This window comes from Oryza glaberrima, chromosome 5, assembly GCF_000147395.1.
Source record: "Oryza glaberrima chromosome 5, OglaRS2, whole genome shotgun sequence".
NCBI lineage: Eukaryota > Viridiplantae > Streptophyta > Magnoliopsida > Poales > Poaceae > Oryza > Oryza glaberrima.
In genome coordinates, this window is record NC_068330.1 from 15,877,717 (window position 1) to 15,947,512 (window position 69,796).

The following is a 69,796-nucleotide window of genomic DNA, read 5'->3' on the forward strand; positions in this document are numbered from 1 at the left end:
TTTATAATTAGTAAATGTTTATTGTAGCACCACATTGTCAAATCATGGCGCAAATAGGCTCAAAAGATTCGTCTCGCAATTTACATGCAAACTGTGCAATTGGTTTTTTTTTTCACATTTAATGCTCCATATATATGTCCAAACATTTGATGTGATATTTTTGGCCAAAATTTTTTGGGATCGAAACACACCCCTAATCGAACAACCAGCTTTCTTAATACAACAGCTACGGTTCAACTAAGGGCCTGTTTGGTTGAAGGGACTAATCCATTAGTCCCTAAAATCCCAAACAGGGTGACTAAAATGGACTAAAGTGCATTAGTCCATTAGGGCCTGTTTGGATCTAGGGACTAAATTTTAGCCCTGTCACGTCGGATGTTTGGACATTAATTAGAAGTATTAAATGTAGACTAATGATAAAACCCATTCCATAACCTTAGACTAATTCTCGAGACGAATCTAATTAGTCTAATTAATCTATGATTAGCCTATGTGATGCTACAGTAAACATGTGCGAATTATGGATTAATTAGGCTTAAAAAATTTGTGTCGGGAATTAGCTCTCATTTATGCAATTAGTTTTATTATTAGTCTACGTTTAATACTTCTAATTAGTGTCCAAACATCCGATATGACAGGAACTAAAATTTAGTCCCTGATCCAAACACCACCTTAGTCCCTGTGGGAGGAGCTTATAGAAATTAAAATCGTTTCTTTCCCCCGTTGCCCCCGCGCACAACCCTATCCTCCCATTCCTCATCTCTGTCTTTGCTCCACTCGACCCCACGCCGCCGCCGCCGCCGCCGCCACCTCCCTGCGCAAGCTCCCGCCGCTGCTTCGCGCAAGCCCAGCCTCTGCCCCACGCAAGCCCTGCCGGTGTCGTGGAAGCCGCTGCTGCTCGTGTAAGCCACCGTGAGTCGTGCGGCAGCCATGGCAGGCAATGAGGAAGACACAGTGGATTTCTTCTCCCAGTCGTACACACATCACCTGGCGGCCGCCATCGACGCCTTCAAGTATGGCTTCTCGCAGGGGTCGTCAGGCCAAGCTGGATTTGGCGCCGGTTTCCATTTTCGGGGGAGGGGATCTGGGGGCCTGGATCTGTACTCTCAGACCGACGCCTTCCCCGAGTTCGCCTCCTACCAGCAGATCTTGCAATCGACTGGCCATGGGTTACCTCCGATTCACCTGGCAGTAGATCCACCGTCGCCCCGTCGCGCTCTCCTTGCCCGGGGGTGAGACGCGACAGAAGTACTTATGTTCATATTTCGGGAACTTGTGATTTGTATTTCTGTTTTCTCCACCTGTTCATGCGTGACTGACCTGGTAGAGTGATGATCCAAACCTGTTTTGCGATGAGGACAGCAGTGATGTTTTGCAACTTGTTTTGCAACCTGATAGAATGATGCTTTGTAAAGAAGAAGGCGGCAGCCATGGGCAGGAGATGGTCTTGCGGTGGTATGGTTTTAGAGGTAACATGGTCTTTGTATAGTGTATTTAATGACCTTTAGTCACTTTTAGTCCCTATATCCAAACAGATATAGACTAAAGTTTTTAGTTCTAGGACTAATTTTAGTCTAGGGACTAAAAGATCCAAACACCCTCAAAATACATGGCTCATTCTAATTGCATTTCAGGATTCACTTTTCCCTAGGTAAGATATGTAGGCCGGTAAAATAACTCATAATCCAGATTTATTATAGTAGGATCAATGTGTCTCATCCAATCAAATTTTCTTATATTTTAGGACGAATACATACATATGGTGATGGAGAGTGGGTTAAGTAGATGTTTGCGACACTTCACGCTTTAGGGCCCCATATATCATGTCCCACCATATTTCACTTTCTTTTTTAAGTAACCAATCCTCTAGACACGGATTAGTCTTAACCACACTGCATAGAGAAGCCACTACATCTATTTTAAAGCAGCTATTTTTAACAAATGAAGTTCTATTTCTTCACATATCATTCCTTACAACCAATCACAACCATTCTCCATTTATTTTTTTCACATACTTTCTATTTTCAACCAATCACAATTATTTTCTAATAAGTTTTATTTACTTTTATTAATACCCATACCAACCTAGAAATTATTTATATTTTAGAACAGGGATAGTAGTCATGGGCACATCTGGCCCTTTTCTTTCCCGTGAGTAGATAAAAGAGGCGCAGTGCCAGTACAACTTTGACATTAGGTAAGGCATATGTGCTACGACGAGCAGTGATGTTCAAGAAGCACCTAGCATCTTTTGTCTGCAGCTCGAACATTGCCAATTACAAGATCAATTAATCCAACAATGTATACCAACACGATCAAACTCGATACAGATCAAAACTATTCTTTAGCTTATAGTTTCTCATACACTATAAGGTTTATAGCAATAAAATTATATATATGAAATTAAATTCAAATATCAATCCAATGATATTATTTTCATCAAATAAAATTCATATTATATCAATTGTTGGTCAAATATTTTAAAACTTGAATTTATTAGATAGGATGGAGGGAGTAAGAGTAAGCGCATCCGTAAATATGTGCACGGAGCAATGCTACTGCTACTACTCCTCATGCACCCATGATGATCCATGATCATTAAAGCATTGGCAAGCGTTGACAAGAAAGGAATAAAGGTTAACTTGCCAATGCTTGCTGTCAGCTGCCACATATATTCTCAGAGAGGACATCATAATCTGCCTATATAATAACTACTACTCCAAGGAGTAATACATAGGCGCAGATCCACGTATCAATTAATTCCAAAGTATGCGGATCACTTGAAGAGAGCTGACACTTCAAGGTGAATTACGCAGGTATGCCTCCATCGAGTTCCATGGATACTTCCACTTCCACGAGCTCTCCCAATTTTAATTTCATATATATATATATATATATATATATATATATATATATATATATATATATATATATATATATATATATATATATATATATATCTATATATATATATATATATATATGTGTGTGTGTGTGTGTGTGTGTGTTGTAGTATTATTTAACACACACTTGTGTGTACATCTTGCACATGTGTGCACCCTGCCATCCCCTCTACCTTAACCCACGCTCAAAGTGACGTAAATTAGTGATGAATACTAAACTTCACTAGATTTCTACTCCCTCCACTCATAAATATAAGCACCCTTATCGCCTTTTAGCAAAGATTAAAGTGGAAGGAAAGCCAAACAATTTAGGTTTTATTTTGCAACAATGTCGATCATTAAATGCGGTCCTAGTAAGATGAATAATATAAGGAAAGGGTCGATGCAAAGTATGAACAGTAAAAATGTGCCATGAAGTTTTATATTTATGCCATGAATTTCACATACTTGTCTTTACTAGACACCTCTCAAACCTTTTTACACGTGGATCGTCTTTTAGTCTGTTTGTAAAAAAAAGCAAGATGTAAAAAAAATTTCATTTTGGAGTAGCGTGGACAAATTCTAGTAGGAATGCCTATACTTGTTGATGGGGAGCATATTGTAGCAGCGACCAGAATATTTTATTGATATTTTACATAATAATATTTTAGAATACTACCTCTGTCCTAAAATATAGGAAGTTTTAAGCTTAAACGTGGGTATTAAGAAAGTATATGGAATTAAATGTCAGGAGTTTGTGATTGGTTGAGAATATAATGTTGATAGAGAAGTTGTTATAATTTGGAGCAAATTTTGAATGTTAGAAGTTATATTTTGAAATAGAGGGAGTAATTTGTATTTCAAATCTTTAAAAAAGATTTTCAATACAGAAGTACATGATGGTGGCTCCTTCAAAAAAAGTTCTACTTGTTTCACATAGAGATATTTCGGACGTGTTGTGGGTTTTATTCTACATCACTGTGTAACCCATGAATAACCAACATACATGTTCATTGGTGATTTTTGGAAGATTGCGTGTCAACACTAAATAAAACATTCAATAAGTGCAGCAAAGTAATAGGCTAATAATTATTTGATGTTGAACTAACTTATAGGTGTAGAATTATGGATTTTGGTATATACTTAATAGTTGCGAATTACAGTAACTTATGTTATTGATTGTTTGTGGTTTTACACTAGCTAGTAATTGTGATGTTCTATACCTATGAATAGATGTATTACATGATGTTGTTGAAAAACCCATAGGTATCAGTAAATATGTAAAAAGAAAACCCACCAGTACCCAATGGATAACCGGTATTCAACGAGTGTAGGCATGCATGGTTAAAATTTTAGGCATGGATGTGCTATAGGTGTTTTGAGTCTCAGATTGGGTATGCTCTCACTCCACCCGAACTTAATCTGACCCTATATATTGCTAGTCCCAATATATAGTAATTTCTAAAAAAGCATCATTTTTCAAGTATTTCTTGGAATGAAATCTTCTACTATATTTTCATAATTAATCTTCTCCAGCATTAGCCTCAATATCTACCGCATCATCACCATGACCATCATCAACACTAGCATCTGGTTTGATATTGGTTGCTGCTTCTAGTCTATCTCTTCTAACGCTTTTCAGCGCTAGGATCATACTTCTTATTTCTAGCAGGCATGATATATATAATAAGAATTGAGGAAATAAGCATCTTCCTGTTTTATAAATAAAAGAAAAATAATTTAATTTGAATCAAACATTCACACTACTTTTGATTCAATCGACCATTCAAGTTATGGCAATCGTAATTTGATTCAAATTATGAATTTACGATCTACTCACAGTCTCAGCTCTCAACTTACAGTCAAACGAGTCGAGCCGTCGAGGAGGCAGGCGCTCGACCTAGCTTGGCGGTCGCTGCTCGCCGGCCGGTTGGGCGGTCGGGGTCAGGGCGCGCGTCGTCATTGACTGCGTCTCATCATCATCTAGTCGAACGGAAAGTCGAGACACAAACTGCAGCTAGACAGTTTGATGAATGTGTTGTAACCCCTTCAGCGATTTTACATATTTTAATTTTAAAAGTCAAACTTTGTAACATATTTTAATCAAAAGTTAGTCAAATCCCAAAAAAATTATCGTATCCACATTATACCAAGGGATTCATCATATATATTTATTGTGCGATACTAGAACAACTAATATTATACTCCCTCCGTCCCTAAATATTTGATGCCGTTGACTTTTTTAAATATGTTTGACCGTTCGTCTTATTAAAAAAAATTTAAGTAATTATTAATTCATTTCCTATCATTTGATTCATTGTTAAATATATTTTTATGTATACATATAGTTTTGCATATTTCACAAAAGTTTTTGAATAAGACGAACGATCAAACATATTTAAAAAAGTTAACGGCGTCAAATATTTAGGGACGGAGGGAGTATATTTTATAGAAATCTGCAATGTCAAATTAAGTTTTAATTCTGAAGACCTTTGAAATCAAAATAAAGATGGTCCTATTAATAAAATAGTAATATGTCATGAACGTATACTTTAATGTACATACGATAGAAAAGTTTGATACGCCATGCTAGAGGAATTGTCCCATTTTCTCAAACTATTTAGCTTGAGCACTTAAACCATTTAACTATTAATGGGCTCATGTTATCCCCAAATTACTGAAAAGGCCCACTTATAGAAGCATATTTTAAGTTGAATTTTTGTACAACTATAGTGACAATTAACATCCTGTGTACAAAATGGTTTTTTAAAAAAGATTGTAGTTTGCACACATTTTTAAATCTTGATTTTTAAACTAGAACCTATGCAAATAGTGATTAAAAACTCCAAAAATAAGTTGAGATTTAAGATATGATACTATAATATTGCAATTTATGCTACTTGTAATTTTGATCTTAGAATTAATATAACTTGTATAGAGAGAAAGAAAAAAGATAATTTTTTTAGGGAATAAAGTGAGCAATTTATTATTGTATTATTGAGAGAGGGCTAAAATATGGCACACAATTTTCACTTTGAGGGTGAAATTACTACATTAATTAATCGGGAAAAAAAGAGAGTAAGATACATGGATGCCATGTTGATCATTTGGGTCCATATTACAGTAATTTTTTTTTGCGGGGACATATTACAGTAATTCATATTAGTACATATTGTAGCGTTGCAACAGCAGCATAAGAGATACCACTGTGTAGAAGTGTATAAGAAAGACATAAAAGTTGTTGAACAGCTACAACTCTAGCTTGAAACTATTACCTAAATCTATGCATGTATGCTGGAAACGAGCTAGTTTTATTAATTCTGGAGAGTAAACTGATCCGGAAATATACGTACATTATGGGGTCATGTACAGGTCTAAGGGGGTGAAGTGGATTTTTTTCCTAATCTGAATCATTGCTAGGAGAGGTTTTTAATTTGAACAAAGTACATCGACATGAATTAAGATTTAATTGACATGCGTGCTTTATAGGTGTATATACCATCATATTTACACACTTAGCTAGGTAACATGTTTAGCTAGCTCAAACACATTCATATATATATGGTGCACTAATTGAAATTAAACCTGATTAATTTACAGATTCAAGTATACAGAGTGTTGAGGAGGCATGGAACAAGTTGATACTAAGACCATTGTGCAACAGTTCAAAGATTGGGAAATCCAGATATTGGTGCTCCTGAGCTTTGCCTTGCAATTGCTCCTCTTCTTTTTTGGTGGCCTTCGCCGCCGTACCAGCCGAGCGTGGCTTAGGATTTTCCTATGGTTGACTTACCTGTCAGCGGACTTCATAGCTGTATATGCACTAGGCTACCTCTCACGGCATCTACCCACCACAGCAAATGACCATATATGTTGCCAAACATGCCCTGGAAAAACCTTGTTGCCAAGCCAAATCCATCATGATTTCACACTCTTGTGGGCACCATTCTTTCTTGTACACCTGGGTGGGCAGGACACTGTGACTGCATTTGCCATCGAGGACAACGAGTTGTGGTCAAGGCACTTGCTAAATATGATAGTTCAGGTATGCTTAGTTGTGTATGTGCTGTGGTATTCTATGGCACATAACCTACTTATTGTCCCGGCTGCATTTTGAGCTCCTACCTGGCTGATGGCAAGTCGAGGATAACCGAGATGATGGCCATTGTTGGAGGTAAGGAGGTGTGGAGTAAATTTCGGCACACTAGGCATGATCCAGTAACCGACGAAATGGAGCTTATCCACCAAGAAATTGATAATAATAAGTTGAAGAAACCTCTAAACTTGTCTCCTCCTTTGAGATAACCTTGTTCAAGATGCACCTCTACACTGACATGTACTTGTACAAGGTAAGCAGACAATTAGATACAATTAGGAGCAGCGGGAGGGATGATGATATTCAAGAGAAAGAGGTACATTCCCTGATGCATACATGCGAGGTGATATCTGACTACATGTTCTTCCTGCTGGTCACGCAGCCTGCCATGCTGCCTGTTCAACGCAATGTGTATGATTTGTTAGCATTGGTTTTGAACGATGCCAGCTATGCACGTACCTCCAGCAAGGAGCAGTTCCTTGAGGCATTGGCTAGCGGTGAGAACCCGTGGGTCCCACCATTCATGGACAATCTCTTCGGCGCAACTCCTGATGACATGTTGGAGCAGCTGCAGCAGGGTTGGCAGGGTTTGCATGCAGCGCTGCAAGTAATCGTGCAGGTCTGGGTGCGGCTGCTGATCTACGCGGCGGGCAAGTCCCAGCCGGAGGAGCACGCACGGCGGCTGAGCATGGGAGGGGAGCTGCTCACCTTCGTTTGGCTCCTCATGGCGCATCGGGAGCTTGGAGACATCTATAATATCCAGTTCCAGCTTGTGGAAAAAGAGAAAGACGGGTCAGTCCGTACTGGTCCTAATTCAACAATAACCACCGACATATATACTCTTTTCCGTTTAGGTCATCCGATCGACATTGATCGAATAGTACTGGTGGCCGGTGATCGATGGTCTCTTTGGACTCTGATTATCTTAAGGGCATGTATGCCCGCACCATCTCGATCGTTTCCTTCATGTGGATCATAATATAATCGATCACCCTCGGTTATTTTTTTTTCTTTCTTTTCTTTTTGGTTGTGTGCTATCTGCTATTATCTAATAATGTCATTTGTATTAGTTGCTGGTTAATTTTGCTGTAATTAAATGTATTGTTTTTAATTATTCAATATGCATGTAACGGACTATATATGTATGTATAATTAATCCATGCACATATTTTTGTAAGCTATATATATACATTTGTAATATTTGCTTCTATACTCCTCGAAAAAATAAATGCACGGATGTACTAGACATGATGGGTGGCCCAATATACTCAACGGTGTATTACTATTTCAGAGGGGTAATTTTATCTTAGGAAGGAGTTAGTCCATACTCCCCTCCGTCCCAAATTATTTTTGTCTTTAAAATTCAAATTTTGTTTTAAAATAGTTGTCACGATAAACTACTACTTGTGCCGGCCCATCAATCACTTCTAATTCAAATTTCTCTTTTCTCTGCCCCTAACCACCCTCCTATATCCAACCATATAATATTTAATAGAGGGTACAATAGTTTTTTTTCTCAAATCTTAACCTATGCTAAATTATCTAGAACGACCTAATATGAGATAGAGGAAATATCTATCTATTTTCTCTCACCGCCCTAGCTAATCTCTCGACAAGAGTACCGTCTCTTAATCGCGTCACCCGCCTCCCTTTCTTGCTCTGGAAATACGTTCCTCCCGGCTGGCAACCATGCATCAAGAGGAGCAATTAATCACCTTAGTTTCACTAATTAATTAGCCTCCAGCGAGTTGTTTGCCTTTGCCATGGGCGAGTCAGATATGATCGCAGTCGAAGCCCAGAAGGCCAGAACGAAGTGGCCGAAAGCCCGAAATCCGTCCGGTTTATTAGCCTCATCACCGATTTCAGCTGCAAGCAACATAACATATATACATGACCCTTCCCCCACCCCCACCATGACTAGGACACGTGGCGTGCGTAGAGCGGACGGCGCGCCTTTTCCTTTTTTTTTTTTCTTTTCTGTTTCTTTTCATATTTTATTTCTTGTTTCTTTTTTAGTTTTTTTAATACGTATATATACAAACTTCGTACATGTGTATATATTTTTTTATACATTATAACTGTATACATATAAAAAAATTATATATATATATATATGTATGTTTGTTTATATACATACGTATAAACTTTGTATAAATTTCATTGCAATCTACCAGTACGAGAAATCTTATTATAGGTGACGTTTCATTTACGTCACAACAACTGAAATTTACGTCGTGATTTGATATTAGTGGCGTTCACGTGACGAAAATTCATTCGTCACATATCATGCATCTCTAATCAAGTTTTATGAGAAAAACTTATTTTTGATCTAGTGATGTATGTCATCGGTTTTCGCAAAGTTCTCATTGAGCCGTTTTTGACCTATGGCATTACAATAAACTAGAACAAGAAACTCATGAGACAACCTCAACAACAAATTGAGAGAACCTCGTTTCTCTATGTTCAACCCCCCCCCCCCCCCCAAATTCTCTATGTAACAAAACCATAAATTGCATGGGGTTTTAGAATCGTTTTTGGATCCTGTGGTGTCACAATCAGAATAGAGTTAACCGAATAAGAATATCTTAAATCAGGGAGTCTAACCCCCTTGATGCTTTATCTCTGTTTTCCCCTTCTAGTTGTTTATTTCTTATGATTTCGTCCTGCTACTTTTTTTTCTGTAACTCTGTTTACTCCTTAATATCTCAGGTAGAACTCATGGCGTCGGTTCCTCAAAAGTAGCATCTCAAATCAGTTTTTTATGTCAGAAGTTATAGCCCTAAAAGTTACTACAACGTAAAAATGTGATTAATCTAAGCAGAAAACTGAAACATAGATTACTTTAAAATCATCGGGAATCAACTAGTGAAACATTTTGAAACTCTTATTCTAATGTCCTAGTAAAGTTTTTGGATATACAAAGCTTCGCATTGGGACACAAAAATCATAGATGGAGCCAAAACTGAGAGAAACGAATAACAATATATATGACAAGATACGGAGATTAATTAGAACATTTTCCTTAGCTGCATCAAAGTATTTGCAGAGTACAACCATGTCACTCTTCTCTAATTCCACGAACTAAATCCTGGACAAAAGAGAAAAAAAATAATTCTGAAACCTTGATTTTGTTCCTAAAGCATGTCTCACATTTTACCTTCTCCTTTGGTCTATATGTACCCATCATGTATCTATCCAAATCGAATTTCACATCAACTTTGTCTTGATCAGTAGTGCTTCATCCCGCTGACGCCATGTAAGAGTTCCCTTGAGGCCTTGACCTTGTCACAACGACTGTATTCTACAATATGTTTACAAATTTTGTGCTGGATTTCACGATTTAGATGAAATTTTTTTACGGTTTGAATGTAAAGAAAATATGCCTTTTTTAATGGTAAACTCTATTTTTTAGCCCTTATATGTTATTTTTAATACATTTTCCACCCTAACCTACAAACATTAGTAGTTTTTTAGACAATACAGCGCACCCACCACCCCCCCCACCCCCCGTGTGCGAAAAAAAAAAACACCCACCCACCAAAAAAAAAGAGACAAAAACCTTTAAACCGAATAAATAACACCCTATTGTAATAAAGGTTTAATTTAGATTCTTATTATGCATAGTTTGTTATTTATTGGGTCCACAACCATAAAACTAATATAATCAAAACCATCATGAAATTTGGTTTAGGGAGTTATTTATCCAGTTTTAAAAGTTGAGGGTGCAAAACAAAAGGCACTGATATTATAATGTAGGGTGAAAAATGAAATCGGGCAAAGTGTAGGGAGACTTTACAAGTCATAAATTACTCATAGCAAATCTGTTGGATTTTACACCCATGTCATCAAATTGGTTGCCCCAAATTTGTCACTTGATCCAATGCATGGCTGAAAAATTCACAGGTGCCTCCGCACACGCCATGGCCCAGCAAGGCAGACGATGTGAATCACATCATCCTCCCAAAAGCTTCACTGCCTATTCTTGGCCAGTTGCTTCGCCCTCAACCGAAACAAAGAAAAAAAAAGGGAGAAAGAAGAGGGAAAAAGAAAAAGGAAAAAAAGGGAAGAAGGCACGCAGGGAAGCAATAGCAACGAATTCAACCAACCAACCAACCAACCCTTCTGCTGCTTCAATCGATCGGCAACAAATCTTTCTGGGTGGTCTGGTGCTCAACTCCCCCATCGCCATTTTATGCCCGAACCTGTTTCTCCAGCCAATTTGATGAGGATTAATTTCCAAACGGGCTCCGATCGATCTCCATGATTAACCATCCGGCGTGGTGATGAGCCGCCGCCGCCGCATCGTCGTCGTCTCCCGATGCATCGCCAGGACGTGAGGACGAAGGAGGCCGAGGAGGAGAGGATGGAGGAGAACAATCTCCTGCATTTTCTAGATAGCCCAAACGCGCATTACAGAAGGTGCCGCATTTTTATCAGTATATCTGTCGGGTTTCCTTGCGAATTTCTCTCCGTTTTTTGTTCATGCAAGATTCAGTAAGAACTTTTTTTTTCTCTCTTCCTCTTTTTTTTTTATAAAGGAAATGTGAAGAATACGTATCCGCGCATGATGATGAAGCCCATTGCGATGCATCAGGTTTGTCCCCTTGCTCCTTCCTTTCCTCTTCACGTTCATCGTGGTTAAACTCATTGGGGATCTTTGAAACGTATAGATTATAGATCTACGAAAAGCTTCACATGTATACTGAATATCGCACAATGTCGAATTTTGTTGGAGGAGATTTCCATGATTTTTAACTCTTGTTATTAGCATTGTGCGAAACTAGCTCAAACGGGTTAAATGGCTCTCAAATTGGCATTGCATGGATGGTTCTTCCTTGGAGCTGCAATGGCTCACATTTGCATGGTTGCCAAATGCCAAGTGCCAATCCACTGAAAAATGGGGCTTGCAGAGCCCAAATTGTGATCTGCAAATTCAATTCCCCATGCCATCTTATTCTTTATTTGTGTTCATGACCATCGTTTCTCCAAGAAATTTGTCTAATGGTGTTCAATGTCGATCATCGTTGAAAATTAGGCGGATCTATATATGAGCATAATCTTCTGTGTTTGTTTGTCTTTAATGATTCGCGTGTTTCCGACAATAGCTGAAACCTGCAAACAATAACATGCAACTCTTAACAGATGTAGATCTGGCCAATGCAAGGGAAAGATTGGAGCATCTGTTGAAACAACCTGCCAACAAGTTCTGTGCAGACTGTGGTACCCCTGATCCAAAATGGGCGTAAGTATCAGCCGTTTCCCAGACATACAACATTATCCCTATATTTTTGTTTTTTTTTTGTAAAATTAATGCTCCTTTTGTTATCCTAATAGCTGATGTGGTTCTTGCAGGGCCTTGCCTTTTGGTGCGTTGATTTGCATAAAGTGCTCTGGAACTCATAGAAGTCTTGGAGTACACATATCAAAGGTGCACACGATTGACTCTTTGTAGTTCACTTTGTTCTCCCATCTGCTCATCTCAAATTTGGTTTCAACTCGACTTATTCTGATTCAATGGTTGAGATGTTCTAAGAGACCAAAGGTTGTCACGATATGAATCTATTTGTCTCTACAGTACCAATAAATTTACACTGCAGGCAAACATTTCGTTACTCAAAAGCATGGACATATATGATCTAGTTTGTAAGGCATAAGCATATGGTAACTGCAAACTAATAGACCTCATACTGAAGTAATAATTATTCAACAATTCACTGTTCAATTGAGCACAGGTAATTTCCGTGAATCTAGACGAATGGACAGATGAAGAGGTCAATTGTTTAGCTGGTTCAGGTGGAAATGCTACGGTGAACACAAGATATGAGGCCTTTTTGCCAGAGAACTTTAAAAAGCCCAGACATGATTGCACAACAGAGGAGCGTTGCAATTTCATTAGGTATAAATTACGAGTAAGCTAGTATTTTTGTCGTTACTACTTCTGTAGATTCTGCTACGGAAAGTAGGATTCTGATCGTTACTCCTTCTGTAAATTCTGTTTGACAAAACTATGCTTTCTCTCCATCTACATATATGCAGGAAAAAGTACGAGTTTCAACAGTTTGTGACTGATCCACAGTTTTCATGCCCTTTACGATTGAATACCAAACACGCACCAGACAAGAATCAGCAGCAGCAAAACTGCAGTGCGCGACATGGTTTTGGCCATGCTTTTAGGAATAGCTGGAAGAGAAAGGACACAGATAACAAAGGACTAAAGAAAATGGTGGGGAAAACTTACATATTCTACGTATTTTAAGCGGGTATTGCACTCTATGAACTGTTTTTACTGCAACATGGTCTAATTTTTTTTTTTTCAGACGGATGTGGGTATGGTGGAATTTGTTGGATTAATTAAGGTTGATATTAGACGGGGCACAAATCTTGCTGTTCGTGATGTGATGTCAAGTGATCCATATGTTATGCTTAACCTAGGACACCAAGTAAGCTCATCTTGTTAACAGATGCCAGTTATCTCTGAAAAAAATATGCAATATATATTTTTCTTACTGCCAAATAACATTTTTCAGACCATGAAAACGAAGGTGATAAAGAACACCCTGAATCCTGTATGGAATGAAAGACTAATGCTATCGATCCCTCACCCGGTGCCGCCTCTTAAATTGGTAAATGCTCTTTAGTCATAACAAATCATCTAATTTTAATTTTTGCCTTGCCCATCAATGGAGAGTATTGATCAGTATCTCTATCCAGTGTTGTAGAATAGCTATGTTGTGCAACTTTGTGTGGCAAGCAAATTCTTGATCTTTAGTATTCAAGAGTTCAAGACTCTAGGTTGCTTTTGAAGTATAGAAATTTGCTGGCTAAATTCAATCTGATTTATTGAGTAACCTACTTATGGATATAATGATCTGAACTCATTTTGCGTAAAAAAAAAATGATCTGAACTTACGAGAGCAGAGTGCCTTATTTCCCCTTAAGAACAGCAAAGAGAGAGTAGCAAAAGCCAAATTCAAGCTTGTGCTTACATATATATAGCCTATGACAAACCACATTGTTGTTTGGTTGGTTCTGAAGTGAGAATTCTTCGATCAGATCCAAACACATTTGTTACAGATAGGATGGAAACATGGATTACCCACTGATATTCAAATTTATGTACAAAAAAGAAATGTTCTACAAACTCACACATTGCATCTCTATCTGCTCTTCTACCTCCTAATTTAACAGCAAGTGTTCGACAAGGACACGTTCAGCTCCGACGACCGGATGGGCGATGTGGAGGTGGACATCCAGCCGCTGATCGCCGCGGCGCGAGAGCACGAGAGCTCGGCCGCCATCGCCGCCTCGGTGGAGGTCACGAAGCTGCTGGCGAGCGACGACGGCACGCTGGCCAGGGACAGCGTCATCTCCGTCGTCGATGGCAAGGTGAAGCAGGACATCGCGCTGAGGCTCCAGAACGTGGAGCACGGGGAGCTGGAGATCGAGCTCGAGTGCGTGCCGCTCAGCCAGTAGTATAGCTATAGCTGCTGTACACATTTTATTGCTACTATAGCTGGCCGGGATGAAAAATGCTCGATCTGCATTCGCTGTGGGTTGTGTGATCATATGCATGGAGCTTAATTTGCTTCTGTGTTTTACTCCATGCCTGTATACTTTGTCAAGTTGTGTCATGTTGAGGGCTTAATGTTCATGTCATCGTGTATTAATTAGATATGGTTTGTATAGGTAGGAAATTAAGGGGGAATTGGATCGTCTAAAACAACTCTAATTTTAGGCTTCAATGTTGGTTTTGGCTGATTCTTTGTTATCCTTATACTATTACTGCTAGTGTGTGTAGCTAATTTTGGTAGCTCTCAAGCATTTCCAGGGTGTTAAGGGGTAAACTGCCAGACATACAGTGTTCACAAACTATTACTCCCTCCGTTTCACAATGTAAGTCATTCTAGCATTTCTCACATTCATATTAATGTTAATGAATCTAGATATATATATCCAACTAGATTCATTACCATCCATATGAATATGGGTAATGCTAGAATGACTTACATTGTGAAACGGAGGAAGTACCTTATAAGACTACCACACAAGAAAAAAGTTCAATAGAAATTTAGTGAGGCTAGAGAGTTACTCCTAGCCTATGCCTCTTTAAGCATGTGAAAAGGGAGGACTTGGGGGTGTGTGATGTGAGTGTTGTGTGTGTCTTGCTTGTAATAAAAAAAATCAAAAGGATAAAAACTGGCATTCAATTGAGAAAAAGAAATTGAAAGAGTAATCAAATTTGTAAACAGATGAAAATCAAATGGAACAGACATCTACTCCCCAAATCAAAAAGGTTATTAAGTAAGCCAAGAAGCAAAGCATCAGAATGACCAAATTAACTAGGAATAAGTCTACTTTGACTCCCTTAGCTAGTGACCGAATCTGATTCCTATTCTTGAACAGCAATACCGGATATATTGACCCTCAACTATTAAAACTGGTCCAAATTAACTCCCTCGGCAGTTTTGGAGGGTGGTTTCACTGACGTGGTGCATCCGTGACGGTGTTGACTTAGTCTATGTCTCACGTGTTGTTTACGTGGTATTAGAACTAAAAAATATATATGGAACCCATTTGACATCCACACAAAAAAATATTGTGGGGCCCACATGTAATCTTCTCTCTCTCCTTTCCTTCTTCATCCTCCCTTTCTCTCCCTTCTCTCTCTTTCTCTTTCTCCCCCCCTTCCACTTCCCCTTCGGTCGTTTATAGGGGGCGAGAGCTGGAGCGGCAGCAATAGTGGGCAGGCGAGGTCCTGGGTGGCGGCGGGCACTCGAGGGCCAAAGCGGTAGTGGGCCCTCGAGGGCTGGAGCAGCGGCGGCAGTCGGAAGGACGGGAGCTGGAGCAACAACGGCGGGTGGGCAGGCGGCTAGGATTGCCGAAGCACCGCCGCCTCCTCCTTCGCCTGCATCGCGCCAGCACCACCCCTAATCCGGTACCACCGCCAAGCTCCATCCGCCGCAAGCTAGCTTCTTGCCACCCACCTCGCCATCTGAGGCCGTCACTGGGGGAGGAGAAGGGAGAGGGGAGAGGCGACGCCACCTAGCTTGTGGGCGCACTGGCGTGGGGTAGAGAGAGGGAGGGAGAGAGAGGATGACATGTGGGCTCCATGTTAGGGTCCCATATATATGTTTTTAATTCTAATCCTACATAAGCGCCATATCAACTCCATGTGGGACGAGGACCAGGTCAACACTGCCACGTAGACACTACGTTAACGAAATCGTCCTCCAAAACCACCGAGTGAGTCAAATTGTAGTGGTTTTAATAGTTAGGGGTCAAGATAACCGGTACTGCGGTTCAAGGATACGAATTAGATTTGGCCACTAGTGAAAAAGTGAGTTAAAGTGGAGTTATTCCGATTAACTATCACTCGCAAGCAAAGTGCCAGCCATCGAGAATCGATGCGGCCCAAGCAAACGCATCCTCGGGCCATCACACGTTTAGGCTTCATTTCAAGGAGGAAGCAATTGCGCGCACGTGGGAGGGGGGGGGGTATAAGTTCGCTTTAGGTCTCTCAATTTGTCATCGAGTCCAAAATTCGTCCCTGGAGCGCAAACCCGTTACAACACATCCCCCAACTTACAAAACCATTACAAACGAGGTCCTTCACCTACTCGCGCGGTTGGCCTCCACCATGCACTGCACGGCCATCCATCGTCGCGGGGGTCGTCTCCGCAGCCGTGCGGACCAGCGCCAACAACTGCTCCCGTGACAAGGGCTTAGGGGGCTTTGGCGATGTCCCCCTCATCGTGCCGAAGCTCCGAGGAGGACATCTCCTGGTGGTGGTTGATGGTGGTGGCAGCGGCGGCAGCCTCCGACGCGTTGACCGGAGATCGAGCGAGCGGCGCGGAGGGGAAATGGATGGAGCGAAAAGGAGCGGCGGTGGGCGGAGCAGAGGGGCGGCGGCGGGCGAGCTCCTCGCTCTCTCCACCTCCTACTCCTCCCTCTTCTGTCTATCCTTCTCTCTCCCCCTACACTGCAAGAAGAAGAGCGGAGCAGCGGCGGGCTTCCGTTGCCTTCCTCGGCAAACCCCAACTCTGTCAGCGACGCCAAGGTGGCCGACCACCGCAGCACCATCGTCATGACGGCCACGGTCTTCCCGTCTCGCCGAGGTTGCTACCTACCGCCGACCTCGCTCGCCTTCTTTGCCGTTCTCCTCGACGCCTAGCCACCCGTCCATCCCCCGCCCTTCCAGTCCGTGCAAATCCAGGCTGGCGCCCTCTCCGCTGTCGTCCCTCTTCTCGCTGCAGCCCCCCTGCTCCACCAACATCGGCCACACACCTCGCAAAGCTCAAAGAGGACCATGCCGCACACCTCTTCGTCCATACCGGGGATGCACTTGAGGCCAAGGCGGCGGAGACGGTTCAGCGTGCTGCTGAGTGAGGATGAGGAAGAAGAAAGAGAGGAGAGAGAGGGGATCAAAGTTTTTATTTCGTATATGCAACTGATATGTGTGTCCCATTGTTTTTTTTTTAATTTTTGGGGATCGCGTTGCTACGTCAATGCCATGTGGGACGTAGACCTAGTCAAAGGAGCCACGTAGGCGCCACGTCAGCTAAAACCAGGCATAATACTGCCAAGGGACCTCGTTTGCACGGTTTTGTAAGTTGGGGGACAAATTTCGGACTCAGCGACACATAAGGGATCTAAAGTGAACTTATTCAATTGCGGAGCGTACATTCTTGGGCCAAATCATTTTGCTGGCTTCTTTTTGAACCGATCCGGTGACAAGGTATTACTGACCTGTTTCAGCCCAACTACTATGGGCCGCACGATCCTGTTTCCGGCCTAAACATAACCGTCATGACCCAATTACGGCCACGAAGGGCAGCATGCAGGGGACGTGCGATCCGTGCGTAGCGGGCTGGTTTGCAAAACCGCCGGTAACCGCTTACCGAGGAATATGGTTAAAGGGAAATTTTTGATAAATTTAAATAAATTTAAAAAATAATTTAAAATTTTGATAAATTTTACACGGTTTCATACGGTTTTCCACGGTTACCGCAGCAACCGTGCTTACCGCCTAGGCGCGGTAACCCCGGTTCCAGCGGTTTGGGAAACCCTTCATGGCGTGGGCTTTTGTTTGCGTGATTTTACAGCACATTCCCACGTTCTAAACTACTATTATTTATCTTTCATTAATTCCAAATATCAATTGTCCCCTAGTTCTCTGGTTACCACAACCCCACGGTTTGGCCGTTATCGTGAGGTATACTGTTGATTTAAAATTTGAGAAGGTTATCGCACGTGATAACCGCGATAACCATGTGGTTTTGTAAACCTACAATTAAATCCAAAAGTAAAATTTTAACTTAAAGTGACTTGAACAAATCTTAAATATCCATTTTTAGATGTTACCGTCCATCTACTTTTGATAGTCATATTTCATCTTGACACACAGATCAAGGATAAGTAATTCTACTTATCATCTATTTAAACATGCTACTAGTCATTCCTCGTAAACAAGCGGTCCATTAATATTTACATTTCTTGATGCCTATGCAACCAATCTTGCGTGGAAGAATGGAGAGTTACGCATTAAATCCGAGAAAGTCATTAAGAGGATAGGTTGTTGGATTGAAATATGCCTATGAAAAATAAATTTTTCAGATTTAAAAATATAACTATCAAAAATAGATGAAGGGATAGTGCAGTGGTAATGGGGTGTGTAGTTTCAATTCTAAGATCATGTGCTCAATCCCTACTATACGCTTACAATTTTTTATTAAAAAAATTGGAGAGACGACTCTAAATACAACATGTTAATAGAGTAGCCTGAGAGTCGTAATTCTACGGTAGATTGGGCAGATTAATTTACATGAACAACACAATACAGTTGTACAAACAACATTTATCACAAGGATTGATACATGAGTACCTGAACAGTGGAGTACTATTAATCAGCAGGGATTGCCAGCCGGAACACACAATAGTGTAATGCGCACACAAGCAAATTCACCTTAGCTAGCTAAGCCGGACAAGCGTCGCCACCTTTGAGCTCCACGTCGTCGCTCTCCGGCGTGGTCGCCGTCGGCGTGCGCCGGTAGAGCGCCGTCATGAACGGCGTCGCGAGCACCGTCGTCGTCAGCGCCATGATCACGAAGATGGCAAACGTCGTGTCGTCCAGCACCTGCACACACGTATATACACGCGTACATACGTATATTTGTACGTATCGACGTACATGGACACATGTGAGACGTATGAAGTAGACATACCTTCCTCTCCTTGCCGATGTTGAGCACGATGAGCTCGACGAGCCCCTTGGCGCTCATGGCCACGCCGAGGGCGGCGGCCTCGCGCCTGGGCATGCCGGTGCCGGCGGCCACCGCGAACGTCCCGGCGAACTTCCCGCCGATGGCCACGGCCACGACGAGCGCGACCATGCCCCACGCGGCCACGCCACGGACGTTGTCGATGTCCGTGTGCAGGCCGCTCGTGGCGAAGTAGAGCGGCAGCATCAGCCCGGACACCAGCGGTGCCACCTTCTCGCCCGCGCGCTCCGCGAGGCCGCCCTCCCGCGGCATGGCCAGCCCGAACACGAACGCGCCGAACACCGGGTGCACGCCGATGGCGTCGGTGGCGGCGCCGGCGAGGAGCGCGCACGCCACGGCGCCGGTGCACGCCAGGTCGCCCGCGCGGTCGGGGCCAAGGCGGCGCGCCAGGCGCGCCATGAGCGGGCGGAGCGCGCCGAGCATGAACGCCACGAAGGCGGCACCCGACGCGAGGATGTACACCGGCGCGAGAGGGGGCCCCTTCGGCTCGCCGCCTCCGCCGCCGGAGACGGCGAGCGCGAGGGCGAGGAGGACCCAAGCGAAGACGTCATTTACGGCGGCGGCCGCCATGGCGGTGTCGCCGAAGGGCACGCCGAGGAGGCTGAGCTCCTTGAGGATGCAGGCGAGCACGGGGAGCGCGGTCACCGAGAGCGCGGCGCCGACGAACACGCAGAGCGGGAGGAAGGACGCGCGGCGCGGCGCCGGGACGGCGACGTCGAGGAGCGGCACGAGGCCCGCGGCGGCGAGGAACGGGGGCGCGATGCCCGCCGCGGCGATGGCCACGCTGCGCGGCCCGACGCGGCGCACGGAGCGGAAGTCGAGCTCGAGGCCGACCAGGAAGAGGAAGAGCAGCAGGCCGAGGCCGGAGACGGTGTCCAGCGCGGCGGCGCTCCACGCCGGGAAGAGGGTGCGGCGGAAGGCGCCCCACCGGCCGAGAGCCGACGGCCCCAGCAAGATGCCACCCTGGCGAGCACGCATATATGTATAAGTAAACAATCAGATCATGTACTCCCTCCATCCCATTATGTGTCCAACTTTTTGATCGTCGGTCTTTTAAAAATATCTTATTTAAAAAAACTATGGTTATTATTTTTGTTGTTATTAGATGATAAAACATGAAAAATACTTTATGCGTGACTTATATTTTTAATTATTTTTTAAAAAATTAAATAAAATGAACGATTAAATTTGGTCATGGAAACTCATGCCTTTGTTTAAAATGGAGTGGAGAGAGTACTGATCATAAGTATACTAGAACACTTTATATATAGGTTATTTGTTATGAGGCATGCATGATTCAGGAAAACAAGAGCAAATGCATAAAGCATGGATTATCTATTTATCTTGGACATGCCGTACGAATGAATGTTCATTGTTACAGTATGTCATTAGTTTTCTGGAAATTAATGTGTTCTAGATAGCTAAACAGGCATATTTCCCTCCGGTTTTGCTTAAAAATATGTGGCCACAGTTTTTCTTAGTTTAGGTTATTTTTAAAAAAATGTGATTGCTACCTCTTTTTTAATATTTAAGTATGTTTTTACCTCTCCCATCTCCCTTTTCATATAGATAATTAATTTTTTTATTATAATTTTCTGATATATGGTAGGAAAAATTATACAGTAAGTATTGAAATTTATAATATAGCTATCAACATTTGCATGATAATTTAAGTGCAAATATATGTAATTTATCGTGTAACAAATGTGACTGTTTCTAATAAAAAAAGTATGATGTCATAAATATAGCTACATCGGTCACCTCCCTTTCCATGTAGGAGAGTTAAGTGTTTTGACCACTGAACATATACACATGTGATATATACTACTCTCTCCGTCCCCAAAAAATTTAACGGGAAGGATGCGACATCACCTAAGACAACGAATCCGGATAACCTCATGTTCAGATTTATTGTTTTAGGTGATGTCACATTTTCACTTATGCTGGTTTTTTTTTTTTGGACAAATGGAGTACCTCCTAAAATTTTCTAGGTAAAATAAGTACTCGTACTAAATACAGCTATGCGGGACTTAGTTTGTGAATATTCATGTCAATTCTAGGGCTTGATCATTAGAAAATATGAATTGTCGATCAGTTATGCCAACTACATGATTTGAATCTGTGGTAAATCTAAAACTCAAATTCTGGTGGGAATAACTGAACTGTTGAAGTTTTGTCCTCGTGGCTTATGCATAACCCCAATCAAAAAGTCGACTTAACTTTTTTTGCTGTGTACAAGTACACCGTCCAACACGTCAACATCTGGCTGAATATATAGTCAATTATATTCAATGACAATTGGGGGTACTTTCATGATCTCAACAATGTTGTGCCTCTTCTAGAAAATGCGGCTGCCTAGCTATACTCTAGTTTGGTAGTCCCTTGTGTTGTGTATACATTAGGAGAATCCTAGATTCTCGGGAGATATATAGAGAAACACGTTCAAGAGAAATAATGCCAAACATGTGACGCGCATTATTAAAGAATTATAGGGCCACTTTTGTTTTTTTTATTTATGCAAGACAAATCTAGCTAAGCATGTATGCACTGACTTAATTAGTCACTACTACTTGGGCTGTTTGGATGGAATGTAAGTTCCCGGTGGAGGAACTAAAATTTTTGTATGAGGGATTAAAATTTTTGTAAGAGAAATCAAAATTAGTCCCTCCCATCCAAACATGGCCTTCATATCGATATCGCTCATGTTGGTAGAGAAAATGACCTCATTATATATGTAGCAAAAGTTTTCATCCTTTCGCTAACATATATGCATTTCTTAATCCGGTCTCCTTATGATCTCCTAATTATTTTTTAAGAGATACATATTGTCATAGAAATGTGAACGTAGCGGTTAGCAAATTGTCATAGAAATGTGAAGAATGATATATATTAATCTATCATATCAATTTTTTTTAGAAAAAAAGTTATATTTATTTGGATGACATATAAGAGACGAATGGACATGTCTCAATGGAAAAAAAATATTTTTCCCAGAAATATGAGGAGTAGAATACTCATATTTTTTATAGGTAAGCACATACATCAGTTTAATTCAAAATATAAGCACACCAAACCCATATTTCAATCCGTAGGCAAGATGCTCAAGGTAGGCGTTGTTCCATCGAATATAATGTCCAACAAAATAATAGGCGTTGAATTTAGTTTTGTAATAATGTTTGACATATTTATTAAGTAAGGTTAAAAAATATGTTATTTTGCTTTTACAAATCATTGTTACACATATTTTTAAAGTATAATTTGAATATAGCAAGCTAATACCTAAACAATTGCTACTAGTTTACAATTAAGTGAGTTTACATCATCGGGCTGCTAACTTGTGCACGTTATTGCTAGAAACAAGGTTGCAAATGATCTATTTATTTTGTTAGGTATTAGATCTATCGAGGGATTGACGTGGTCCTGTACACGTACATGTTTAGAAATTAATGGAATTACGAATATGATGTGCCCATATACATAATCAAAGGGTTGGATGTGTTGGGATTAAAACAAAATATATCGGTACTCCTCATATTTTTATATGTAAGCACATGCATGTATTTCAGTACCAGGATCTCGGCGACCACCCTAGGCTGGTGCAAGGGCTTAAGCGCGAGCGCGAGGCCCTGCGTGATCACCAGGATGACGGCCACCTGCAGCGCCAGCAGCGGCAGCGCGAAGTCCAGCGGGTTCTCCCCCTGCCACATCCCGTCCGACGCCATCTTCACGGTGACCGCCGACCCGTTCGCCGCCATGCTAGCTAGCTATAGGCTATAGCTCGATCGTACACTTGATGAGGGCGTGCGTGGCTTGAACTAGCTAGGTTGAGGGCGTTGTGTGGTTACGCTGCTGTACTGCGAATTTATAGGCGAGGAGAAATGGATGCGGTGATATGATATGCGACCTGGCCGGCTAGGCACCTGATGAGCCATCGAATCGACGATACTCTCTCCGTATTTTAATATATGACGCCGTTGACTTTTTGACAAACATTTAACATTTCGTCTTATTTAAAAAAATTTATGTAATTATAATTTATTTTATTGTGATTTGATTTATCATCAAATGTTCTTTAAGCATGACATAAGTATTTTTTATATTTGCATAAATTTTTTTTAATAAGACGAGTGGTCAAACGTTGATTAAAAAGTCAACGGCGTCATACATTAAAATACGAAGGGAGATTAGTGCTTGCTACTAGTAGCTCGATCGGTGCGTTTCTCCATCACCGTGTTGTGATCGATCGATCTCTCGTATAGTATCGCGCTGCCTACCGCCCCTGTACTACGTGTGGCTAGAGATTAATCCAATTAATGGGATGCACAGCACGGTTAAAGTCAACGAATGATCGAGTGATCGGACACATGTGTGAATATATTGGAAAGGAATAACAAGTAGCCCTGCATGCATGCATGTGGCTTCGATCTCACCACAGCCCCTAGTAAATATCATTACGATCGATCGTGGTCATAACTGTATACGAGAAATGGGCCGGGATTTGTTAAGAAATAGTAAATCAATGTTGCTTCCTTAATTTGTTCTAAAATACAAGCATTTTTATGTGTTTCTCAAAATGTATCGATGGACGACGATCGCCTGCACGGAGATCAGACTCCAGTTAGCCTCCTTCCTTGAGATCGTGTGGCACCTTCCTTAGCTGCCTGACCACTATGGCGACTCGGGCATCGTGACTCAAACGATGGTGGGGTGTATAGCGGCTCATGGTGTCGTGGCGGCGAGGAGCTGGTGGCCCGGCTGATTCGGAGCTCAAGCATATATGGAGGCTTGCTAGCTGCTGAATGTTTGTGTTGTTTTTTAATTTTTGATTTGGCAGGTAAGTCCGTGTTCATCGCTGTTTGTGTTCGTCTTGTTCATGTTGTATTGATGCTTTGTGATGAGTTTCTAGTTCTTATATGTGATGAGGTTATCTTGTGTTAGAGACTTCGACTCTTCGAGCAAAGTTGAGTGTAGATCATTTTATTGATGCTTGCATTGCCTCGGTTAATTGGATCTGAATTTCTTTCTCTTTTTTTCAGAAAAATGCATCGACATCTGTAACGGCTCAAGACAAGCAGCCGTTACAGATGAAACTCGTCTATAACAGGGCCTCCAACCGTTACAGATGATTGGTCACATCTGTGACTAATTCTTTGTAACGACTGACCAAGCTTACATGCAGATGGCAATCTTGAGTCGTTACGGATAGACAAATCTATACTATTTTAAATGATTAATGTCTGCATACGATTTGAATAAACCTTTAAAATTCTGGGCATTAATTCTGTATTAGAATAAATTAGTGATCCAATAAATTTACAATATTATGATAGTATTTTTCAAGAAATTGTGCGCACAAAACTGATTCTATATATATTGTGCAGAAAATCAGGATAACTTCAGCTATTATATATGCTGTTGTTCATGCAGTTTTCAACATGTGAACAAGGTCAGAAATTAGAATGCCGGAGAATCCGATCCCTGCACCCCCACTAACCCAGGCAGGGTTAGTGAGTGGCCAGTGGCCACCTTAGTAATGTATCTATCAAAAGCTAGCTAGCAAGATCACCGAAGCATTGCATCACGCATGCAACTATCTCAGAAGCGTATATGTATGTACTCCGGGCCTCAAACTTTCCAGAACCCTAATCCTGATACGATCTCGAGTCCATGGCTGATACACAAGTCAATCACAAGACGTTACTCCCTCCATTTCAAATTACAAGATGTTTTGATTTTTTTCAAGGTTAAACTGCTTTAAGTTTAACCATGTTTATAAAAAAATAGTAATATTTTCGATCGAAAATAAATTTATTAAAAAATATATATTTAATTATTAATTTAATAAAACTAATATTAATGTAAATATTACTATATTTGTCTATAAACTTAGTCAAACTTAAAGTTTAAAACAGTTTGACATATACAGGGAGTAATTATTAATAACCCCCTCTCAAATTGTGTGTGTGCGTGTATGCATCGACAAATCCCCTTTTCGGCCGTCGGTTAATCACTATGCCCCAAAAAAGACATGGCAGCAGAGCACTGAATTTATCGTGCCGTCGACAGGAGCAATTGTGAGAGAAAGATGATGCACTGGTTGGAGCTTCCTGATTGGCCTAGCCATCGTAGTGCGCTTAGCCTATATATCTCTCCCTGACCACACAATTAGGGTTTAGTTTAATTAATCAGTGATTGGTTGGCCGGAGCTCTGATTAAAATTATTTATCCCCAGGAATCTGCATGCATCAAGGTAATCATCAACAGAGAAAAGATGAAGAAAGTTTGTGCTCCTGATGCTAGGGTTTGATGTTGTGTGAGAGGCCTCTAGTGGTCTGATATGTCATTGCTTGATTGGGCATTAGTTCGCCACATCAGTCCGACTTGTCAATGAACCAATGGAGATCAGCAAGCAAGTGTCAGAGACACAGAATGCCAATTAGCATTCTGTCTCTTTAAACTAGAACTACTAGCTATTAAGAAGCGTGATTAAGCTGAACAGAGTGTGAAAGCGGGAAATATCGATCAATCGAAACTACTGATGATCAAGTAAGAAAGGAGACAATTATCTCAACTTATCTCAAATTTTGGTCTTACACAGTTAATTACACACCGTTATCAAAATTATTACACACAGTTACATTACACAGTTTGATGTTGTGAGAGGACTTTGGTGGTCTGACCTGTCATTGTTTGATTGGCTGGTTTCATCGTGTTGGGCCGCCACATCAGTCCGACTTGTCAACGAACCACTGGCCGAGGTCAGCAAATTAATTTGTGCTAGCAGTGCCAGAGGTAGAATAGTAGTTTCGTTCTTTCTCTTTAAGAATTGCCTATCTCTGTTTTTAATTGATAACGCCGATGACCATTTTATTTTATTGAAGAAAATGTAATTATCATTTGCTTGGTGTTTATCATTTATGATATATTAACCCTAACTTATATTTCTATATTTTCACAAAATTTTATTGACAAAAATATACTCCTCCATTCCATAATATAAAAGATTTTTTTTAAGGATGTGACACATCCTAGTACTATGAATCAGTATAAGAACATGTTCAGATTTATAGTATTAGGATGTATCACATCCCTCTGAAAACCCTTATATCTAGGGATGGAGTGGCCTTGAGCCAGCCGAAGCAGCAAGTAGCAGTGCTTGGTTTGCTTCCTTGAAGGTTGTCCATGCTCAGGCATGGTTGCTGGAGTCACGCCACCGAAAATGAACGCCTGAAGCCAGGCGTGGGCGTATGTCCGATCATCCCCCATTGATTCTTAAGCGGATGTGACCACTACTACACTTGTAAAAATCTCACTCAAACAAGCATGTTTTTTATGTTCAATATATTCCACTCAGGCTCATGTATTCAACCAAACAACAGAACATCAGACACGAGAAAGCTACCTAGCGATCGATCGCTCTATAAGTTAAAAGTTTATATATCCGATTCAAATTTGAATTTGAATTCAAATATTTTTTATATATAGTATTTCTATACATCTAAAGTTTATAGACCTAAAGTTTATATACCCGTTTTAAATTTGAATTTGAATTTGAATTCAAATATTTTCTATATATAGTATTTCTATACACCTAAAGTTTATAAATCAAAAGTTTACATATCCGATTCAAATTTGAATTTGAATTATATTGATTCAAATTTGAATTTGAATTGGATATATAAATTTGATTCAAATTCATATTTAAATCGGATATATAAATTTGATTCAAATTTAAATCAGATATATAAACTTTTGACTTATAAACCTCTAAACTTTAGATATGTAAACTTGAGGTGTATAAACTTTAGGTACATAAATTTACTAAAATAGGAAAGTAATGCGGTGCCAAAAAAAAGGAAACCAGGTGGAGGGACGGAGGGGGGAGGGGGATCGATCGCTACCCCCATCGCCAGGCGATCGATCGCCCATTAGGCGTACCCCAACAGACATGCCTGCTAGGCATGATTCAACACAAGCTTTTCTACCACACAGTACAGGCATTTTTCTCAGGCAAGTCACCCTCACCCAGATCACCAACTAAATATGCCCTTGCTAATTGTGAGTGCGAGCGTTGCAGTTCGATATATATATTTATGTTTCAATTTGGGATGTTTCCTGTATATAGGACTGTAAACAGTCATTTTTCCTTTTACAATACTGCATCGATTTCCACCATGACTATAAAAGAAGTTTGAACATTAGCGGGGAAAAAAGTGTAATGTAAACTTTTGAAAAGTCGGCAAATACCAGAACGCACAAAACTTACAAAAATAGAGTTGGTATACAAGCGTAGGCAATTAAGATTATTATGAAATGCATGACGTACAAAATTCCGACTGAAGTTGTTCACTGTAAAATTTGTGATACAGAAAAAATGATGGAAGCATGTTTGTGATCATTACAAATTCATTTTTTTCGCGAACACGCAAAAGAATTACACATCAGTATATTACTCCATCCGTCCCAAAATATAAGAGTTTTGGTTGGATTCCTAGCTGCCTGTTTAGATTCATAATACTAGGATATGCTACATCTAACCAAAACTTTTTATATTTTGGGACAGATAGAGTAGAATAAATAGAGTTTTTTTTTACACAACACAACGGATTAGATCGGTTGTTACCGGTTATAGGAAAAGGATTTCGAATGAAAAAAAGTTAAAAGTAAAAGAACTAAAAGTTAATTCTCCTATCTAGCGGGAAGGGTGGTAGAGGAGCCTCCTAATCTTCCAATAGGTCCCCGTACGAGACGGCACGAGCGAGATACCAGAGACGACTATACATAATTTGGTTGATAAAAGAGCCCAAGCCCAGATTATCGAGCTTGAAAGTCGAAAAAAAATCATCATACCTATACAGATACAGATCTGAAGTAGTAGCCCACATCGTTTTTTTTCCCCTGGGACTTTTCCCTTTGACTTGAATTATTGATGGTCGTCATTGCTATGCAAATTTTCTCTAGTAATTCATACTTTATTTTGTATCATCGTTAAATACAAGAGCACGTGTAGCCTCAAATAGTCACAAGATGTCTTCATCGAAGAAAATTGATGGTTCCGGTTAAATGAATGCAACAGAACAGTAGGAGTATTCTTGTTGGCAAATTGCACGGAATTTGGATGGAATTATAAAAAGCATTAATTCCTCCCGTATGAATTCGCCAATCTGAATTTCCGGGAAAATTCAGAAACCATGGAGACCGCGCAACTCGCCTACGTGCTCCTCTTCCTCGTCACCGCCGTCCTCCTCTTCCATCTCCGGCGAGGCGGCCGGTCAGCTCCGGCGAAGCTCACGACGGCGCACCGCCCGCACCCGAACCCCGTCCTGGGCAACACCGTCGAGTTCATCCGCAACCGGCGCCGCTTCTTCGACTGGTACACCGACCTGCTGCGCGCGTCGCCGTCGGGCGCCATCGAGGCGTGGGGCCCGTTCGGCGCCGGCCACGCGGTGACCACGGCGTGCCCGGCCGCCGTCGAACACCTCCTGCGCGGCAACTTCGGCAACTACGTCAGGGGGCCGAGCTTCCGCGCCGCCATGTCCGAGCTCATCGGCGACGGCCTCTTCGCCGCCGACGGGCGCCTCTGGAGCGTCCAGAGGAAAGTGGCGTCCTACGCCTTCTCCTCCCGCGCGCTCCGCCGCTTCTCCGACGACGTCCTCGCCGTGCACCTCCGCGGGACGCTCCTCCCGTTCCTCGACGCCGCCGCGGCGTCCGGGGAGGCCGTCGACCTGCAGGACGCGCTGCGCCGGTTCGCCTTCGACAGCATCTGCCACGTCGCGTTCGGCGTCGAGAGCTCGACGCTGCTCGAGACGGCGAGGGAGGACTCCCGCCACGAGGCCCTCTTCGCGGCGTTCGACGCCGCCGTCGAGATCTCCTTCCGGAGGGCGCTGGCGCCGTTCACCCTCGTGCGGAAGCTCACGGGTCTCCTCAACGTCGGCAGCTCGCGCCGGCTCCGCGAAGCCGTCGGTGTCATCGACGACTACGCCATGTCCGTCGTCGAATCCAAGGAGGCGGCGTGCCGCGATCGCGAGGACGGGGACGGGGACGGGGACCCGGACCTGCTGTCGCGGTTCATGGCGGCCATGGACGAGGAGGACGGCGGCGAGCTGGGAGCCATGTTCCCCACGCCGGAGGGGAAGCGCCGGCTCCTGCGCGACGTGGTCGTCAGCTTCGTGCTGGCCGGGAAGGACACGACGTCGTCGGCCCTGACGTGGCTCTTCTGGCTCCTCGCCGCGAACCCGCGGTGCGAGAGGCGCGTCCGCGACGAGCTGTCGCGGTCGCCCGACGGCGGCGGCGGCGGCGACGCGAAGGGGATGCACACGCACTACCTCCACGCCGCGATCACGGAGGCGATGCGGCTGTACCCGCCGGTGCCGTTCAACGGGAGGGTGGCGGTCGGCGACGACGTGCTCCCGGGCGGCGCGGCGGTGCGCGCCGGGTGGTTCGCCAACTACTCCGCGTACGCGATGGGGCGAATGGAGAGGCTGTGGGGCGAGGACTGCCTCGAGTTCTCGCCGGAGCGATGGCTCCGCGACGGCGGCGAGTTCGTGGCCGTGGACGCGGCGAGGTACCCGGTGTTCCACGCCGGGCCGAGGGCGTGCCTCGGGAAGGAGATGGCGTACGTGCAGATGAAGACGGTGGCGGCCGCCGTGCTGCGGAGGTTCAGCGTGGAGGTGGCGGCCCCGGCTCCGGCCATGGATTCGCCGCCGGCGTACGAGATGACGGCAACGATGAAGATGAAGGGCGGGCTGTGGGTGCGGCTAAGGAAGCGGGAATAGTCAGTGTGAGTGATTGATGCGAATTGTTGTTCTTGTTTGACTAAGTCAACTCTTGCATCAGATGTTGACCACAATTACCATAGGCCCATAGCAGTAGCACGCCAAGAGAGGAGTGGCTATAAAAGTCAATATTTGTGTGGAATCAGGGGATCTGCTTGACGATGATAGGTAGAAAGATATCGATATTGAACGTGCTATTTATTTATAGAAAAAAAACATACTGGATGGTCTACGAATACTATAATATACGGTACACACTTTTTGATTCACCCCGCCAGAAGATGTGCACGCTGCCTCGTACGATGGTGAGCACATACATGCACTCCTCCTTGGTCCAAGGTGTCTTCAAGAGCTTATTGATTTAGTGGCCTGATTTTATCTTGTATTATTATTTTTGATTGGACCATGCTCTATTACGTGTTTCTGGGTTCTTATGGTTGGGCTTTTTGATATTGGCATGTACCGACGATGATACCTGCTAGGTATCAGTGAGTGATGATACTTAGAGGTACCGGATGATACCTGTGAAGTATCAATATTTTGACAATAGGTATCCAAATGATATCTGACATGTATCATGATGATACCTAGCAGATATCAGTGAGTGGTGATACTTATATGTACCAAGTATGATACCTGTGAGGTATCAGTACATTAATGATAGGTACCCAAATGATACCTTGCATGTATCATGATAATATCTAGGAGATATCAGTGAGTGATGATACTTGTAGTTATCAAGGATGATACCTATGGGGTAGCAGTGTATTGACGATTTATTTTCATGTACGCAAATGATACCTGATAGGTATCGTGATGATACTTACATGGTATCAGTGATGGATGATACTTGTAGGTACCAGTGATGAAAAATATTTCAGAGTAAATTTTCAAAGTTACACTAAATGAAGCAATCAAGCAAATTTAACTAAAAAAGATTAAAAGGAAAAAAGAAAAAAAGATTGCCTAGCATGGCTTAGTCAACTTGTCATTGCTAAGTTTACCATGCCATGCAACATAACAATGTACTAGTACTACACACAAACCACGAGATGATGCCATCGGGATTCGAAAGGGTGCAACTTGTAGGCGTGGCATGGGCGGGGCCAGCATTGAGTAAGCAACGTCTTCTTGTGATCGTGATAAAGCGAATACTAGTCAAGCATGCGTGTGTGCGTCGTACGGATAGTGCAATGGGGATGATCCCGTTCCGATCACTACCAACGGTATACCGGTCTCTAGCATTTCTGTATAATGAAAGAAAAATGCTGGAGTAGATTTCAAGTGACGGAGATTTCTTCAAATCTAAGTCACGAGCAAGAGGGAGACTAGGAGAAACAAGAAGAGAGAAGAAAAAAGAGGGAAGTATAAGATAGATCATACCAGCGATAGTGGTTACAAGGATGATCTCCTCTATGCCCTTCATCTTTCTTATTACCATCTTATCACCAGTGACAAACAACTTTGACAGAGAACCTACGGATTAAGATAAGGGTTTCGGGTTGAAAGTGGAGGGTAGAGGGAGGGGAGAGGGGAGGGGTGAGGGAGGAGAAGGAAGAGAGGAAATTTTTAAGCTCAGTGACGGTCAGTAAGGTGGCAGACCTGTGATGGGTGGTTAGGTGGCAACGCAGTGGGACTAGGAGAGGGTGATGGGCGGGGTTGGCAGAGAGAACAGGGTCGGTAGGGGTAGAGGGATACAAGTGGGGCGATCTGCGAACTCACTTATTTGGTCTATAAGTAGGTTTGTGGATCGACCCATTTGCATCCTTAGGTGTCTCAGTAACGTGAACCACATCAAAAAGGGAAAATGGACGTGACAGAGGCTTTTTGGTGCCGGTGAGGCTAGGGGCAGTAGTGATGCTGGTGAGGATGTAAGAGTGAGGAGTGGCGGGAGGATATGGAGGTTTGAGAAAGCGAGGATAGGAGGTGACGATGTGGGGATATGGAGTGTTGCTGTGGTGAGTTGTTCGATTTAGTTGATGCATCGTGGATGTCAGGGGAGAGGGAGAAAATAAGGTTTTCTTTGATGTGCGAATTTGAGTCATCTAAAAGTGATAGGAGTTTGTAGGTATTTTCATATTACAGAAAATTAGAAGAAAAAAAAATTCAATTTACTCCCTTGGACTTGTTCATTTGACCACTTAACCCCTAAACTATTTTTTGGCTCATTTTACCACCCCCTAAACTATTTAATTACATTTCTCCTCTTTATTTCTGTACATATGAGTCATATTTTAAGCTTAAATTTCATAGAGGCATGCATAACACCATTGGTTTTATGGAACATAGATGACATCATTATCAAAGTTCTAAAATAGTTTCATATTTTTTCATGATTGAACCTCTATGTTTAAATTAGTCTCAATACAACCTACGTACTCTCTCCCACAAAAACTCAATCTAGGAGGGGATGTGACCCCTCTTAGTATAACGAATCTGTACACCCCCTCCTAAGTTAAGTTTTTTTTGGACGGAGGGAGTAGTATGTAAACAAAGATTAAAAATTTCAAAATAAAACATTGAGAAATAAGTTATAAAGCATATACCAATCCCACCAAATTTTATTGCAAAATATGACTAATATAGAGAGGATCGAAAAAAAAAGACAAATATCATTAGGGAGTAAGGTAAATTATTTTTAATAGTTTGAGATGTAAAATGAGCTGAAAAAATTATTTTGAGATGTAAAATGAGCTGTAAAGTGCTCTGATGAAAAGATTTGGAGAAGTAAAATGGACTTCCTTTTCAACATAGAAAGCCCCAAAATGAAACATAATCTTGGATGTTGCATCCTATTTGGAAGATACGCAAAATACCACCTCCCAATTTCTAATTCCCATTTCTAAATGCTGTGATCTCTGCTGCTGATCCCATATGCAAGTTGGCACACGCGCAGACCTTCTCAAAGAAAAAAATATATTCTTTTTTCTGGATGAGGAAAAAAAAGAGAACTTTTACGGTACATTCTACTGCAAGTATATACTAGCGGTATGTTAGGTATTTGAAAAGAAACTGAAAGGGGCTTTTTAGACATTTGAAGTTCAGATTTAATTAAACGGGACCACCTATACATTTATCGACAAATTTTCTCCTAAAAATTTGACAGATGTAATTATAGTACAATCGTAGTGTAATTACACTGTAACTTATATGTAATTACACTGTAACTTGCATATAACTATAGTGTAACTTGTATGTAACTTTCACGTAATTTTGAATCGATAGATCTATTATAAGATTTGTTCTAGTGATGAACAAAAAGATCACAACATACACATGTGAAAGGATTTGTTCCTACGACCTCGATTTTACCAAAATAATATTTTACGGAGAGATTTTTGAAAGTTACATACAAGTTATATTATAGTTACAATGTAATTACATGCAAGTTACAGTGTAATTACATTGCGATTATATTGTAATTACATCTGTCAAATTTTTGGAAGAAAATTTGTCGACAAATATATAGCAAAATTGAATTAAACGGTTTTTCAGTTGATTCGGCAACTTAAAGGATCTCGTCATGCAGTCTTGCTAGGGCACATTCGCGCGCGTTGCTGACGGGTCGTCGATTAACGACGGCCGCCGGATTCCTCCCCGCTCGGCAATGGCAGATTTATAAAATGTGGATGACATTTCTTTTTGACTTTATCAGGAACAAACCAGAACCTTAACAAACAACAGTTAAATTCAAATGAAGCAAGCACAATCTAATAAGCGGCCACATCCCTTCTCTGCTCTGCCTGCCCTTCCCTTCTGCGGCTCCGCCAGTCTGCCGCTTCCCGTCATGCTGCCAAGAGATGGGGAATTGATGCAGGGTTTTTTCTTGGAGACCTAGGGTTTGGGTGGGTAGGAATGCCAAAAGAGGAGGAAAGGATGACAGTAAATAAAATCGATTCCATTGGCGGTGGTGGAGCGGTGCGCGGCGTGATCGCGGTGTTTTTCGGCGGCGGCGAGTTGTGCATTGATGCTTGGCGACGGCGGTCGCTCATGTTACGAAGGAAAGGGGAACGGCTCGACTGGGATTTCGCTTGAGCAGGAGCTGACGAAGGAAACTCAAAATTACAAACATGCCCCCCACAGAATAACATGAAAAGACAAATATACCCTTTTGGATTTATACTGCAAACTAATCGCGTGGAAGATCAGATAAATCTACACCGTTAGATTGTATATACTGCTAGTATATACTTGCAGTATACTGTACCGTAAAAGTTCTCAAAATCCGGGTTCTCAAAGTATCGTTGAATTTTAGGAAAAAGTACACCCAAGGTCCCTCAACTTGTCATCGAAATACAAAATCGTCCCCAAACCGCAAAACCAGATATCTCGTGTCACTTCCTCCTCCCTACGTCTGTGCAGCAGCAGCAGCAGCAGGAGGGAATACTATATAGCCAAAGATCAACGACGACGACGACGAGCTGCAACTGCAAGAAGGAGACAGAGCAGGTGACGGCGCGTGGGCCGATTGCCGAGGAGGAGGGGGAAGCAGAGCGATTCGGAGGGCTTTCGACCGCACATCCGTACCCGATTCGGAGGAGCGCGACGATCTCGCCGCACGCCGTCGAGTAGTCCTACGGCCGCGACAGCGCGACCGATATCCCCATCTCCCTGTACCTCTCCGCCGCCCCCGTCTCCCTACGCCGTGTCTGCCGCCGCCTCACTGGCATCGCTGAGACCTCGGAGGGGCTGTTCCCTCGTGGATCCGCCCAGACACGATGAGCCGCTGCCCACCGTCTCGTCATTCCGACGGCTGAGATGTTCCAAGTGACCTGGACGCCACCATCGACGTGGCCCTTGTGGTGGTGTGGGCTACGCGCGTGACCGGAGTACACGCGTCAGGGTTTTCAGCTTTCGGATGCCACCACGGCGGTGGTGGGCGTAGAGGCACGGTTGCTGCTAGCAGCGGCGGCGGCGCGTCGTTAGTCGCTAGCCGCCGCCATCGTGTCTCTCGTCGCCGGCCGCCGTGTAAGATCGAGATGTCGACTAGAGGGGGGGGTGAATAGGCGATTTAAAACTAAATAACACCTAATTAAATCTAACCTAAGTTGCTAGGCTTGGTGAGGGTGAACTCTAACTAAGCAACTAAGTTATGTTTTGCAAACCTAGTTTGATAGTGGCTCAATTATATCTCTAGGAAAGTAAATCACGCTCCTATGTCAATGTTTTGCAATCCTAGGGTGATATGATCTCAAGTGTGTCTCTAGAAATGTAAATTGCACAAATGTAAATGCGACAATCAAATGAGACAATGAGACAAGAGATTTTTCACCGAGGTTCGGAAACTCGCCGGTTTCCTACTCCCTGTTGAGGCGAGCCCAACTCCACCGTTCAACCACGAAGCCACCGCACGCCCCCTTCGTCAAGGGGTGGGCAAGGCGGGAGCCGGCCCATGGAGAGGACTACCCAAGCCTCGATCACTCGGGGTAGTTCTTCCTTCACTCCGAAGGTGGTGAACTCCAAACCACTCACAAACCGGCGCCGAGCCTCCTCCACAATCTTCTCGGAGAGGTCACCGGGCAACTCCTCCACAAGCCTTCTAGGAGGCGGCAACCTCCAAGAGTAACAAGAAATGACCCGGTGTGGAGATGATCAAGTGCCACACTAGCTCTACAATGGAAGCAAATGCACTTGACTCTTGGCTAAACAACCCTCTAACATACTAGATGGATGAACACAAAGCTCAAGTGAGTGTGAGAGAGGTGCAAGGGGTGTATGCAATTGAATTGGGTGCCAAGAGAGCCCCCTTGTTGCTGGTGGGGGAGTATTTATACTCCCACCCACCAAAACTAGCCGTTGGGGGCGAAATCCCCCAAATTTGTGCTCTGCCGGTCTGACCGGAGGTATGTGGCCGGTCAGACCGTGCTACTCTATAACGGCTAGAAAACTATCCGTTGTAGCCCTGTCAGAGGGCCCCATCGGCCTGGCCGGTCAGATCGACATGGGGTGGCCGGTCAGACCGGCCTCGGCTCGGTCAGACCGCCATCGGCTCGGTCTGACCGACTACGGCTCCGTCGGCTCTGCATCGGCCATCCCGAGCAGCATCATCTCGACCTCCAGGGGGCCGGTCTGACCGGGAAAGTGCCGCCGGTCAGACCGCCACTATGTAGCCGGTCTGACCGGCCTGCCCTGGCCGGTCAGACCGCCACTATGTGGCCGGTCTGACCGCCCCTGGTCAGGCCGAACCCAGTGAATTTGCAAGTGAATGTGTGTGTAATGAAAAAGAGAGCACAAATGAAAATGCAATGACCTAATGTGGCAATTAAAATCATCTCTTTGCTAGGTCATTACCCCTCTTAATAGTACGGCGAAATTAAAATTAAACTAGCAAATTTGATCACCCTACACCTCGATCAATTCTAAATTAAAGCGCTAGTTTTACCGTTTTCTTTCCCTTTGCTTTGCGCCGTCAATTTTAATCCATCGATAATCATCCATGCGCACATATGACGTGGACCTAAATTAAAATGTATAGCTCAAAGACAACGATTAGTCCACAATTAGTGCTTGTCATTAATTACCAAAATTAACACCGGGGGCCTAGATGCTTCACGCCGACGCCCTCGTCCTCTCCCACCTCGCCCCGCCGAAGGCAGCAGCCGCCAATGTCCTCCCCAGCTGCCTACCCAAACGAGAAGAGTGAGAGAGAGAGAAAGGAGAAAGGGAGAGGAGGGGAGAGGGTAACGGCGTGGCTAGCTGACATGTGGGGTCCACGTGGGTCTCACGCTGACTCAGCCGTCACATCGGATAAAACCGGGTTGAAAACCACCAAGGGACCTCAGGTGACCGGTTTTGTATAATTAAGGGACCCCGCATATCTGGTTTTGTTATTCAAGGACGTTTTTTATACCGAGGACGTCGAGGGACCGCGGTGTACTTTTTCCTGAATTTTATCAGTCAGATCCATTAGCCATTGTCAAAGCCACCGCGTAGGCCCTCGACAGGCCGTGCTAAACTGCCAATCAACTCACCAGCGGGCCTTGCGGGCCGTGCTGCGCTTCGGCCCGATTCGGAGTTAGTTACGGGTTACGGTCCACTCGAGGGAAGTACAAGGCCTCTAAGCGGCCCAGCCGTTCGGCCACCCGCCTTCCCCACCAGCCTAACGCGCGGGAGGCAGCGAGCGTTGAAGGCAACCGCAGCACGGTCCCGTCCAGTGTGCTCCAACGCGTGGCCGTGCTGGGTCGGATCATCATGATCACGTGGTCATGGTGTGTGTGTTGGATTTAGATCAGGGGATTTAGATCAGGTGTAGTTATAGCTCTGACTGAAACTTAAGAATTGCATGCAATTTGATTTGTCCATTTCTCAACACTACAGTAACCGTATAAACAGTACTCTACTCTAAAGTGCTTTCGCTACTGTACAATGAACAGTGCGACTCACTAGTCTGGACCGTTCCATCTGCATCTGTGAATAAGAACCGGTGCTGCCTAAGTTGCAGTGACAATAGTGATTACATCTGATCCAGATTCGTGTGTAGAGGTGCGTGTTCTTGTGGTTCAGTCCCATGTCGTGATCCACCTATCCAGAGCTGCAGCGTGGCCGAGGACCATGACACCACGGACCGATCAATAGATCGCCTTCTCCAAAATCAAATTCGGTAGCCATACCATTTAGATCGCCAAATCTAGGGATGAAAACAGTCGATAAAACCATGTACCATTTTCCTTTTCATATATTTTTTCTTGAAAACGAAATCGAAATGGTAGACTCGAAAACAGTAACGATATCAGTAATATCGGTTATTGGAAATGTGATCATCAGAACGGAATATACCGATATTGGTCGGAAGTCGAAAATTCATATCGGAATCAGCGGAGTGTGGCATAGCACATATTTAACTATGCACGGAGATGTTTTTTTAATTTTATTCTTGCATCATCACACTCCACATAATACCGTTATATGATGATTAATGATATGATAATAAGTTCGACGGATAATATAAACAAAGTTCAACAATAATTCAACATCGATAAGTTAAGGAGACCAAAGTTCAGCAAAATCCACATGCCACGTTATAGGGTTAACAATATTTTCCCTGATCACTTTCCTTTTTTATGGGCTGCAAGACTACCAGGTTTCCTTTATTCATGGGCTTCCGATGGGTTGGGCTGGCTGACCCGCTAGGAACTTTCAAAATTTGGACGAAAATTATCATACAAATACGGCTACCGACAAAACGGTTGGAAAAACCTCCATCCTATTTCCGCTACCATTTCCGGAAGATACTACCGTTTTTATTTCCACCACCGTCGGTTACCAATACTAATTAAAATGGTTGGTGCAAACTGGAAACGGCACCCGGAAATATGGAAAATTTCCATACCATTTTCACCCCAGCCAAATCCCAGATGACGAAATCAAACTGTCCCAAATGAAATCGATCCTCTTTTTTTTTTCAAGAAAAATTAAATCGACCTTATTCCATACCAACAGCTCTGCTGCGAAATGCTAAGTTTACAAGTCTCGATCCACGTACGCATGCAACAAAAACACAACAGTAATGGCAACAACAACGTAGTACACGATGATGACGCACCGACAAGGCGAGGCGACAGATCGGAGTAGCAATGGCGGATCGACCGGGTCACTTGCCGCCGGCGACGAGCGAGAGGAGCGCGTCCCTGTAGTAGCCGTGCGCCTTCCCGGCGACGGCGTCCTCCAGCCTCCCGCCGAACTGCTCGTGGTAGGCCGCGCGGATGGCGTCCATGTCCACGTCCGCCCGCGTCACCGCCACCCGCGTCAGCGCCTCCTTCGCGTGGTGGTCGGCGCCGTCGCTCACCGCCGCCGCCACCACCTCGCTGAAGTACCTCGCCGGCGTCGCCAGGCACAGCGCCGCCTCCCTCAGTGTCTCCTCGTGCCCAAGATCCTAACCAAAGAAAAAACTCCAGTAAGATCGATCGATTAGTTCGTCGTGGTTTGATTGATTGGTTACCTCTTCGATGTGGCGGCCATGGATTTCCTTGTAGTGCTTGAAGGTCTCTACGAGGTGCGGCTTGCTCCGGGTGGTGAGGATCCTGACGACGTCGTCGTTCTCCACCAGCTTCGCCGCCGCGTGGCCGGCGCTCTTCACCGCGGCGACGAGCGCCTTCGCCTCCGCGCGCGCCGTCTCCTCGCTCACCCTCGGGCCCTCGTACCGGTACGCGCTCACCAGCCCGACCAGCAGCTGCATCCAGGCGCGACACGGGTCAGAGAGAGAGATCAACGGGAGAGCTCGACGCGACGACGACGACGATGACGTGCACTCAAGGTGTTCGTTGAATTGCTTACGCCGCAGTAGGGCTTGTCCCTGGCGCGGTAGGCGACGTCCTCCTCGAGGGAGTGGTGGAACAGCGCCTGGTACGCCTTGCGAGCGCCGAGGAGCTCCTCCGCCGTCCGGGTGCAAGCGATCTCCACGACGATGGCCGCCGGGTGCGCCTGGTGGAGCACGTGGTGCGCCAGCCGCGCGTCGCGCTCCCACGGGTGCATCGCCCACATCACCATCAGGTTCTGAACAGTGAACAAACACAACCACAATAACCCAATCAGCTCCATCTCCATTGACAAGCTTCGTCAAGAATTCAAGATTCAAAGAGAAGAGCTAAATTGCTTGCCTTGAACCGCGAGAACTCGGCGGCAAGGTGGAGCATGTACTCCTCCTCGCACCTCTCGATGACGCCGCCGTGATCCTTGAAGAAGCCATTGAAGCTCTTCCTGAACCCGGACAGCTTCTCCGGCTGCCTGCGCCACTTGGCCAGCGCCGACACCATCGCCGGCTCGTCCACGCCGAGGCCACCGAGCCCTTCATTGATCAATCGATCGATCCACAAAATCCATAAGCATTTGCAAGACAAAACAATATGAAACAGCAGCATAAATGCACACACGAATGTGTCCAAGAATTGAATGGTTGTAAGTTTACTAACCTGAGAAGGCCCTGGTCAGATGCTGGATTTCATCAGCCATGGCCGATTGGATGATCTCTGAATGCAAGCAACAAAGATGGGAAGAGAAGATGAGTAGTGAGTGAGGATTGGCTACTGGCTTAGCTGATTGCTGTGAGCTGTAAGCTTGCTCTCTCCTTCCTGTGGATGATCGATCTTTATACCAAAGAAGTTTGTGTCTGGGAAGCCAATTATGGGCAATGGTGGTATTTCAATAACCAGGAAATATTCATCAGTAGTCTACACATGTGCAGACATGTACGTATGGATCAATCTAATTTAGTTCCCTGTTGAAATGGAAAGGAGGATAAAAGAAAATAAACGAGTTGCCAGCACATGAAGCTGAGTTAGCCCCGGGGGTTGGGGTGGGGTGTGTTCAATTGAAGTGATTGGTTGATTGGTGAATTGGAGTCGTGGAACACGGGGTAATCTGAGAATTAAGATTATGTCTGCAATAATTTGAATAGGGGCAGGTCTGATGGCCTCCTTACCTGGATGCAGTCCCATCATGCTGAATTCCTAGAGAGAAGATGAGAAAACTTGTTGCATATACACCTGCATTTTCAGGTCTGGACTGTAAGGTAGTTGTGATGGACATGATTCAATCAGAGGTAGTAAAATGTTTGCTGTTCTTTCTTGAATTTTGTTATCTGTCAGGCAAAATCATAGTAAACCTACTCTCAGCACTGCAATTCTTATTCAAGGGAAAATATAAATGCAATTGAATAACTGTAGGGCAGCATGCAATGAAGTGTTATACAGAAATTGAATTATCTAACATTTGCAGCAATGTGAGTACTAACTATTTTTTTATAATGGAAATCATTCAGCTTCTGTGTACTAATTGCTAATTAGTAGCAAGATCCACAAGACGCGCTGTCATCCTTATCAACGGCATCAGCATTGCCCATACCTTTGATCAAATCATGGTTGGTTTATGTCCCATTCGATTGTTTTTCGATAGTCTTTGCTCAATTTAAGTTTGTCAATGTCTTGAAATTGCTACGATGACAGAGGGACTGTTTTCTGAAAAATAAGCTGACAGCAGGAAGCGCAACTTCTACTTGAAGTGTTTATTGTAAGGTCAATAACCAGCTACCAGACATCCACTACATCAATACATTGTAGCTTGATGTATTTGGCTTGTTGGTATAAAATAAATAGTAGTTTCATAATTGGGTCCAATATATTGCCATTGTCAATTGGGGAGAGGCACAGAAGAAAAAAGAATCCAATGGGTATTTTGGGACTTTTTGACATAATTTTCTTTTAACATAATATTTTGGAACTTTCAGAGATGATCAGTTTTAGTTAAGCAATGGTGTCTTGGCATGAGTAACATGCTCACTGGAACGTATATATACTTGACAAGAATCTGTATTCTCTAAGACAGAACGCATAAGTGGCCATATCACCATCGTCTTTAAGAAACATGTCAAACAAGAAGGTTCCTAGATTTACCACAATGTTCTGGCAAGAAATGGATAAGAACATGCTGGCAATTTTGAAACATGAAAATCATGATGTGCCAGGGATATAAATATCCTATCATTTGAAACCTACTGGGGCAATTGTCACCTTCAAAAATGTGGACCAAGCTAATTAATTGTCCTTTGATGTTGGGTCACCCTCTGCAATCATGCAGGGAAGGATGAAAAATTGGCACATGGTAGGAAAAAGACAAGCTGATTACTGACAACTGCACAAGCGGATCACCTTTAATATTGCAGTTGAAATCTGATCGAGTTGTTGGCATTTGGCAACTTGGCATGTTTGCACCAAAAAAAAGGGCATCTGCCACATAGAAATCCCATGAGTTTCACATATGAACTGCAGTATTTGGCCGTTCATCTTTTCTTAAATGTTTTGTTATGCGTTGGCAACCAAATTATATTCGATTCAGTATAAAACCTTTAATCAGATCAGCGTGATCCGCAAGGAGACTTGTTTTTTTAGTTTCCTGAGCATGAAGTCTACTATCAGCTCCAACATTGCCAACTGTACCTTTCACACTTTATTTTTGCACAGTTGTATGAAAGTAATGGGAGAAAAGACATTCTTTTAATAAAATAAATATTTCACACTGTTTCAGTTCCAATTGGAAGGAATTTTAAAAGGTAAGAAAAAATGATAAAATCAGCTCTGTGCGTTTCACATGCATGGAAAGCTAAAAAAAAAGAGAGAAATACAGAAACGTGGTTTTAAACGAGTCAGGCCCTTTGAATTTTAATCTTAGAGACCATAATGCTTCTTCTTTTGTATGATGGGCTTAACATGTGCAAATTCTTATATGTTGTGGATACAACGTAAGTTTCCTGAGTACTGCCCCCCTCTACTTTTGGATAGTATAATCGATATGCAAAAGATAACCTTAAGAGCTAAGCATTGAATCATATTTGAAAAGCTGCTTACTTTTCCTCCTATTTGAAAAGCATTGAATTATGGATAATAATATATTTCAAAAAATTATAAAGAATACATGTTTTGGTCCCTTGTGATCACTAAATAACAATTTCAGTTAGCTATGTCCATAATATGAGCAAACAAATCAATTCACTTGTACATATAAGAGTTTAATAAAGAAAATATAAGTCAATCCAATAACAGCGCCTGTAGCTCAGTGGATAGAGCGTCTGTTTCCTAAGCAGAAGGTCGTAGGTTCGACCCCTACCTGGCGCGTTGTTTTCAAATTATTTCTTTTTCATATTTTTTTCAACAAAGTTTTGCAACTAAAATGGTTGGTTTACAACGTGTCGCGGATGATATAAAAATTATATATTGCAACTAAGTGGTTGGCCATATATTTTTTTTCTATGAAGTTATGCAACTATGTGATTCGACTACAATGTGTCAGTTATAGATAATTATTTCTTTTTCATATTTTGCAACTAAGTGGTTGGTCTACAATGTATGCAGATGATATGAACAAGTTGATGAATCCTCCTCCTAATTAAGTAAACCACGTGAATATATAAAAAGGTAACAAATGCATATTGGTTACTACTTACTAGTAGTTTTTTAAACTAAACCGGCAGGAGAACTGCCAATTATATTTCATTAAGCAGGAGTAAAAACCCAGACGGGTTACAGAAAAAGAAAAAACAACCTCTCGGCGAGTAGAGACTCGCCAAGCCTTTCCACCGTGGCCGGTACAACCACACAGCACACGGAGCTCCACACCACTCTAGCCAAACTATCAACGAAATGATGGCAGAATCCAATGATGAACATCGATGTCGAGATGCTGAAGAGGCGGCACATAGCATTGACATCACAAGGCACGTGTCATCGTTGCCGAGCTAGCCGCCCAGCGACCCAGCAGCTCCGACTCCACGGCAATCATGGCATCATTGTAGGCATCGCCAAACCGAGCAAAGCAACACCAAGCTCATACTTTGGACATCAGCCAAGCCCTTGAAGCGCCAAAGCCTGTACTAGCAACACCCACATCCCTAGAGAGAAACTGCAAATGTTATCGTTGCCAAGCTTCATCGCACCCCAACGACATAGCAGCTCCGACTCCACCCGACAGAGACAAATGAAGAAGCTGGATGCCACCAATACAAGAAAGGAACCAAGAAGGAGAAGGCCTCGCCAAGCACCTAGGCATCTAGCGCATCGAGCTGACACAGGAGTCCAGCAGCGGCAAATGGTGCATGGGTAAGGTTCTCCAAGATGATGCCCCCAAGGAGGATACGACGTGAAACGCCGCCATCGCCCGTCCGGAAACCGGATCACAGTTTTTACCTCGAGACTGGTAGCGGTGGAGAAAACGCTATAACGACGCCTCCAAGAAGGGAATGACGCCAAAGGCGCCACCATCGTCGTGCCAGCCAAAGGCTAAGCAAGGCTTTCGCCAAAGATTTCGTCCAACGCCACCACCGACCCACACAACAACCGTTGCCGAACCACCACATCATCTCATCAGCCACCAGTTAGCCCAGTTCACCACCCCACGGCTCAGGTAGGTTCACGGCCTGCTCCCGCACGTCGCCATGGCACCGTCGTCCTCTGCACAAACCGTCGCGTCCACCCTCTCCCGAAGCTCCCCACGGCCAGGACAGGATCTAGCCATAGGAGGGGAGGAGCTCCACGAGGTGGGTTTTTTAAGCCGCCCGAGAAGAAGAGACGTCGCTGCCGCCAACTGCTTCCCCGTGCACACAGGCCAGAGAAGTAGCAGTTGACGCACGTCCGCGAGCCGCCGCCGCGGCCGCCGCCACCGCCTCCTCCGCACGGCCCTCGCGCCGCGGTCGCCACCGCCGCCGCCTCCTCCGCGCGGCCCTCGCGCCGCGGTCGCCGCCGCCTCCGCCGCCGACCCGCGCGTCCAGCCCAGATCCGGCCAAGGGAGGGCCGGATCCGAACTCGACGGCGCCGGATCTGGCCGTCCTCACCGAGCTGCGCCTCTCGTGCTCCGGTCTCATCGGCGCCCCAACCACTTGACCAGGAGTGAGGGGAAAGGGAGAGCCCCGCCGCCGCCGTCTTTGCAGCCTGCTCAGGCGGCGGCGAGGCGGGGGAGAGGAGGGAGAGGGAGGGGGCGATGATGGGGTTTCGCCGCTCGCATCGCCCCTGGGGCGGAGCGACCGGGCGTCAATCGAGCCGAGTTATATACTACAGTTTAGGAACAAAAGCCTTCAAAGATATGTTTAGGTAGCACTTAACACAATAATTATTTGCATTTTTAGAAGAGACATGACAATAAAACCAAACTGACCAAGGAACCAACCGGGCAACCATTACACAAAAACAAAAAAATGTCCCAGCTTGTCCATGATTGCAAACGGTATTCAATCAATCACTATCACTTACATACACAATCAAACACTTCACCAAGATCATAAAATGAGTAAGGGAAAAAAAAACATCATGGAAAATACCATGAAATACAAATGGAAAAATAGGGTAGAGCCCAGAGCATTGGATGTGCAGATTAAGCTGCTACTAGCATTCAAGTTTTTTTCAACTCTGCTGCCGTAGGAGGCGTGTGTGTGCCATGTGTTGCTGGTGCTGCTGCCTGGACTGCATCCATAACATACCTCCACTCAATCTCCTCTTCCTCCATTTCTCCCCCCATTCTCTCTCCCCCTCAGCTGCTTCTGCAGGTGGAGGAGAAGAAGCAGCAGCAGCTGTTGCTCCCATGGCTTCCATCTCTGTCCCAAACCCAGCTCCTTCACCCACAGAGGATGCAGAGAGCATAAGAAAGGCAGTGCAAGGTACAAATGCACTCTTCAATCTCTTTGTACATCATGAACATTTAGGATTTGAATCTGTTTCACATTAATATAAACTTAAAATCACTGAATGCTGAACACTGTTCTTTGCCAAACCCTGTTGCTTTTCATGCCATTGTTATTGTTTTCATCTCAAGTGTTTGCGAGTAATTAGTTGCTACTATTCCAGTTCATGTGGAAGAGACAAGAAATTTGTTTCTTCGATTTGGTCATGGATTAGCTAAGCATGTTCTATATAGCTCTGAAACAACTGATGATTTCAAAATCGAAGATTTGAATTGTTTTTTCGGTTGAACTGAATCAAAGGATGGGGAACGGACGAGAATGCGCTGATCGAGATACTCGGCCACCGGACGGCGGCGCAGCGGGCGGAGATCGCCGTCGCCTACGAGGGCCTCTACGACGAGACCCTCCTCGACAGGCTCCACTCCGAGCTCTCCGGCGACTTCCGTGTAATTGGCCCTGACCCTGGCGACCTCGCCGGCGGGCGGCGGCGCCATTGATGGACTCGAGTTCTTGATTGATCTCTCTCTCTCTCTCTTGCCGTGCAGAGCGCGTTGATGCTGTGGACGATGGACCCGGCGGCGCGGGACGCCAAGCTGGCCAACGAGGCCCTGAAGAAGAAGAAGGGCGAGCTCCGCCACATCTGGGTGCTCGTCGAGGTCGCCTGCGCGTCGTCGCCGGACCACCTCGTCGCCGTCAGGAAGGCCTACCGCGCCGCCTACGCCTCGTCGCTGGAGGAGGACGTGGCGTCGTGCTCGCTGTTCGGGGACCCGCTCAGGCGGTTCCTGGTGCGCCTCGTGAGCTCCTACCGGTACGTCGGCGACGGCGGCGGCGGCGGCGTCGACGGCGAGCTGGCGATCGCCGAGGCGGCGGAGCTGCACGACGCGGTGGTGGGCAGGGGGCAGGCTCTGCACGGCGACGACGTCGTCCGCATCGTCGGCACGAGGAGCAAGGCGCAGGTCGCGGCGACACTGGAGCGGTACAGGCAGGAGCACGGCAAGGGCATCGACGAGGTCCTCGACGGCCGCCGCGGCGACCAGCTCGCGGCGGTGCTCAAGGCCGCGCTCTGGTGCCTCACCTCGCCGGAGAAGCATTTCGCAGAGGTAAACTAAATCGAACGTCCTCGATTCTTTTTTAAATTGATACTGAACTGGTTTTTACATGTAACTTACGGCTATTCTAAATCAGCCCCACTTAAATCAAGAAATATAATTAACATATAATTAATTGAATATTAAGTAACTAGTTAGGGTGTGTTAAGTTCCTGAAAAAAGTTACAAGTTTGGGGAAAGTTGAAAGTTTGGAAAAAAAGTTAAAAGTTTATGTGTGTAGGAAAGTTTTGGATGTGATATGATGTGATGGAAAGTTGGAAGTTTAGGGTAGTTGGGGTGAACTAAACACGGCCTTAATTAATTGAATATTAAGTAATTAGTTTAGTACGAGACATACTATTTAACGGTTTGAAAAATTACCGATTATAACCATAGAAGCAGTCAAACCAAAACGTAGTTCCCTTAAACTTAATATTTCCTATGTCCCATTTTAAATACAGTAGTGAGTTTCTATGTCTGACGTTTGACCATTGTCTTATTTAAAATTTATTTATAATTAGTATTTTCATTATTATTAGATAATAAAACATAAAGAGTACTTTACTTATTTAATTTTTTAATTAAATCTTAAATAAAACATACGGTTAAATATTGTACACGAAAACATTCGATTACAATTAAATGAGGCCGAGTTAGTACTAGCGAACATTGGAGCAAAGTCTTACTCAGTCTTTTCTCTTCTTCAAAGGTGATCCGGACATCGATTCTAGGGCTTGGCACCGACGAGGAGATGCTGACGAGAGGGATCGTGTCGCGGGCGGAGGTGGACATGGAGAAGGTGAAGGAGGAGTACAAGGTCAGGTACAACACCACGGTCACCGCCGACGTCCGCGGCGACACGTCGGGGTACTACATGAACACACTTCTCACCCTCGTCGGCCCTGAGAAGTAGCCATGTAGCAGCTTGGACATTATATTGCTTGCTCATTTGATTTGAACAAAGTACGCCGTGTGATGATGCGGCTATTAGTGGAATGCGAGTAGGATTGATATTGTTTTCGTTGGGTGGATTAATAATGGAGCATGTTTTATCGCACCGTGGTGTATCCAACACTTGTTTTCAGACAATACTATCGATGTTTGATCAGAATCAAGCCAGAGGTGCTTGAAACTAGTGACAATAAAACCAGTGAGAAAAAAAAAAGGAAAGGTACATGTTGCATCCGGAGTACCATGGTCATCAATTCGTTTTATGCACATTACTGTGGCGATTCTCGACTGGAATACCACGAATTGAAAAAAGAACAAACAAGCCAAACATCTACTTGGTTACTACATCAGCAAGCAGATGTCATCTCACTTCTTCCTTGCAGCAATAGCTGCAATCCCACCAACCAGAAGTCCAACAGCAGTTGTGGCGATGCCTATTCCGATCAGACCATCTGCAGATAACGCATGCAGATGTTTAGACTGAATTATCATAAAATAAGTTGTTGTCCCAGTGAAAATGAGGAAAAATAAATAAATGTTCGATTTGTGAGACAATCCATCACGTAGCTCAATACAAAACCAATAATATAGGATATACTCCCTCCGTATTTTAATGTATGACGCCGTTGACTTTTCGACTAACGTTTGACCATTCGTTTTATTCAAATTTTTTGTGCAAATATAAAAATATTTATGCCATTCTTAAAGAATATTTGATGACGAATGAAGTCATAATAAAATAAATGATAATTACATAAATTTTTTGAATAAGACGAATGGTCAAACGTTGAATAAAAAGTCAACGGCGTCATACATTAAAATATAGAGGTAGTAACTGGAACAAATTTCTCAATGTCTCACCTTTGGCAATTTTATCTTCTATAGCCTTCCTGAGAGACAAAGCCTGCCTCCAATCAGGTTGAATCTGCAAGGAAAGCAAGTTATATAGATTAATTCAGGAGACACCAAGCCACAAACCAAAACATGTTGAAGCACAAGGAAAGCAAGTTACATATAAAACTCACGTTTCAGTTGGTGTACAGAACAAGCACAATGGTTTTACAAGGATGCTCACATGAAAATGTTCTTGCCTACTAAGATTAAAACTTTCAATGCCATTTGCATTGTGAACATAGGTCAGGCAAGAAAACAATACAAGCACTAGGAAGACCAAGTAAACATTCCCATGACTACATAATCATCAAACCAAGCAAACTTAAGAAAACAATGCTGAGCAAATCACCACGATCTGTCAACATATAGCACAGCACAGCACAGCAAGATAACCAAAATCCTGAAAAACATCTTCAGCGGAGTTATGAAGTTGCAATTATGATAAAGATGAGCAATAGCATATTGGAGACAAGCAATTTTATAATTTCAGTTTCAGCCAATGCCCCTAAATCTCTCAAAAGATGCAAAGAATAGTAAATTCTGAAAGGGTCTCGATGTATTAGCAGCTAAGGCATCCCCACCAAGCATGAGCTGAAAAGCAATGAGCTTAAACTCATTAACCTTGCTTAGCTGGAATTGGGTTACAAGTAGAAGGGTGAAATTAACACATCATATTGGAGAGCTTATTGATTTGCATAACAGCAAACTTTGTGTCGACTAGTCTGGTGAGGCAAATATTTTAAATAACAATCCAGATCAACGAAGATAATTTCCGATGCCTACTCAATTGGAAAAACCAGAAACCATACATAGTGTAGCCAACATGTGTCAACTTTGGCTGTGAAAATTCAGTGAAAAAGGATGACAAGCTTAAAGTCAACCTGACTTCCATTGCATCATATGGCACAAAAACAGCACTATTACGCTAGCAATCGAACAGACTTGCACAAACAATTTCAAAGTTTGTTTTGCAGTCACCTAAGACCGAATAATTCAATGCAACACTCTATCCTGTTTTGATAGCACAAAAACTAACTGACATGAAAGTTGCTTCCAGGAAAAAAACAACAACATTAAGGAATATGAATTATACCAATGAATCTACAAGCTAAAAATTTGCACACATACCTCCAAACAACGGTCCACAAGCTGCCGACTTCTTGGGTAGTCACCATTTCTGTAGTGTCCAACCGCCAGCAGATATAGCTTCTCCCTAGTCTGCAGTGGGCTGTTGGATTGACCTAATGATGCTGTGAAAACAAAACGAAATTGATCAAAACAGATTAGGCTGCAAAAATTATGTTTAGATTATCGAAAACAAAACAAGATATGAGACCTTCAAGCATGCCTATTCCACGATTTACATCCTCCTGGTTCTTGGAATGCACGAGGGCCCAAGACAGCCTCATAATGCTATCACTCTTCTGCTCTTCATTTGCAGCCTCAGCTACCTCCCTTTCACAGCCCTAATAAAACATACAACCATAGAAACTCTGAGCGCGAGCTTGTAAGCCTAAACATTACTTATTTGGAATGTATCTAGTAACAAACAGGGTAATGATTTTTTTTTTTTTTTTTTTTTTTGCAAAGTGAGACTGATATGTGCATTTTCTTAGCCAATAGTTGCAGCGATGATTGAATCAGATAGTTCCAGTGTTACTCTTCAGATTGTGAACCGCTAAAAAGGAATCAAAATCACACAGCTCAAGAAAGAGAAGCCGCCTTGACTCATCCGCGTTGCAACAAACAATCACGCGAGCTAATCACGGGCAGCCGACGGCGTCATGATGGAACAGATTAGCCACTGTAAAATGGGGGTAGGCTTGCCACGCCGCCTAAACTAAGCACGCCCACCTCTCCATTCGATCGTTCGCTCCCATCTCCCCCCAAATCTTCGCACAGCGCTACACCCAGTACAACCCTCCAATCCTCGGAGTTCGCTAATCCTCAAGCACCGCGCGCAGGATCTCGCTAGAACTAAAACCACCCCCCCATTAAATTAAATTAGAGTAAGAGAAGAAAAGGCTCCACAGCAGCAGTGGATTCGAAAGGGTTGGGAGGTAGGTGGTTGTCTCACGGCGATGATGTCGCGGGTGCACCAGGGGATGGTGTCGCCGCCGGAGAAGAAGCTCCCCACCGACTCGACGAGCTTCCCGATCTTGGCCTCCATCGGGGAGAGGGGGTGGGCAGGGGATGGGGCCGATCTGGAGGAGGAGGAGGAGGGAGAGGAGAGCAAGCACGGCGGCGGCGGAGGGCGAGGCGACGGGGGCAGCAGCGGCGGATGCGAATCCGGTGGGTGGGAGGGAATGGATTTGGGTGCAAGTCTTGAGTCGCGTCGCGTGGGTTTTGTTTGTTCGATTCGCTGCTGCTGCTTCTTCTTCTTCGGCGCTAAGAAAGAAGGGGAGGAGAACTTCCGGCGACTTCTCGCCGTCGCACGTGGGTCCCGCGTTTAAGGCACTGTTTAATTCAACACAGTACTATTATAATCTCAATTATTAGGACTAAGATGAAATAAACAGATAGTTTATTATAATGGATTATTACAATTTATAAACTATAATCTGCAAATCCACTATAAAGGTGTTTTTTAAAAATTATTGGGTGGCTAACATCTATCTATCTATCTATTATCTATTATATTATTAAAACAGCTTTGAAAGGAGGCACCATGTTCACTGTGTAGGGCTAAAAATTCCCACATTAATCGGAGAAAAAGAAAAATAAGAGTCTAAATAGAAATACAGTTTAAAAATAGCTGAAAATCGGAATTAAATATAAGCAATATGAAAAGAAGAGTCCGTATAAAAACCTAATACGAGATTAATCAAAATCTAAAATAAAAATAAAATAAAATCTGAAATTAGAAAAGAAAAGGAGAGTCCAAGTAGTAATACAATTTAAAATAACTGAAATTAGGAATTAAAAATAAGAAATATTGAGATAAGAGTCCATATAAGAATCCAAAACGAGATTAATTAATATTCGGAATAAAAATAAAAATAAAATCTGAAATTAGCAAAAAGAAAAGAAGAGCCCAAGCAAGAATACAATTTAAAATTAATTGAAATTCAGAATTAAAAATAAGCAATATTGAAATAACAATCCATATAAGAACCCAATACAGGATTAATTAAAATTCAGAATAAAAAATAAAATAATATCCAAAACTACAAAACTAAAAGAGAGTTCAAGTAGGAATATAATTTTGAAACACCTGAAATTCAAAAATAAAATATAAAAATATAAAAAGAAAAAAGATTTTTAAAAAATAAATTCTGAAATTATAAAAAGGAAAAAGATTTTAATTAGGAATACAATTTATAAATAACTAAAATTGGTGATAAAAAATAAAGAATATTAAAAGAAAAGACTATCTAAAATACATGACGAGATAAATTAAGTAACAGGCCTATAAAGAAGTGGAGTGGTAGCGGTTGATACTACATCTAAAAATTGTTAATAAAACACCAACTAGAATCCTAATGATGATTAAAAGGAGAGACGACAGGCAGGCTGTGAAGCAAACGAGCAAGGCAATTGCCGGTACTTCTAGAAAGTAAAAAAAAAAACCCATTTATAATCTGTTAACGCCAAAATTTGGTAAGCCCGAAGTCATCATCGGCCTAGAGTCAGTATCGGCTTCAGAGTCTTGGAATCGGCTGATGGGAGTCGCGTCAACATAATCATATTAGATTTTTAAAATCTTAACAACAATAAAAAGGAGAAGCAACGGGCGGGGTGTATAAGAGTATAGTTGCAGAGCCACCGACGGTTAGCGGGACCTCTAGAAAATAAATAAAAAAATGAATTCCAACTATAGTTATGTTCGATTTTTAGAATCCCAATAACAATAAAGAGTAGATGGCGGATGGGCCGTAGAGGAGTATACTGGCATCGTTAGACGGGACTTCTAAAAGTTACAAAAAAATAAAACCCAACAAGACAATATATTCTAAAACTAGAAGGTCCAATTAAAGTTTAGAACTTCTAAAAAGTAAAAAAAAAAAACTAATGATAATCATGTTCAATTTTAAAATCTGAATGACAATAAAGAAGGGAGACAACGGGCGAGTCATAAAGGAGTACAATGGCAAAGCCGCTGACAGTTTGTTGGGACTTTTAGAAAGTAAGAAATGAACCCGAATGATAATTATGTTCGATTTTTAAAATCCCAATGACAATAAAGAGAAAAGACAGTGGACAGACCGTAGAGAAGTATAATGGCAGCGTTTGACGGGACTTCTAGAAATTATAAAAACGAGCGAGACAAAAACCTCTAAAAACCAAGATCCAATTTTTAAAGGTTTCAAAGAGAATGAATAAAAATAGTGGTAGATCGAGCAAGCAAATAAAAAAGGATATGATAGAAGTAAGGGGTAGCAGCTGGTGCGACTTTTAAAAATTATATAATTAGAAATACGGGGATGATAATGTTTGGTCTTTCAAAGTCTTAAGACAATGAGATAGCTATTTAATAAATTTTAAATAAAATCATACTGAAAAATATTGTTTGGGTGCTAGCCGCGCAATTACGCGGGCCACCCAGCTAGTTTAGTAACAAACAACTAATAATTTAGAGAAACAAACAACTATCAGCTTATTCTATGTCAGTTTATTATAATACAACTTATAGTAACCTGGCACAATAATCTTAAATTGAAACAAGCATGGCCTAAGTTGATTTTAATTTTTCTTAGGAAAATAACCGTACTTTACTTTTTTATTTTTTTAGCATTAGCTTTTAAGATTTATGTAGGAGTTTTATAGGATTCAAATCCTCTCAAGAATTTTTCCTACGCGGCCATATGATTCAAATGATTGTAGTTTTCTAAATCCTATGAAATTCCTATATAATAACTTAGGGCTTATTCGGTTCATTAGATTTCCAAATTAAAAGAATAAAAAAGTAAAAGATTAGGATGTCACATGCACTTCATTCCTTAGGAATTTTTCGAAGATGTCTCACTTCATGCTAAGAATCCTATGGAATAAACTTGTAAGAGTACAATCCTTAGGAATTTGGTAGTCCATTCCTATGAAACGAATGATGCATATAGGAAAAAAATCCTAAGGTTTCAATTCCTACAATAATCCTATGAGATTCCTCTAAACTGAATGAGCCCTCATTGAAGATAGATTTTGGAGAAAACTTAGCAAGAGCTCCAATATCTTGGAAAATTTCCTCTGATTCAATCTTTCCTATTCGGTTCCTATGTTTTTCTTGTGGTCCAATCAAACGGCCATTCTTATGCTTGTGCTTTTTCTATGTTTTGCATTCCTTTATTTTAAACTTGTATTCATGTCAGAATCATGTGTTTTGCATATTCCTCTGTTCTTCCAATTCTACAATTTAAAGGGGCCCGAAGTTGTTGAGAATACACGTATATATAAGTTTTATCATAAATTATGTTATATCACTAATAAGTGTTATGATGTATAATTAGGTAGAAAACAGAGTGGTAGTATTTGTTACTCCTGTTTCAAATTGCAGACATTTTTTTGTTTTGAATAGAGACGTTTTGAATAGATTCGTGTATGAGTTAATGTATTTGCTTTATATATGAATCTAAAATTATATGGATGTTAGTGAATCTAGATAGGCCAAAACCTAGAGCAAGTTTAATAGTATAGTCAAATTAGCGGCGGATCCAGAATTTGAGCAAAGGGTATTCAAAGTTGAAAAAAAAATCATACAGAACTCAAAAAATTGGACTAGGAAAATCATACAGGAGTGGTAATGACATGTTTAAAGCCTTAAAGGTACAAACAGTAGCACAATAGTCAAGATGTCTATCTCCAACTGCACACTTGGGGACATATCACTATCATGGGCATTGGGTGCTTCAAGTAGTAGCTGAATAGGACTAGAAGGGGCATTTTCTGGGATCTGAACTTCACTCTCAATGGTTAATGGTTTTGGATCAGAGGTGGAAGCTACTTTCTGAGACTTGGTTGACCTTTCCCACAAAGACTTCAAATCTATTGTCTTCTTCTTCTTCATTTTTCAAATTTCAAGACCTACAGTTCAAATTTCTGACTAATTTAACTTCTAAGCAATAGCAATTAAGCAATGGCCAATCGCTTGGGGAATTTGACAAGAGGATTTATTTTACCAGTGCCAGTCCACTGTCCAGCTGTCTAGGGACCAAGGGGACGCGCCGACGCGGGGGTGCGTCGCCGCAACCGGCTGCCGCCGTGCGCCGCAGCGCCACCGCCGTCCGCGCGAACCTCAGCTGCTCAGCGTCGCCCGTCCCCGAGGAGGCGGCGGCGTCGTCGCAGGCCACGCCGCCTCCGCAGCAGCAGGCCCAGGGACCAGGGTCCAGGGAGATGAGGCTGGTGGCGATTCTGGCGACGCGCCGAGCCGGCGGCCGGCGCCGCCGAGCGTCGAGCTCTCGATGCCCCGTCGCCCGTTGGTGGGGATGAGTGGAAGCGCGACGGATTGGGGCTGGGACGACAGAAGGGGTGGGGACTGGCTGACCGGGGGATAGGGACTAGGGTTTTGTTCGTTTTTGGGCCAGTGGGCCTATTCGTTGGGCCAAGATGGGGAGGAATGTATGGTCTGCTGCGAATAAATGGGCTTCTTTTCATTTGGGCTATACATGCTGTACTTCCTTCTAATTTCTCATGTATATATATATGCATAACATACCTATATATAGTTTTTTTTTTTAAATTCTATGGGTATTCAGGTGAATACCCATGAATCACATGGGATTCGCCCCTGCTGCTAATCTAATCTATAGGCTTCAAATCATCTATAGCTAATCTAATAGCCCATTCATACAATAGTTAACTATAAAAATATACTACACCATTAATACCCGATCCCACCTCTCATACACACATAACGTATTAGAGTCAATGTTGCAGTTGGCTACAAATCTGTAGCCCACTTTCTTCTCTCTCTCTCTTCTCTTTTCTTCTCGATATGTGATTATAGCTGGTTTATAGCTTGCTATTGTACCTGCTCTTATAGTGTGGAACAGTGAGAGTATACTCCAGGTAGGAGTATCTCTAGTTAAGACATGCAACACTATCGATTGGCAAAAAGTTGATTACATGTCGCGTAGCTTTATTAGCGAAAAAAATAATTTCTAGGTAAAACTCTTATACATGTTCTTAGCGACAAAAACTAATGATAAAAATGAAGCAAGTCAACTCTAAAATTAAGTTTTAAATTTTAGCAATGGCTGATATGTTGTAGGCCATACGGTACGACTGATACATGAATCTCTCGTGTGATTTACCATCATCACCATTTGGATTTTCTGAAACCACTCACCTGAGAAGTTTTAGGGTTATTAAAGAAGTTTCCACGCGTTCAGTACTAGTTCTTTCTTTCGAGAGTGCTCCAGTAGAACTGATACTAAGTCAAGGTGATTGACCATGCATATGACTGTAAGTTGGAGCACCCTTTGCACAGACAATTTCGCTTGCAGATCACATCTAAACTAGTTGTAGTATTTTTCCTTTAAATAAGAGTTACAGGCACCTGCTAATTTTTGTACAGCTGTTTACAAATTACAAATGCAAACACAACAGCTATGACGCGCATGGAAATAATAGCCCTGGTTGTTGAGGTGTTGGGGGGTTCAAAACCTATTCACTTCAAAAACACCCACCGCTTTTCAATGTGTAGTTCAAAGGAAAGACTGAACATTAACAGATTTACTCAGTGAAATGGATGGTGAACAGAAGGGATATGGCAGAACTCAAAATCTTGATCTCAGGCACTGAACATCTATACGAAGAAACCTTCGCCTTCATAAACACAGCGAAGATTCTGTGGCTTTGCCGACGAGGAGAAATAAGATTGATCTAGGCAGACTGCCCATGGACGAACTGACTTATCGTGATGCCTTGCCAGCCCACCCCCGGGGATTATGGTATCATGTTGGTTTCAACGTGCAGACAACAGCTGTGAATCACACAGAAACCTAAGATCTGACCTCATACCTTCCAGCTTGAGTCTGGGCTCGAAAACCTTTGTAAGGAGCATTGGGAGTGTTTTTGACTTCCAGCTTATCAATTTGAAGCCCAGATAGTGCAACCCCCATAATCTTGAATTTCACCTCAAACGTTGGGAATGTATGCAAATGAGTAAGCCCTTCTTCAAGGCGTAAATTCCCGGAGAGAGACGGGGCTTTGTCTTTTGGAATCTGCCCTATTGTCCAAAGGCAGGTCTGCATAAGAAAGAAACATGTATTAGGCAAGCAAAATATGTAGACCATAAAGACCTATGTTTGCTGATACAAAGTATAGTATAAATAACTGACATTTGCCAAAAAAGCATTCAAGCTGCAATCTTGCGTTTACTGAGAACGTAGATACTAGCTACATGCATGACTACTGATAGAATAGGCATGAATCAAAGTCACAGTACTGATGGGGAAAGAAGGTATTGACCTGGTCAGCAAGAATATCAACTGTGCCATAGTTTGCAGTCAAATCAGCAGAAGCGATAAGTGGGGGCAATCGAAACTGCACTGTTATAGAATCAATAGGTTTCCCAGGATCATTTTTAATCCCCACCATCACATTGACACGGCAATTCCCCGAATCTGATGTTAACTGAGGTTTCACATAAATTGGTATGGTCTTCAATTTCTTAACTCTGGTCATTTATGATTAAATAATGAGTAAAAATACAACAGACAAGTCAAACATAGCCAACAGAGAGAAACAGAAGGAAACATGAGAGAGCAAATATTTATGCACCTGTAACTCATGAGCTCGAACTGCCCGTCAGGTGGAACAAATGAAAGGATCTGATTGGATTCCCAAGGTCTGAATCGGACACAAGGGTGAAACCTCACATCGTTGATAATTGTAGGATTAGAAAATGACAAGGTCAGTTCTGGTACACCTGGAAGGCTAGAATTTACTTGAATTTTACCATATGCTTCACATTTCACTAGAGCTCCTTCTCTGTAAAAAAATTTACTGGGATGTCAGACATCAAAAACATTCATTCTCTATGTTGCATGTCCTAAGATAACAAAATCAGATGGTCGCATCTCTCCAGAAACGAGCTACATTGTGTTTATTCACAGACATGGTTTTGTTGGGATCCTTACTGCTATAACAGTTAATGGGTCTGAACTAGATCACAGTAGTCAAAAGTTTGAATATGCTAAATAGAGTTCAGTAATAGCTTCCTGCAGATATTAATAGATGACAAAACTGTTCAGGCATGTCTAAAACTCAAATTTACAGATTTAGTAAAATATACTTGGAATATCGAAAAGGCCAAGGTGAAAGTACCTGTTCACACATGCGTCTAGTTCTTCAACTATGTTAACATAGACTTCATTGCTTGCATCCTTGACAACAGTTGTTCTCCATGGTACAAAAGAAGCAGCTGCATCTGGAAGTTTGTTACCAAGATTAGAACTCTTACCAGTCACAACATTCAACATTTTGCTGACGATATTTGGTGGGGCAATCATCTCTTTCAAGATATTTGGCTCAGTAGTGAGTGGAAAACCGTTGTCCATCATCTCATCTAAAATCTGCACTCATACAAGTATTATATTATTAAAATTTGCCTATCATGATCTTCACAAGCAGCTAAATATGCTGATATTTAGACTGCAGCATGCAGCCTAGATCAATGTTTCACATATCAATAGAATGAAAACAACAAAGGGTCTTGATCAATCCACGTACACATAGCAGTTAGATTACAGTAGAAATTATTGCCAACAAGTAGATAAGTACATGTAAAGTTCATCATACTGGCAGTTGAAGTATCAATTAGGTAAATTGTAGTACAGAATAAGTACTTCTTTTTATCTGTGTTGCAAACAATAATATCATTGTGTTTAAAAAGTATGGAACGATTGGGATGGCATAGTAGCTGAATAATATATTTTGTCTAACCTTAATTTGATCTGTAAATTAACTATAACAATTATAACTTTTTATATACAATAGCAACATAAAAAAAAAAAGCACAACGCAGCACAAACATCACAAACTGAGCCTAAGAATGATATCCTAGTTTTGAACTTGTACCATGGTACACAACTGTGTCCAAAATCTGTATATAGTGAGAAATTTAAAACCTGTCTGACATAATTTGACAAGAAATCTTCCAGTAATAAAGTCAAGTGGCACTGTAATATCATCCAAATATTTGCACTAGTTTTCAAATTTCAGAAGACTAGAACAAGATGAAAATGATATAATAGGCAACCAGCTGCAAAGTTATTATGTGATGTCACATAAAAGAGCAAATGAAAATAGACCTGATATACAAGTACGAAGTTGTCTTTGATTATGTCTTCATTTAAATCTCCAAGATAGTCAGTTAGGACATCAGCAACCCGTAAGAGAAACTGGAAGCCGCAAATCATATTCACAGAACCATAAAAAAGAGCAAAAGTTAAAACATGTAGTCAGTCATGGTTCTTGGCATTTCATCATAAATTACTGCAATGTGCATGTTCCATGGTAGATTGGTAGGACATAATTAGGATAGTGACAACAATTTTGTAGTTAGTTGCAAGTTTTTACTGATAATGCTTCTAAAGTCCCAAAGTTGTTGAACACATCATTTCATACCTTCAGGAAACTTTCAAGCATGAAAAGAAACCTCTTTAGTAGGGATATGCATAACATGATTCCAAAGAAAAATTCTGAACAATTACATGTTTTACGCATACCAGAATGGAGAAAATTATTGAAGCTGACATCCAAATGCATAGCATATTTGATAATAATATAATTATATAGATTCCAGGATCTTGATAGATATTATCAAAGTTCTAGAAATACCGGTTCCTTGTAAGCATGACATGTAATCGAAAATCAGTATGCAAAACCCACCAGTATGACTAGTATTGATTTCACACTTATTCTTGCTGAAAGTGTGAGTAGTATCAAAGCATTCAGTATGCTCAGCAACAAATAACAAGTGATCTCTACAACTCTACCCTAGTTCAAACTAGCTATCTTCAGCAATTGAATTATGCTGTACTGCTGATTTTACTATTATCACAGAGCTCCCAAGCAAGTAAAAAGGAGGAGCTAAGAGGATAAAACTCATACCTCGATAGCCAACAACGGGGGCATCTCCACTTGGGTGCATGCCAAGAATGTCACCCCATTTCGATAAACTTGAAACAAGTAATGCGTCGGTGAGACCACCACCTGCAAGACCTTCCGAAAAATCAAAGCAACATAATCAGCAGAGCTCCCCCATCAAAATCTAACAGCTAAAACAGCACTGCATCACAACAAATCAAAGCTCGAAAATCCGAAAGCAACAGCCCAGAGGAAGAACCGAATATCAACCTTGGAAGCGTCGCCGGCGGCGTGGGCGAGCACGTAGTCCCAGAACCAGCCGCAGATGCCGCGGTCCACGCGGTGCGCCGTCATCTGCTTCTCCACCATCACCTCCCTGCCATGCCGGAAAATTTCAGTTCAGTTACAAAATCAGGTCAGGACAGATCCGGCGACAGAGGGGAGGAATCGATGCGAGGAGGATTGCGGGGATCGGCGGGCGGGGAGGGGAATTACCCGGAATCGGAGAGGAGGAAGACGCACTGCAACATTCTGCTCCCCTCTCTCGCGGCGGCGGCGGCGGCGGCACCGAAACGGAGGCGGGGGATCGCCGGCGGTGAGGATCTGCGACCTCGCTACGAGCAAGAGAGAGCAGCTCTCGTGCTGGAGAGTTGAGAACAAAGAGAGCAATTAGTAGGCCTAGCCCACGGGCTAAGGCAGAAGCCCAATAGGAAGATTAGGAACCCAGACCCTGTGAAACAAATCTAAGTGATAAGTTTCCTGTTGACCAATCCGAATACGAGTAGAGGTAAAATCTATCTCCTCCTAAGACCCAGACATCTAAGGATGGCTTGTACTTTAGATGAGATTTATAATGAAGAGAAAATTCTAACCTATATGGCTTGTACTCTAGATGAGATTTATAATGAAGAGAAAGTTCTAACCTATATGTGTGTTCATTGTCTACTTCTGTAATGTTCTTGAAGGCAAAAGGATAGGCGCGGGTGTTCTACGTCATCTCACGTCTCTGGGAGGGACAGGAATGAATCTGGTGATCTGCTAATAGACGTGTTGGTTTATAACACGTTATCAGCAGCTCTCCCTTCACCGGTTTGTCGTTTGTTGTTAGATTAATTTCTAAGTACAGATTGATGCCTCGGTATTGTTGTGTTTCGCAGTACTACCATCGACGAAATTGATCGTTGATGACGCAGGAAGATATATGCACGGCTGCTCGCGACGTGCATGTGTTGTCCCGGCTGACCTTCGCAACCGATCGCCTGAACCGTGCACGCGTCATAAGCCACCGGAGCATGCATATATACTTGATCGGCGTGCACCGTGACTGCATCATTATCGGTTAGATCAATCTAATTTATTTGCTATTACTAATTAGATTGTGATCTATGACGCGGTACTGCGTGCTGGAGCCTGGAGGCATACTCGTGCGTGTCGTGCCGTCGTCCATGCACAATAGGAGCAGGCACCGTAGTCGGACGTCTGCTAGCCGCACCGTGTGCTGCTGCGACACGGTTCTGCCCTGCGCGCGTGTGCGTGTGCACCGTGCTTCCGTGGCTCCCCTCGCGTTCGCCCGTGCACGCTGCCGCACGTCACGGATCAGAGCTGCGCGCTGTCTGCCACGAAGTTGAGCCCTCGCGTGGGTTCCTGCCCCTTGCGCATGCAGCCCAATCTGCTCTGCGCGCTGCTGCGCGAGTGCTAGACGTGATGCACGCAGCGCCGCACCGGCCGGACCAGCTCGATGGCCGGCGTGTATGCGGAGAACAGATGCCCAACCACAGCAAGCAAACAAGCCATGAACCATAAGTGCATGCATCGATCGATCTGATGACATGCGCTAATGAGGTAATTAGTAAGATTAGTTTGTACACTAATTTACTAATTCATAGATACATCTGAGCATGTGTCTATTAAGGTATGCGGTCTATATATGTTTTTATAGATTTATTATATTTTCTCGTTTTTATCATATTATGGATGCTTTGCTTGCAATAGATTTGATCCTGCTCTTGATCTAGCGGTAGATTAATTTCTTGCTTTTAATCTATATGCATCTATTTTATTTGATGAAAACTGGAGAAAACCGTGTGATAAAAATCATTAAAATTGATGGGAAACCCTGGACTGGAGACGTGCCTAATTCGGCTGGGCCGAATTGGCCGACTCGCCCGCCTCCCTCATATCTCTCTGTGTTATCTCTTTCTCTGATGATGCCATGCCGAAAACGCGGTGACATATTCTCAGTTTGTGCAGTCGGACTTGGAGACATGTTGGCCATCTTTCGCCGTCACTGTTGGGTACGCCGTCGGCCTTGCGTCGATGCCGTCGCGAGAAACCGCTGTCTAGGAAAAGCCCTAAACCCATGTCGTCGTTGCCGCTGGAGTTAAATGCTGAAGCGAGGCGCCACCGTTGTTGACCTCCCATCGACGCTACCGTTGAGCCGTGGTGGGAGGATGACGGGTCGTCGGCTGCCTGCTATCGAATTAACCTCCGCCGAGACGATATGGCCGGATGCAATTTGGTTGCCGTTGTCGGGGCCTCAGTTGCCATCGTTGAGTTCGCCTTGCCGTCGTCATGAGGATGCGCGGGTCGACGCGGAGCTCCGTCATGTGCCACCGAGCCGCCGCCGCACCAAATTGCCGCACTGGAGTGATGTCGTCGCCACCATCCTGCCAATTGAGGTAGTGGATGGGTCGTCGATGACCTCCTCACCATGTGCCGCCCCAAACCCCTTCATCATCATCGACAGTTGATGGCCTCCAACGCCACCGCCGTGCCCAAGGGGCCGGTGCGCCGGGCGGTGGACGCTGTTGTGGACAATGAATGGGAAAGAGGAAAGCCTAGTTCCCCCTCCTCTTTCTCGGTCATTTAGGCGAACCGGCTGGGTCGGTCTGCCTCCGCCCGACCGAATAAAGCCCAACAGTAACGTGACAGCCCAAACAAAATTAATAAAAATAATAAACCTGAAAATCTTGATGGGCTTAGAGTTTCGATAATTCGGCCCATTAGGCATTTTGGGCTACACTGTGCTTGCTAGCCCAAATAAGATCGTGGCTTGAACGTTAATTCGACCCGATTAATTTCGGTTTAATAACAACTTGCATTTAAGCCTCTGGAGTGTTGGGTTTTTATGCTATAGTTCACTGTTTAATAGAATTTTACAGTTTGAACCTTGTAATTAACAAGAATTATATTAATTTTGTTTGTGTGGCTATATCTTGTTGCTTAGGCCTTGTATAGTTTGGTTTTGCATGTGGGTCTTCGGACTCTTAAATAACCATGTAATGGTGTTCTTTAAGCATTCCATTGCTTTTAAAATCAATGCAACTCCAACTAAATAATCTAGAGATGGTTTCTAGGTTATAATGCTTCCATAAATTATGTTCACATCATGTAGAATCCACCTGTAAGCATTATGATGGGTTTATTTTCATGCATTTATGTGTGATGGTTTTCTGTGTTGTATAAATATTGGAAATATAATGCCAAATAAGACCAAGTAAATAACAGAAAATCACCTAATGCATGGAAATTCTGGGAAATTAAATATCCATGGCTATGGATAAGACCACTCTTTACTGATACACTCCTCCATATATAAATGGTGATATTGATGTGTCTACAAGATGTAGTCACGTACACTTGTTGTACAAGATCCATGCTTTTGCCAAATTCACTACGCATATCATCCGTTTGCGTGTTGCGTCTGAGAACCGCATGAGACGATTCGGATAGATAGTATGGGTGATTTCACACAAAGGCCTTCAATGACTATTGTATGGCTTTAGGCATTAATGTAGATCACTCTATCCATATGATCACAATTAAGAATATGATTCTGGGTCGTTGAAATGTGTGGAATTAGACAATGTGCTTGGGATTCATTGTCTTTCCCCTAATGGTTTAACATCTTAATCAAAGTATGGTCGGACTATGGTTGACATTTTTATTTTCCAATGGTTGAGAGCACGCTTTTCTGATTTGGAGATAAATGATTATACCTCAATTTTCTGGCAACGTGGAGTTGCGAGGTTCAATAATTTGAGCTATTTTTCACTCGGTCCAGTGAAAGATGTAAAGTGTTTTCCATGTGGTGGAATGACACTGTTCATATGGTTGCCCTTGGTGTGCACATATCTTCTCAATATTATTTGGAACCTGCTGTCTTGCGAAGACACTAGAAAATTGGAGGCAATTCTAGCGGAATAAGCCCGAGGGTAGATGCTTGAATAGGCATGATTCCCACTTCACTATAGCGCCAACAGCTTGACTTGGGTGTTGATCTAGTCTCAGTCCTCGTGTGGATCTAGCGTTAAATGGCCACCTTTGGTTGATGACCAATGGTTGGCAGTGTTTGTCTAATAAAGTTGTTTTGACAATGAGAGTTGTATGGCTAGTTTAGAGCATGTCCTAGGAGTACATTGGTCGGCTATACTGTTGCCAAGCAGTTTATCTTTTGCTTAGTTTGAAACTTTGCATTAGATCAATATTTCACAGATAAATAAAGTTCTTGGTCTTTCTTGTTCTATTCTAAAGCTTATCCTCATGCTGGAATTGATAAAATGCTTTAGTTTATAGAAGAAAAATTAGTGTATGATCCGAGGAGTTACAACCACTCGCACAATTTGGCTTAACTGTATTTCAGACAAATGTTGGCTATGCACTATTGCATTTTATCGCGCTCTCGTAGTCGGTGACTACTCCCAGGTTGTGTTGGTTGATCGCCTACGGGTTGATGACCATGCCTGTCGCACACTGGCGTTTTTCGCGTGTGGATGTGTGCAAGCCATGCAAAGGTTCGTCGTGTTGCATGAGTTGAGCTCATTATGCCAACGATGGTTGCACCAACACATTCCACTATGCTTGTGGATATGTTTGAACATAATGGTTTTATTGTGAGTATTACCATTGTTAGACGTATTGATTATCTCCCGATGGCTATGTCTAGGGGACATTAACAAATGTGGTTTGATAATTCACTCGTGGATCGTACCTAAAACATGCTGCTGAATCATGAGTGACCCAATTCTAGAGTTTGGTATGAGTAATTGGGGTCAAACTTGGGCATTAGACAAGCTAGACTTTAACACAACTCTGCACCACAAAATCTGCTTGGCAGCGCAGGCTAGTGACCGCGCATTTTGCTATCATACTCCTTGTTGAGCGCATCAGAATGCGTTTTGCCACCATAGGTTGCCTTCTTAAGCATATGGCATGGGATGCCTAATGCACGTCGATCCGGAATCGATTGTGAGTTTGAATGGCACTAGGTGAGCATTAATCCATGGAGAGTGCATTTGGCTAAAGTATTTGCATGTTGGTTGCATATACATTTGGTAGCAACGGTGGTTTTTGCAGACTTGTATACCCTAACTAGAAGGTTGAGGATAACCCTTCGGAGGAAGGAAGAATACAGTATTCATGCCACTGTATTGGTATATGTCCAGGCTCACTGCATATAATGGAAAAATCTCTCCTATTAAAGTGCGTAATATTTCCCAAATATATCACCACCGTAGCATACATTCGTGGGAGAACACATGTGTTTGAGGTGAAATGCCTTAGCCTTGTGCCACGACATGGGGATTGGTAGTATGCTATTGTAAGACATCTCGGCATTAGGGGGAGAAAAATGCCCATTTTGAAATGCCTGGAGATTTCTTTGAGTGAACGCACTAAATGAGCTAAACTTGTATGTTTAGTTCATACTCCTGGTTGCTTGGTGCACGGAGTTTTTGCCAACAAAATCATATGAGGAACAATTGGATAGTTGTTAAAAAGAGTAATGCTCCCAATTGTGGTAAATGTGGATAGACCCGGGAATAATATCGTATCCACATAAGACTTATGGCATTTGATCATGTTCTGCAGGGACGCCTACTAACACGATCTGTGGGCCTTAGTCAGAGCATAAGAGTTCTCACTGGATGCGAGCATACTCCTCTAATTCTCTGGAAGGAGAATTCACCTTTGGAAGGTGATATACCTAATAATGATGTTCGTCGTGGAGACGACATTCCTAGCAATGCACGCATATTATGGTGCTAGGAATACGAAACAACCATGGATCGATCATTTTGGGAAATGACGAAGATCTGGTTAAATGTGTAGCTGGGAATATCGCCTCTAGCTAATGATTATCTTTGAGAGAACCAGGATCTAGAAAGTCCATGGCATGAGCATGCGATGCTCAAATCGGGTCAAATAGAAATGCAATTGAGGCTGAACCGAATCGCCAATTGAAAGTCGCGAACGTTGTTCGGATTTTTAGGGTCATTATTGAGATAATGAGGTGGTGATGTGCGATGGTTCAAGTAGGTCTTTGACGTGACCTCTCCCATGTGAGTTGAATGTTCCGCTAAATAATGGTATTGGCAAAATGGCATGAAATTAAATATGCAGTTAAGGGATTTGAGAAATCCATGAGGAGGTCTTGAATAGACTCCGTAGTGAAATTGCGACATGCAAATCTCGTACCGATAGGTATTCCGGTAAGAGTACCATCTCCCGTTGGGAGAAAATCTCATTGACGGAATTTTCTCTGAGGGGGAGACCTCATTGATGAAATTTCCTATGAGATATAAAATAATTAGTAAGTCTGAACACACCAATAATTGTGTAATCCCTTGGAGGGATGATGACCCATTTTTGACCCGATAAGATTGTAATGAGGAGCCCGATGAGATCAAACAAACGGGGTCTGTAGGCACATGTGCATCTCGCGATTATCACTGGAGTGTGTACACTCGTGAAATCTGCTCCACCTGATGGTTGGAATGGTGGTGTCCTCTAATACCTGCTAAGGTATACTTGGTGTTGATGGTTGTGTGTTATCCCACAATGCTTGAGTTTTTCAGACTAGCTAGTTACTCTGATCGTCACAATGTCTTTGGAAGGCTTGTGGTTGCTCTTGTGGATCCCAAATTATTATTGACACTGTCAGAGAAGGTTGCAATGATCAAGGCCTAGTGCTTGATGGAGTCACGTCCAGGTGGTGCATGCCATTGTGACTTATTTATCCCCATAATCCTTTTGAAGGATGAAACAGATTGCGTTGCACAACAGTATGGTATTGTGGTACATGATAGTGATGAAATGCATCTCTCTATGTTCCCTATTCTCGTTTTAGTGATGAAATGAGATAAGTCTTTTAAGACTAATGGTTTAAGGATCTAATTGATTCTTGCCTACACGTATGTCTGAGAGATGTTTAATGCTATAGGAACATGGTCTGTGACAAAGATTGTCATAGGGGGAGTATGTGCTATGTGTTGATTGTCATTTGCAAGATATTGAAATGTATTAGAGTATGCCAGGGGTATTAACTCGATGATGATCACTTAGACCTATTTTGAAGGTCCTATCATATAAAGTTTTGTTTAGTAAACCAACACCACTAATACAAGTGGACTACCTCACAGACTCCTGAGGTGAGGTGAGGTGAGTAGCAATTCAAGTTGAGTGATAATCCAGCGGATTCACCTAGTCTCTCCCAACTGTTATTTCTCGGAAGCTTGTCCGAAGAATTGGGATGAGAAGACTCTGGGGTTTGCTAGGTTCAGGAGGAGAGCATCCTAGAACATGACCCACAATATGGACCCTATAGTCCATAGCGTTGTACTCTTTTTTTCCTGGAGTGAGTGGAGTTGTTGTTCCTCACATAAGATTTTTAGCGAGGCAACAACGTGCAATGCATGAGCGATAACTATGTACTCTTTCTTCTAGCCTTTTTTTCCACTGGGTTTTGGTAGGAGTTTTGACGAGGCATGAGTTGGTCGCGGATTAGCCCAAGAGGGAGTGTTGTGAAACAAATCTAAGAGCTATGTTTCTTGTGGGCCAATCCGAACTGGAGTAGAGATAAGATCTATCTCCTCCTAAGACCCCTATATATATAGGGGCACGGTGTGACATCTAAGGTTGGCTTGTACTCTAGATGAGATCTATAATAAAGAGAAAGCTCCACCCTATAACTGTGTTCATTGTCTACTTCTGCAATGTTCTTGAGGGCAAAGGGATAGGCGTGGGTGTTCTACATCATCTCACACCTCTACTGTTATGGGAAGGGCAGGGAACGGATTCGGTGATCCGCTAATAGGCGCGTTGGTTTACAATACACGTGACCCCCATGGTTTGCAATGGTGCCAATGGGCCGACCCAGTAGTACCATGGGCTCTGGTGCTTACCGCAATTAGATGGCGACGATTTTTTTTAATTTTCTTAATTTATAATTTTATTTATTAAGATTTTTAAAAAATATTTTTTCAAAGTTTTACAAATCTATACCCCTAATGTCCTTAAAAGGGTGTTTTTTTAAAAACGCTTTTCCAAAGGACTTTTTTTTTTTACATGGCACATGTGCGTTTTCTAACATCCACATCAAGGCCAGCCAGCCATTTTGCAATCAACCTCTTGCTGCATTCCCAAAGGGCTACAAGGGGACCTCTTGCAAAACAACTGGGGCTGGCCATTTGTCGCCCTTCAAATATGGTTTTCTAATAGGCTCGCTTATCGTCCACTTAGAGGGCTGGCTGTAAGGGGCCACATGCAAAATGTCGTAGGTCGCTATTTTGCAGGCAGCCTCCTTCTCACCCTCTTAGAGGGCTGCAAGGGGGTTCACGTGTAAAATATCCGCGCAGCCGTTACAACACACCAATGGCCGTGTGTCATGTCATAAAAAAAATGCCCTCCCAGAGAGCATTAAGAGTGTAGATTTGTAAAACTTTGAAACTAAAAAATATTTTATTACATAAATTAAAAAAATGTGGTTTTTCTTAAGAAACCACAGCGCGCATACATTTACCCCTATAAACGCACACGAGCATACTCTATCCCCTTTAAGCACCTCCAAAAGACTGCAACAACATATTTTGATATTAAAGAAGTCACTGTGGAGCGTCTCACTATTGATCGGTACGTCTGGTTCCATCATAAGAAATCTAACTAGTCGACGCTCACTTTTCGTCGTTAGACAGTATGGTTAAACAGTAGTAGTCCTCAACTGAGAAACATCTCACTACTAACTTTTAGGGCTCAAGGCATCCATCACTAGATAATTAGCATTACCAGCTATCTTAGCAAATATATTTTACTCCCTCCATCCCAAAATATAAGTATTTTTAGCATAGTGTCAAGTCAAACATTTTAAACTTTGACTATTATTAATAGCAAAAAAATAAAAAAAGATCAATCATGTAAAATTGATGCTACTGGATTTATTACTCTTTTTATTCAAAACATCTTACTTTTATAGATATGGTTGATCAAAGTAGCATCTCGAAGACTGTATTGAGATCTAAAAATGCTTATATTTTGGAATGGAGGAAATAGTATTCTTACGTGTCTAACAATTAATGTTAAGATTGTACCCAATAATATAGTCCCTCCGTCTCATAATATAAGGGATTTTGATATTTTGCTTACACTGTTTGACCATTCGTCTTATTCAAAAAATTTTAAAATTATTATTTATTTTATTTGTGACTTACTTTATTATCCAAAGTACTTTAAGCGCAACTTTTCGTTTTTTATATTTGCACAAATTTTTTTGTATAAGACGAGTGGTCAAACAATGCAAGCAAAAAGTCAAAATCCCTTATATTATGGGATGGAGGGAGTATGATCTAGGATTAAGTAACTTGATCTACGGTCTTGAAAAAAGAAACTTAACTTTGATTTACTTAGGTTATACTCCAGCTTGTTTGTGCTAGAAGTTGGTCAACAAAATTTGTGTTAGGTACAGGCGCTGTTTCTTTTAGTTTGGGATTATTATAATCCATATTATTGAGAATAAGCTGAAAGAAACAAAGAACTTATTGAAGTAGCTTATTATAATCTGGAGCCCAGCTTATTATAATCTGATAAGCTCATTTAGGTGAGCTTTTTCTAGATTATTGGGTGAAAAATTACCCACCATGCCACCCCACTCCCTCTTTAGACTTGCAAACCTAATAATCTAGGCTCTAATAATTTAGGAAAGAAACAACTAACCGCTTATTCTACTACAGATTATAACAATCTATCTTATAATAATCTGATTTAATAATCTAGATTATAATAATCCCAAGCTGAAAGAAACAGGGCCATAGTTGGTACAGAAGACCTAATGAGGGAGTAGTTTAACCTCGTCAGTTGTATGTGCATCTGCTATGGTATATGCCAAAGCTCTTGGCTAATTAAATATAAGGCCATTGAATTTTGAGACTTCAGTTGTAGAATCCACACAAGTACATATATTTGATTTCCTGGAAAGAAAAAATAAGATCGATATTCTAGGTTTATACCGTGCTGGTATTATGTATTTATGTCTACCGGTGCCGCCATTTAACCATCAAACACAATTTTTCACAATATTTGCACTGGCTGATATCATTTGATAAAGGCATTTCATGCATGATACGTCCTGTTTATGTGATGGGGAAAAAAAATCGAGACAGCTTTCCGCATCGTCCTCGCATTTAGCCTTTAATACTAGTGGTCATATTTCCAGACAATGACATATAGCGAATAGTACCAATTTTATGTTTACGCCCGATTTCGGTCGTGATCGATTATGTGGTGCTGCTTCTTTGCTGATCTGGCGCTTGCACCATCCATTTCAGCAACATGAGCTACAACTTGTGATGGAAAGACCTTTCCATGCCTTCCCTT

General features: G+C 42.7%; 8 protein-coding genes and 1 non-coding gene across 11 annotated transcripts; 5 read left to right on the plus strand and 4 right to left on the minus strand.

Moving 5' to 3' along the window:
• The first annotated feature begins 7,306 nt into the window (after positions 1-7,306).
• LOC127774214 (uncharacterized) lies at positions 7,307-8,059 on the plus strand. Its single transcript, XM_052300479.1, has 2 exons — positions 7,307-7,871; positions 8,049-8,059. The coding sequence occupies exons 1-2, from the start codon at positions 7,307-7,309 to the stop codon at positions 8,057-8,059; spliced, it is 576 nt and encodes a 191-aa protein (XP_052156439.1).
• Positions 8,060-10,960: 2,901 nt separating this feature from the next.
• LOC127773152 (probable ADP-ribosylation factor GTPase-activating protein AGD11) lies at positions 10,961-14,847 on the plus strand. The gene is made up of 9 exons (XM_052299180.1): positions 10,961-11,397; positions 11,517-11,572; positions 12,121-12,220; positions 12,331-12,406; positions 12,711-12,874; positions 13,015-13,201; positions 13,296-13,418; positions 13,506-13,601; positions 14,167-14,847. The coding sequence occupies exons 1-9, from the start codon at positions 11,297-11,299 to the stop codon at positions 14,449-14,451; spliced, it is 1,188 nt and encodes a 395-aa protein (XP_052155140.1). The 5' UTR covers positions 10,961-11,296; the 3' UTR covers positions 14,452-14,847.
• A 3,830-nt stretch (positions 14,848-18,677) lies between these two features.
• Positions 18,678-23,070, minus strand: LOC127774858 (cation/H(+) antiporter 20-like). Its single transcript, XM_052301149.1, has 3 exons — positions 22,826-23,070; positions 19,200-20,219; positions 18,678-19,111 (listed from the first exon to the last, which is right to left on the minus strand). The coding sequence occupies exons 1-3, from the start codon at positions 23,009-23,011 to the stop codon at positions 18,950-18,952; spliced, it is 1,368 nt and encodes a 455-aa protein (XP_052157109.1). The 5' UTR covers positions 23,012-23,070; the 3' UTR covers positions 18,678-18,949.
• A 5,367-nt stretch (positions 23,071-28,437) lies between these two features.
• LOC127774515 (cytochrome P450 CYP94D108-like) lies at positions 28,438-30,444 on the plus strand. Its single transcript, XM_052300775.1, has one exon. The coding sequence runs from the start codon at positions 28,448-28,450 to the stop codon at positions 30,029-30,031; it is 1,584 nt and encodes a 527-aa protein (XP_052156735.1). The 5' UTR covers positions 28,438-28,447; the 3' UTR covers positions 30,032-30,444.
• Positions 30,445-38,400: 7,956 nt separating this feature from the next.
• Positions 38,401-40,322, minus strand: LOC127772776 (annexin D4). Its single transcript, XM_052298746.1, has 5 exons — positions 39,940-40,322; positions 39,628-39,815; positions 39,305-39,523; positions 38,970-39,200; positions 38,401-38,903 (listed from the first exon to the last, which is right to left on the minus strand). Exons 1-5 carry the CDS (start codon positions 39,977-39,979, stop codon positions 38,622-38,624), a joined length of 960 nt encoding a protein of 319 aa, XP_052154706.1. The 5' UTR covers positions 39,980-40,322; the 3' UTR covers positions 38,401-38,621.
• A 2,241-nt stretch (positions 40,323-42,563) lies between these two features.
• TRNAR-CCU (transfer RNA arginine (anticodon CCU)) lies at positions 42,564-42,636 on the plus strand. Its single transcript has one exon. It is a non-coding gene; the product is annotated as a tRNA-Arg (tRNA).
• Positions 42,637-44,817: 2,181 nt separating this feature from the next.
• Positions 44,818-47,334, plus strand: LOC127772775 (annexin D3). The gene is made up of 4 exons (XM_052298745.1): positions 44,818-45,167; positions 45,492-45,637; positions 45,737-46,291; positions 46,989-47,334. Exons 1-4 carry the CDS (start codon positions 44,948-44,950, stop codon positions 47,190-47,192), a joined length of 1,125 nt encoding a protein of 374 aa, XP_052154705.1. The 5' UTR covers positions 44,818-44,947; the 3' UTR covers positions 47,193-47,334.
• A 96-nt stretch (positions 47,335-47,430) lies between these two features.
• On the minus strand, positions 47,431-50,530 carry LOC127772777 (mitochondrial fission 1 protein A-like). The gene is made up of 5 exons (XM_052298747.1): positions 50,202-50,530; positions 49,461-49,590; positions 49,253-49,374; positions 48,092-48,155; positions 47,431-47,682 (listed from the first exon to the last, which is right to left on the minus strand). Exons 1-5 carry the CDS (start codon positions 50,292-50,294, stop codon positions 47,597-47,599), a joined length of 495 nt encoding a protein of 164 aa, XP_052154707.1. The 5' UTR covers positions 50,295-50,530; the 3' UTR covers positions 47,431-47,596.
• Positions 50,531-55,462: 4,932 nt separating this feature from the next.
• Positions 55,463-59,804, minus strand: LOC127772774 (AP-3 complex subunit mu). Of its 3 annotated transcripts, none has more exons than XM_052298743.1 (8): positions 59,648-59,804; positions 59,423-59,528; positions 59,177-59,278; positions 58,375-58,464; positions 57,389-57,636; positions 56,843-57,052; positions 56,531-56,738; positions 55,463-56,307 (listed from the first exon to the last, which is right to left on the minus strand). In XM_052298743.1, exons 1-8 carry the CDS (start codon positions 59,680-59,682, stop codon positions 56,062-56,064), a joined length of 1,245 nt encoding a protein of 414 aa, XP_052154703.1. In that variant the 5' UTR covers positions 59,683-59,804; the 3' UTR covers positions 55,463-56,061. The 3 variants fall into 3 exon arrangements, with proteins under 3 accessions (XP_052154703.1, XP_052154704.1, XP_052154701.1); XM_052298741.1 differs by having other exon boundaries at positions 55,467-56,307; positions 59,177-59,287; XM_052298744.1 differs by lacking the exon at positions 58,375-58,464 and having other exon boundaries at positions 59,177-59,287.
• Between the last annotated feature and the right edge of the window lie 9,992 nt (positions 59,805-69,796).

Coding starts and splice junctions, on each gene's coding strand:
- LOC127774214 (XM_052300479.1), top strand. CDS start 7,307: ATGCATACATGCGAGGTGATATCTGACTACATGTTCTTCCTGCTGGTC.
- LOC127773152 (XM_052299180.1), top strand. CDS start 11,297: ATGCATCGCCAGGACGTGAGGACGAAGGAGGCCGAGGAGGAGAGGATG. Junction 11,573..12,120: donor AGCCCATTGCGATGCATCAG/GTTTGTCCCCTT, acceptor AACTCTTAACAG/ATGTAGATCTGGCCAATGCA. Junction 12,221..12,330: donor ACCCCTGATCCAAAATGGGC/GTAAGTATCAGC, acceptor TGGTTCTTGCAG/GGCCTTGCCTTTTGGTGCGT.
- LOC127774858 (XM_052301149.1), bottom strand. CDS start 23,011: ATGGCGGCGAACGGGTCGGCGGTCACCGTGAAGATGGCGTCGGACGGG. Junction 20,220..22,825: donor GGGTGGTCGCCGAGATCCTG/GTACTGAAATAC, acceptor CGTGCTCGCCAG/GGTGGCATCTTGCTGGGGCC. Junction 19,112..19,199: donor ACATCGGCAAGGAGAGGAAG/GTATGTCTACTT, acceptor ACGTGTGTGCAG/GTGCTGGACGACACGACGTT.
- LOC127774515 (XM_052300775.1), top strand. CDS start 28,448: ATGGAGACCGCGCAACTCGCCTACGTGCTCCTCTTCCTCGTCACCGCC.
- LOC127772776 (XM_052298746.1), bottom strand. CDS start 39,979: ATGGCTGATGAAATCCAGCATCTGACCAGGGCCTTCTCAG. Junction 39,524..39,627: donor CCGAGTTCTCGCGGTTCAAG/GCAAGCAATTTA, acceptor TTCACTGTTCAG/AACCTGATGGTGATGTGGGC. Junction 38,904..38,969: donor ATGGCCGCCACATCGAAGAG/GTAACCAATCAA, acceptor TTCTTTGGTTAG/GATCTTGGGCACGAGGAGAC.
- LOC127772775 (XM_052298745.1), top strand. CDS start 44,948: ATGTGTTGCTGGTGCTGCTGCCTGGACTGCATCCATAACATACCTCCA. Junction 45,168..45,491: donor CATAAGAAAGGCAGTGCAAG/GTACAAATGCAC, acceptor ACTGAATCAAAG/GATGGGGAACGGACGAGAAT. Junction 45,638..45,736: donor AGCTCTCCGGCGACTTCCGT/GTAATTGGCCCT, acceptor CTTGCCGTGCAG/AGCGCGTTGATGCTGTGGAC.
- LOC127772777 (XM_052298747.1), bottom strand. CDS start 50,294: ATGGAGGCCAAGATCGGGAAGCTCGTCGAGTCGGTGGGGAGCTTCTTC. Junction 49,591..50,201: donor GCACCCGCGACATCATCGCC/GTGAGACAACCA, acceptor ATGTTTTATTAG/GGCTGTGAAAGGGAGGTAGC. Junction 48,156..49,252: donor TTGTGGACCGTTGTTTGGAG/GTATGTGTGCAA, acceptor CTTTCCTTGCAG/ATTCAACCTGATTGGAGGCA.
- LOC127772774 (XM_052298741.1), bottom strand. CDS start 59,682: ATGTTGCAGTGCGTCTTCCTCCTCTCCGATTCCGG. Junction 59,288..59,422: donor CCGCCGGCGACGCTTCCAAG/GTTGATATTCGG, acceptor ATTTTTCGGAAG/GTCTTGCAGGTGGTGGTCTC. Junction 58,465..59,176: donor CCCCGTTGTTGGCTATCGAG/GTATGAGTTTTA, acceptor TGCGGCTTCCAG/TTTCTCTTACGGGTTGCTGA.